General features: G+C 42.5%; 2 long non-coding RNA genes across 2 annotated transcripts in view; both read left to right on the forward strand.

The window, feature by feature from the left end:
• Positions 1-5,403, forward strand: part of LOC119169165 (uncharacterized) — a 6,663-nt gene extending 1,260 nt beyond the window's left edge. The window contains exon 3 of the long non-coding RNA XR_012889133.1: positions 5,227-5,403. This is a non-coding gene — a long non-coding RNA (uncharacterized LOC119169165). The remainder of the gene's footprint in view (positions 1-5,226) is intronic.
• Positions 5,404-22,707: 17,304 nt separating this feature from the next.
• On the forward strand, positions 22,708-29,569 carry LOC119169158 (uncharacterized). Its single transcript, XR_005109543.2, has 3 exons — positions 22,708-22,795; positions 23,814-23,876; positions 29,393-29,569. It is a non-coding gene; the product is annotated as an uncharacterized LOC119169158 (long non-coding RNA).
• The last annotated feature ends 42,520 nt before the right edge of the window (positions 29,570-72,089 follow it).

The raw sequence follows: 72,089 nt of genomic DNA on the forward strand, positions 1-72,089 counted from the left end.
ACCTTGTGTTGTTATGAAGATCATTATGTGTCGCGTAATATTAGGAATGACAAATGTTAGTTTTAGTAAGAATTGTAAAGCCACCTGCATAGGGTTGCTTCTAGAAAATTCAATTTCAGGAAACATACACGAATGTCACCCGAGAAAGACTAGTCACAAGAAAGAGTGGTGCGAAATTTATTAAACTTTTAGTGTTGTGCCATCTCATTTGGTCCTAACTAACGCGCCAAAAACAAAGAAAGATAATGAAGATGAGCAGCATCTTGCTGAAATGTGTATATCGACGAAGCGAATTTGACACCATTACTACAAAAAGCAAGGCCAAAAACTCGCATACATGTCTGTGATAACAATAAATGTTTTTAATATAATAAGTAAAAAAAATAACAGATTCCACGTACTGTTGGTATCAATGATATGCGAAGCACGAATTAGAAAGGTTGATATGTAACTTTAGGGTCAGCACAATTAGGAGGTGGACGTAAATTATGCTGGACATGACTTGCCTGCCATCATTATTATGTTTACATGTGTAATTCACCGTCGTAGTCTATTCACGTTTCGAGATACAAAATTTAGTCTCACATGACGTGAAAGGTGGAGCTAGAGAAACGGCTGCTTGGACGCTATGAACTTGGCATGTAGTCATATTTACATCAGACGCACGTCATCACTATCATGTTTGGACGTGAGATTTACCTTTGCCGTCTGTTCACGTCAGCTGATACGAAATTCGGTACATATGCTCCCTGCGAAACGGTTGCTAGCGCGTTATGTGCGTAGCATGTAGTCATCTTTTACATGATGGCATATGTAGATTATCATCTTCGGTCGTGTAATTCACGTCAAATAATGGGAAATTATTAGGACGTATCATTAGAACGTGTCATTAACATCATATACTAACAAATGTCGTATGTGTGGAGCTAGCGAAACGTAAAGATGCACGCTAAGAGCGTAGCATGTACAACTGTTTTACATGACACACATATCTTGATTATATGTTTGGGCGTGTTATTTACCTTCATTGTCTATTCAGGTCATCTGATACAAAATTTGGTATATAAAAAAGTTATATAAAATTGGAGGTAGCGAAACGGCTGCGAGCGTGCTATGAGTGTAGCTTGTAGTCATGTTTTAAATAACGCGCAAGTCATGGTTGTCATGTTTGGATAGGTAATTTACCTTTGTCATTCATTTCCGTCCCGCAATACGAAGTTTCGTATATTTGAAGCTAGCAAAACGACCACGAGTGCACCATGAGCGTGCCTTGCAGCCATGACTAGTCATAACGTGATAATAATGACCTGAATGTCATGATTACCAGGTAAGGGTTTGTGATTTCTGTTTGCAGTGCAGTTATGTAATATAATACTACTTTTGCTAAATATTGTGTGAACGAAACCACCTGCAAGGAAAGCATGACTGAATTCCAAGTAATGACAGTATAGACATGCATATCATGATTTCCACGTTTTAACTAGACAAATATTGTTCCTATACAGTCATGTTAATACCAATATTGGCATTGATACCATTATCGAGACGGCCACGAGAGATAAAAGTTCTAGGCAGCTAGATAGTTAGATACTCTCGAAGTCGTCGAAGCTGGCTAAAAAATGCTTCGCATTTGAAAGTGGCATTTGCCACACATAGCGGTTGGTATAACACGATAGTGAAACGGCTCTTTAGAGAGCTACTTGAGCATTTCTGTGCAATTTTTCAGTAACAGAAAAAACACAAAGTCACGTTAAGAATGACAAGCAGCTCAAAACTTGCAAAATCCAAAATCTATATTGAAGCCGACAGATGGAAACACGTAGTCGGATAGTCAGGTTGAACGGTAGAAGTGCCTTGGACGAGCTGGCCGAAGGTTCAATAGAAGAACCTATCTTCGTCATAGGCACCTTGTCATCTTTGGCCTTTTAGTTTTAAGAAGGTTAAGAGTGACGTCATCTTCTGTTGGTGGCGCGGGTCCCTGATGGCTATTGCTGGCTGGAAAGAGAAAAAATATAGATCAGAGGAATGCAGTCGTATTTATATACAAGTTAAAATATTCTTGGAGGATGAGGTAGGACCGAGAAAAAACGGAGAAAAAAAAGAAAAACAGAGAAAAAAGAGGCAGAAAAACACGCAAACTAGGAGGGATGTGCTGCAAAGCAGTGTCCGCTATAAACACGAAAAATATAAAGAGCTTGAAAGTTCAAAGCCGGCAGACGGTTACCGCGTCCGGCCACTACAAAAGGTTGCCGACGGTAGTGGTATACGCCTGTTCCCGAAACACTATGAGTGCTACTCATAACAAGAAACGTGATTACAAAAAAAGGAAGGGGGGGGGGGGGGTAGGCGGCGTACTTTTATATGCCAAGATGCCGGAAGTAAGTGATGCCGGATGGGGTCATAAGATCACGTTTTTATTGGGGACAGTCATTGGCGAAAATATCTTTTGAATATCCTCGTCGGTGGCCCGCTTAGCGAAATCGCCTAAAGAATTTATCGGCCTGTTGGCTGAAAAAAGGGGTAATTGAGAATGATACGGAAATGAGCAACGACAAAAGACACACAAAGAGAAGAAGAAAAGAAAAACGAAATGAATGAGGCAAGGTGGGGATAGGTGGGACGTTAAGGCTAAAAAACGGGGAAAAAAGTGGGGGCGGGGTGAAGGTGACGCAGAGAACTCTCTGTGTTGGCAACGACTAACGATGCGCGGCCGGAGTGGTTTTAAAGCGAGAAAATATAGCAGTGGCTGCAAGTTCTAGAAATCAAAAACTTCGTAGTTGTATATAGACACAAGCATGTCTATATTTGAAATAAAATCTCAAAGAGAATAACAATGGTACAATATGTACACTATGAAGGATTTCATGTAATACCAATTATGTCTATTTGATGGCTGAGTGTATCTGTCTTTGTAAATATTGCTCCAATTGTGCTATGGCCTTAGCAACTCCAAATTGCCGCACGCTGCATTGATTCCTGACGGGTGTAGCGACTGAGCGACTGAAAATTCTGTATCAAATATGATTCCATGCATTTAGTTTTCCGAGGTGATTATAGTTTTGTTATTAAAACGTAGAGTTATGCTTCGTCGACATTGTGGTCATGTGTATTGAAGTGAGCGGCTACGACTTTTTGGTAAACTGTGCTTTGTGTCTGCACGGTGGCCATTCAGTCTTACATGAATTGGCTGCCCAGTATATATTATTTCCGCCAAGTGCCACACTCGAGACAGTATAGTAGGTTGGTACAAGTACAGGTGAAGCTCGATGTCACCTTTTGGATGTAATCAAAGTTGTGCTTCTACGTTGGTTGCCAGCTGTATATCTTTGCAGGTTGAGCATCTCGGCCAGCCACAGGGGCCAGACGTTGTCCTAGTCATGCTTTAAGTTTTGTGTGAACAAGCGTATCTTTGCAGATAGCGTCGCGTCTGTAGACGACCTAAGGCAGTTTGGGAAAAATTTTTAAAGTTTCTGGTTGGTTGTTGAATTTCGATAATATTATGTGAGGATGTTTATCTTCAGGAAAGTATTAAAACCCTTTGTAGTAAGAAAAGGCGTAGTTGCTGTTGGTGTGCTTTAAGAGCACGGTTGTAGTGCTTCATTGCGGTACAGTTCCAGTGCGTCCGTATAGTCTTTGTAAAGGAATGTGCAAGGTTGGTTTCTATCTCTTAGTGATCGTTTTAGAGCGGTAAGTCTTTTTACGTAATCTTTGTTTTTTATGCATATGCGGCGTAACCTTCTTACCTGACTCTTGAAAATGCCCTTTTTACAGTATATCTGGTGGTAGCTTGTATCTTTTTAGTACTGTTGCTTGTGAAATGTTTTTTTTTCAGCGTTGACTTCAGTACACCATTTTCAAGATAAATGGTGGTGTCTAGAAAGTTGATGCGCTTAGTCGAGGCATCGGAGGTGAACTTTATTGTTGTATGAAATGAGTTCCGCAATGAAGTGAATTTATCTAGGTTTCGCGCCCATGTCCCCATAACATAATTATGTCAGCTAAGTCCCGAAGGTACGTGTCAGGTTTCTTCTTACAGTGAGACAGGACTTTGGTTTCTAGAATTCCCATAAATATATTCACTAGGTTGGAGCAAATGAGGTACCCATGCTTTTTCTTTTATTGGAAGGTTGTATATTTTATTGAATTTCAAGTATTGATGTGAAGCACTAATTTTATTAGTGTTAAATATACTTCAGTATAATGTTGTGCGTTCTGTCTGAATATTGTTAGCTCAACTGCAGCGAAGCCCTCGGGGATAGGGAAATTACTGAATTTAATTCATTGGAAGGTAGCGGAATGGCCGCTAGCGCATCATGAGCATGGCATGTAGTCATGTAATTACATGACGCGCATCTCATGATTATCATGTTTGCACCAGTCACATACTTTTGCCATCCATTCATGTCCCGTAATACCAATTTCGGTATATGCAAAGCTTGCGAAACGGCCGTGAGCACATCAAGAGTGTGGCATGTAGTCATGCTGTTACATGGCACGCATGTCATGATTGATAGGACACATGTTGTTACATGATACGCATATCACGCATGACATGAAACGCATATTGCGTGTGTTCGCCATGCAGTCATGTCATGCCATACCAGTTTTGCAACATATCAAGTGAATAAAACCACCACAAAAGCATCAAGACTATGACTTGTAAATCATGACATTTATGACATACATGTCGTGATTTTCAAATTAGGACTAGTCAGTTATGTTTGCAATACAGTGATGTTATATCACACCAGGTTTCGTATTGATACCAAAATCTAAACGGTCAGGAGCGCTATAAGTCGCAGGCGGCTATATGAATAGATAGATAAATAGATAGATAGATAGATAGATAGTTAGATAGATATATAGATAGATAGATAGATAGATAGATAGATAGATAGATAGATAGATAGATAGATACGCTCAATGTCGCTAAAGTTTGCCAAAAATGCTTCACATTTAGAAATTATCTTTATAACAGTGAGGTGGAGACACAGCCTTTTCGCTAAGTAGGCGTACATATGACTACGATCTGAAATAGCTGTCGAGCTAATTTAGAAACGAACATCATAAAGTACGCTGCGTAAATATATACATGTACGACACAAGCGCAAGAGCGCTCGCTTATGATATTGCCTGTTTTCTTACTAATACATAGATAATTGGGTGCTGTAAACGATCGCATAACACCACGCATGACCATCATGCCTTTGTTGTTGTTTTTTTCAGCGGCGCTAAGTATGTGCCCTCTTGCAACCAGCCTGGAAGTCATGTTCAGGCCGCGCACAGAAGAGATTGAAGATGCAGCTCAATGAACCACCAAAACATTTATGTTGAGTTTGCCTGTTCAGGAGAACCTAAATGAAAGCTGAAATGAGCCTTGAAATAAAGCATTGAGCCTGAATATTTCTTGTTGTTTTACATTTATTTAGGTATTTTATTAATGTAATGTATTTATTTGCTTATATTTTATTTATTTATATTACTCGTTATAAGAACTGTTGCAATAGGAGTCATACGGAACTGACCTAAAACGGCGAGAGCGGTTAGATGGCATCCGGCAAACTTTTGAAACTGCAACGTACACAATATAATGGGTATTCAGTCATATGTTCCTGTATACGAGCGTGAAATATGACACTGTGTCAAGAAAACTGCACAATGTGTTCGCAAGTATTTATTAAACTCACCTATTTATTAATTTCGAAAGGTATACCTACCCGTGGCAGCCCAGTGCTAATAAAGATAGTAAAGTTTTCTGTTAATAACTAGAAGAGTTTGGTAGAGCCTTCGGCTAAATAAATACTCAGCCAACTGTGACACCAGATGCTTCTTAGATGCAGTATTTATATGCAGTAATCATGAAAATATTATGCTAAATCTATAAAAACAATAAATGCCTTCATTATATTGGAATAATATTGTGCTACGTGTTTGTGCATGCAAACCCGAATAAAATGAAACAACATATTGGCGTTCAAAACAAGAATGGCTTTTCTTACTGCAAGGCTGCGACCCGGTATATGAGTGTTTCACTAAAGTGGGAGAATGCTAGTACGAGTGATTGAATATTCGTAAATTTCAAATAACATATCGAGTAATCTTTTTTTCCTGTTGGTACTTGAATGAAACTGTGCATATTTCAAAAAGAGAATATTTTGCGAATTAGTAGTGACGAGAAATGCATCAGACGAGACGTTGGACCAACGAGAAGTCGCGTTTTTTTTTCATTAGTCGGGAGGTGCATGCAAGTAATGTACATAACGAGTATCCATGCTGTACTGAATGCATTTTGACGCGGTTTTGCTTGACCCGTCAGGGTTTCAGAAAAAGGGAGTCTCATTATACCCTTTTTTTCTCCAGCAAATTATTACAATGTTTAGTCACAAACATTGCATAAGATATCTGCTACAAATTTATAAAATTAGGCAGATCTCACGTAATATGCAAAGCACGAATGAGCAAGGTGTATATGTCATTTTAACATCCGCACAGTCCTATCGCAAAACCCATGGCACTGGTCCAGCGCCATACCTGATTACTGGACAGGTGTGGCGCTGAAACTGGGACAGTGCCACGTTGCACTAGCCACGCTGGCACTGCACACTGGGACTGCCTTTATCGGCAGAAATCTGGCTTTTAGTTTGTTTTTTAAATTCTTGATCATGCGCACGTCGTAATTAAGGCTGAAACACGGGCGCAATGAAAAAAGAAAACAATAAAAAAGTGAGTGAGCCAGAGTCGAACCTACTACCTCAACACATCACACATTTTGAGCTTGGCACACTGCCGACTACTGTACACTTTGAAAGACGAGTAATAATGTATTTTTTCATCTTAAAAAAATTCACGTATCCAATATTCTGAATATACCGTTTACATACGCAGCGCCTCGTCTCTTCGTGCTCATGCTAAAAATGTGATTGTTAGCTTAATTTTTGCGGGTTGCGTTGCATCACATTCATCTGCCACGTTTTGCCGCAAAGCTTGTTAGCGTAGCTGCAGATGTGTCACGACAATCATAGTGACTCACTTTGCGGCTAGTAATACCTATTTAGAAAACAGCGTTCATCTGTACTGCTCACTGAACACTGTAAATTTTGTGCCTCGACAGTTTGGAAGTATCTTGTGTCCTATTCGTTTACGTTACGCGTACGATATCCGCAGCACTTCACTCGAACCGAAATGACTCCTAGGCTTAGGGCCGTAGTTCTTGTTCCAGGGCTGCTGTGAAGATCATAGGTATTCAGTTAGAGTCTAGTAATTGTTGAAGTGCAGTTTAGATCAAAACTCACCAATGAATGTTCATATTTTCACCTGTATCAAAACACCAGTTGCACTGGCCTAGCGCCAAACCTGATTACTGAACCAGTGTCCAGTCTGGCGCTTTCACTTGGCAACGTTTTAATATATGGTCAATTGGCAAAGCGCGCGCCTTTCCGGCGGTACAAAGCAGCTTACTGCAATCGCCGACGAGACGGTGGCGCTGCGGTAGCGTTGAGATCGGTGTTGCTGCGTCGTCTGCAATTGCTGGAAAAACGCTGGCAGGAGTCTACCACATCGTTTGGAAGCACAAGCGTAACCTCGCTGGCACTCAATCTTGCTTTAGCGAAAAGTGCTTTTTCGTTGTATCTCAACGTTATAACAAAAAAAAACTGCACACACACACAAAAGAGAGAGAGAGAAGCAAGGAGTGCGCAGCGCCGTTAGCTTGCTTCATTCTGCGTCACATTAAAATCAGCGCTTGTTCTTCGCCAATGCTCGTAAAGATCGTTCCAGGATCCCATAATGCCCAATCATATTCTAACTTTACTAGAACACTCATTATACGGCCAAACCACGCTGCAAAGCCTTGAAAATCAAAAACAAGCAAGTAATCAAGAAAAAATGGCAGTATATCCACGGAGTGAATGATGGAGAGTGAGGCGAAGCATTCGTCTGTCCATTAGTTCTTGCTTCCGTCCGTCGATGCGTCCGTCCTTGCGACCGTCCATGCGTCCATTCGCACGTCCGTGTGTGCGTCTGTTCGTGCGTCCATTCCTGCGTTCATCCATGCATCCGCCCCTGCGTCCGTTCATGCGTCCATCTATGCATCTGTCTGTGTGCCCTTTCTTCCATCTATTCAACACTCCAAATACCACCATCTCGCATCTTTTCATCATATATTCCCCATATAGGAGCTACGCCATCTAGTTGACAATCCAAAGACTAAACGTGCGGTGGCACACGCACACTTTCTTGCGGCTTGCGCTTCGGGTCTACTTCCCACCTTCAACCCCTTCGAGATCATGGTGTATACTAGTTCACTGTATTCATGGAACTGCGGCCCAACGCTCACTAAACCTTTCTAAAACCAAAGAGGTTACGCCCAGCGAGTATTACGCAGCAACCTTTTCCTGTCAGATAGTGCTAAATGTACATGCCAATGGCTGCTAATGGAAATTGAGAGACAGGAGAATTCGCCTTTTAGTTTCTTACGGCTTGCGCTTCATATCTACTCCCCACCAATAACCACCTCGAGTTCATGGTATATACTAGTTTATTGTATTCATGGCACTGCGGCCCCACGCTCGCTAAACCTTTCTAAATCCTAGGAGGTTACGCCCAGCGAGTATAACGTAGCAACCTTTTCCTGTCGGATAGTGCTCGACGGAAATGCCAATGGCTGCCAATTGGAAATTGAGAGACAGGAGAATTCGGCTTCTAGTTTTTTACGGCTTGCGCTTCGTATCTACTTCCCACCTTTACCCACGTCGAGTTCATGGTATATACTAGTTCACTGTTTTTGTGGCACTGCAGCTGAACGCTCGCTAAACCTTTCTAAAACTAAGGAGGTTACACCCAGCGAGTATATTGTAGCAACCTTTCTTGTCTGATAGTTCTCAATGTACATGCCAATAGCTGCTAATGGGGATCACAGCGTTCACGTTAACTAAAAGCCGAGTGCTCTTGTCTCTCATTCCCCCTTAGCAGCCACTGGCATATACATTGAGCACTATCTTTTATTGTTCAACTACGCACACAAGAAATCTCTCACCAGCACCACCTTGGAGGTGAAAATGTTATACTTGTTACAAATTACATTGGCTACAAGGGACGAACGAGTGCCGCTACAAGAAGCCTTGAGTCAAGTTGCCCTTTGAGTCAGTCGAATCAAGACTGGTCAAACGCGGTGTCACCAACATGTGCATTCATGAAGCTCTGTAGGGCAGCTTGCTAATTTTGTTCAATTCTTGTCACAAGCTGGGTTTTAAGCACATTTTAAAAGTATGCGTCACAGACCTTGGCGAACGAAGACTATTTGCAAGGCTATGCAGCCGTACTGAAAACACGCAGCGCGATGAACTAGAGTATTAAATACCAAAGTTGAGAAACAAAGATATTCCTTGAGTTTTTGTCTCCGTTTTTCTGTCACATTACACGCATAACCATTTCTTGCATGCGCTGTGCCAGAAGGCCGACTTTTTTTCTCGGTTATTTTAGACTGTTAGAAAAATCTTTAGCGGCCAACACAAACAGTAGATTTTATTATGGAACACGCGCAGCCTCCCTGGATAAAACTGTAACCTTCGAGGCCGTGCATATGAAATCTGGCACATCTTGCCGCTTTTTAGATGATCAAAGACCAAGATAACAGCGAGGAACGTCGGATCCTCTGTTAGGGATTGCCCACAGATCAGCCACCGGCACAAGTCTTGGTTTCTCAGCTAGCCCAACCTCATCAGCCACGCAGATCTACGGGACAGTTGCTTTGATCAATAAATGAGATAAGTACGTCTCAAATGAGATTTCTTATTCAGAACCAGTCGTAACAAAAAAGAATACGCAATAATGCCAAGGACGTATAAGAGATGTTCTCAGAGGTAACTGTATTGTAAACGTGCGTATAAAAAGGTGGAGGGAGAGATCACGTGCCACTGGCAGTATCAGGAGCTGCTATCTTCGAGCAACACGTCCGATTCTGCCACTGAGCTACGGTGGCGGCCACCGCTCTGAACTTTTCTTGGCATTATTGTCTGGTCTGTCCTCATCAACATTGGTCTAACAATGAAAACTAGCAGGTAAATTCACAGCTTCCAGAAGTCATAGCGAGGGTCCCTTTCTGGCAGACTTGATTCCTAGATGTTGTATGCAGAGATATCTTCGTTTATATACTATCTCGTAATAAAAACACGAGCTACATGACACCGAACTGGCGCAAATACAGTGTTGGAGGCTTGTTATAATGGCAGCGGATGACGCTACCAGACGGGTTCACGTTTAAATGCTCATATATACCCTATAAAGGGGACGAGGCATGACCACCACCGTGCCTGAGTATTATAGCTTTGGATGAATTATTGGAAGGCCGCACATTTTAATCCCGTCGTTCGCAAGTAGCCTTTTTGCCCACATTTTATTTTTAACATTCTTAGAATTACTTCTAATAACATATTCTATACTTTCGTTCGAATATTTGTCGGTTTATCCTGATATCTTATTTTACGAAGATAACGTGCCCTTAAATTTGCCGATTTTTGAGTGGTTGACTCAAGTAAAACGACTGCTTGCTGCAAAGAGATGTCAGCAATTTACTGCATTTTTCAGGCAGGCACGTGCTCATGGAGCATGCAGTATTGTGCGAACAATCACAGTCACACTCATTGTGAGTTTCCGCTTTGCTGAGGCTTAATCTTCGGGTGTCATCGTTTTCATACAATGTCGTTGTAACACGGCGAAAAGAAACATCGGTATAGAAGTTTAAAGTATCGATAGAAATTGTAAATATAGAATGATGTAATCTGGGTAGTGAAGCAATCTAACAAAACTTGTGTTCGCTTTGGATACATAGAAGAGATTCATTCCTTGCATTAGCGCAGCAGCGACCTAACAAAAAGATAGATAACAAAGTACTTGAATATGAAAAAATCCGGAAAAACACTCAGTCACTATTAAAATAGAAGATTTAAATAGACATGCTAAACGCGAAAGCGATTACTTTTTATTCATAAAGCCATTCATTAATTACACATGATGATATGGTATTTTTTTCTTGATTCAAGGTTAACAGAAGATTCATGACAACAGCTTTCTTGTAGCTCAACTAAGCCTGGTAATCAAACTCTCAAAATACTATTAAATGAGCGGAAAGATCCAGAGGCATGTATCAATTCATAAGTATTGCGGGCCAGCTGCTATAGAAACGCTTTATCTGACACGTACCTGCCAGGCAGAACAAATAAACCAGTTATATAGTGCTGAATGGTTTTGTCATAAGCTGGCAGTTTCAACTGCGGGGGCGTTGTCTGTTTCTAGTGCGTCATTCGTCTATTAAAAACAACATGAGACGTGATTTTAGTGTAATAAGGAGGTTCGGAGAGCAATAGTAAGAACTAAAGCTTATTGTAATTTGCTGTGTATGTCTATATACATTTAAACGATCTAGTTAGAGAACATTCAAAAGGCAGGTCAATATAAATGCCTGAAATGCGCTTCTATAATCTTGGAAGAGTACAACATGCGTTTACTATTACTGTAAACTGCGGAATGTTTCCAAACTAAGTAAGAGCGTCGCGTTGAGTCATCGGAAATATTTTTCTTTAAATGCCGTACGAAGTACTCCTACCGAGTGAAACCTCTCATGCATTTTAGCAATCACTGTTCAGCATTCCTCAAATGCCACAGCCCCGCTGCGGTGGTCTAGTGGCTAAGGTACTCAGCTGCTGACCCGCAGGTCGCGCGTGCGAATCCCGGCTGCGGCGGCTGCATTTCGAATGGAGGCGGAAATGTTGTAGGCCCATGTGCTCTGATTGTGGTGCCCGTTCAAGGACCCCAGGTGGTCGAAATTTCCGGAGCCCTCCACTACGGCGTCTCTCATATAATTATGGTGGTCCCAGTTATTCCACAACATACTTGACAAGGGGGAATTAAGATACTAGTTGAACAAAGTGAATCAAAATTACGCGAATGATAAAATACTCTTCAATAAACACTTTCCAAGCAGATTAACTTTATACGTGATAGAGGGAACAATTAGATGAGCCAAAGATTAATAGAGCGCCAGTTGTTTAGGTCGCCTTATTGGAATGCCTGAAAAAGAAATAATACATAGATGTTCTATGTACGTGATTGGTCGTTTAATTGAAAACCCGGAATACAATAAAATACGAGTAATTATAAACTTTGTGTTTTGGGGTATGTTTTTTACACTGAAAACATTTTGTTTTAGGGAAAGGCTAAAGTAGCTTGCTTTAAGAACATGGTGCTTAGATAGAATGCCCTGAGAACTTTTGTGGCCAATATCACAATATGATCTCACACCGTGACGTATAAATGGCCACAATGGTCACAGAAATCGGTCAGGGATCGATGACGTGATCAGATGGGGGTTTCGTGTTACGTTGCCATATGGGATCGTTTACTGGTCTCAGTTTAGCCAATTCCAGAGTTCATGCAACGTCACGAGAAAATTAGAATTACTTATTTACTTATAGGAAGAATGTAGTTGACTGAAAACATCAAGGCAATTTATGGGAATGCGAAGGACACACTACCACTTTAAATCCTTGAATAATTCAAGCCAAGAAGTCAAGAACTCAATCACTTGCTACATCACCAACAATGAAGCTGACTTTTGTCTTTGTACGGTACTCAGGGTACCGCACTTGCGCCACACTTCAAATGGCTTTCAGACCAATTAAAACAAAATCAAACAGAAATAACGTTGAGATTTCCACACGAATGAATAAACAATAGCTCAGCAACTCATCGTAATAACCATCATGATAGGAAGCACATCATTTATCATTTTGTTTTAAGGTATTTCAAAACATCAGTATTTTGTAGGCGGTGAAGTATTTCCACGTTAGACTTGACTAATGTAACTAAACATATACTGCAATGTTCGCCGTTTAAAAAGATGCAAATTTAGATCTAACTCAATTTTTATTATGTGAGATCCACCGCAAAACCTAGGCCCCATTACTTTAAAAAGAAGAGAAAAACAGGCTCTCTTTTTGTGTCATTAGTGCACAAAGGTGGACCATAGCGTATTTGACACTTTTATTTTGAGGCAATTCTTAAGAAACTGCAGGCACTTTGAGCGTTTCTATCCACCTACCTATTTATGTAGCCGCCTACGTCTGCATACTATTATGATCGCCTTATTATTTTATTGCAGATCAGAATACGAACAGGAGGCTAAGAGAGTCTGTAAAACATGATTGTAATCATCATTCAATAACGTGAAAATTTATTCATGTATGTCTTGAAGCCCTTTACTCCATTGCCGTGCGACTCATACACGGATACCGCGGCCTTGGGTGCGCAGATATGGTTCACGGGTGTTTGACAGTTGATATATAGTCCGGGTACAGTGAATACAGGCATTAGTAAAAGAAATGCGAGACGGAGTGCACTGCAGTCGATTCAACTTGATTCGCGGCGACTGCGACTGTGATAGGGGGAACCAGACGAAGGTTAGCTTCATGATCTGAATATGGGCATGATAACGAGCAACGAAGTGCCTGTTGGCTTTATAGAAAAGAATTATTAAGCAGAAATATGTTGGTATCAGAACCACACCTGCAGAAATTGTAACAAAATTTGCCACTTAGAAGCGATCTGCAAAAAGTTATCCAAAAAACGGACCGTTATCTCTTGCCCCTGCCAGAAAATTTGTATTCCACGCTTTCCGGAGGCAAGGTCTTATTTGTACTAGATCTATCACAAGCCCATCAATAGGTACCATTTGCTGAGGAAAGCAAAGCCTTGTTAAACTCTTAACACGCATTTGAAATCATGTCAGTTTCAGCCTTTGCCATATCGCATCTCCAACGCTCCTGCAATCTTTAAATCATCAGTGATGGAAGACTTGAAAAGTATTCCAATATATGGGCTGCTATATTGAGGACATCGTCGTTTTTGGTAATGACGTAGACAGTCAAGAAAGCCCGGAAAAAATGTTTCAACTAAATGCACAGCCTAATATCACCGTAAATGATCACAAGTGTGTATTTTTCAATTAGTACGTCTTTTATTTTTGATACAAAGTTACAGCATATAGCATTTTTCGAACAGCTAGAAAGTTACAGCCTATCTTAGAGGCACCTTAGCCAAGTATAGTAACCGAACAGCGACCTTTCTTCGGCATCCTGCATTTCTATGGAAGTTTCATCAAAGACTCGGCTACAGTCATTGCACGAATATTTGACACAATTACGCCGTCATATATAGTATTATTATTGTAAATTTAAGCATTCCTAATAGGAATGTATTATTATTATTATTATTATTATTATTATTATTATTATTAGCAAAAATGCACATGTGTGTTTTATTCGTTACAAAATTGTCATACAAAATCGTCACACCTTCTAGGGGTTTGTGAATATGAAAAAGCATAAAAACTTGGACAATTGCTTTGTTCGATTTGGTACTAGGATGAAATGCCCGTATTGATAATACCGAATATTTTGCGAATATCTTCCTAACGAGCAGCACCAGCAGTGATGCCCTAATAGAAATAAACGTTTGGAAATCGAAGGCACAATTTTATTTTGTTTTAAGGCCGCTCAGTACGGCGTTTGTGCTTACTTTGCAGTAGTCACCGTAGATACTAAGGGTCAGATTTTATCGTTTGCGTCGGTTCGAACCACTTATTCTCACAAAGCAGGACAGATGGCCATGGGACTAGCTGTGCTTGATCCACAAAGCACTGATATTTATACGACCTTTAAATCCGCTGATAAGGCCTTCGCTTCTGGTTTCGTGGGTTAAGAAGTTTTTAGAACTCTAGCCCACAAAGAACTCACCCACCACACTAATATTTGGTTCCCTGCTTACCTTGGCTTGAAGGTCGGAGGACCTCCCAATGTCAACGAGCTAGCCCACTCCAAGGCATGAAGCTTCACTTACCGCACCGGGACTCGTGCTTCTCAGACACAGCAATCAGCCCCCAACCTTCATTTTTGGGACATTTTCACTACCTTCAACGAGATCACGAAGCACTATCAATTGGGCCGTAGGTCCTTTCCATTGCCACACAAAACGTTGTCTAGGCCACAGGCAATCTCTCTTCGCATGCTTCAGACGGGATCCTAGTCTAGCCTAGTAACATTTCATAACTTTCTCCGGACTGCCACATTCGCAGTGATTTTAACCGCATGTTGTGGACGTGCCCCCTTTTACAAGGAAAAAATGAAGACTATTCTGAATATTCCTTTTATTTGATGCTCGCGAGTGCGGCTCTCATTCAACAACTTAAGGCTGTCCGGAAGGCGCATCTTGCGGTGGTTAGGCTAGTCGTTCCCGTCCATACTTGAGAGCGGCCCGCGATCCTACCCCTATAAAACGGGGATTGAATGCTTCAGGACCTCAATAAAGTTTTGATTCATCATCCATCAATATAGTCTTTCGCCAAGACAAGTGCAGCCCAACCTTTTACGCGACTATGAAACCCAACCATACTAGCCACCGAACCGAATTTGACAGAAATGGTCTATACTCATCACGAGATCCCAGGTTTTGATTGTTTGAGGCAGCAGCTATTTTAATATAATGACGCCAAATCACCACATAATTTGTGATGTCACCACTGAATTTCAGTGTACACTTACAAAATGCCTCGTATGCTGTCACCGCTCCTACTCCTCACCTTAGTTAACATATCTGGCATTTTTCAGGTTCTGGTTAAATGTAAAGTTTTATTGGTAATGTTTTCAGTGTTTGTTTTAAATAAATGCTGTTGCCCATGCAACTGTCTTGAAAATTGTTTTTTTTTCGTCCTCGAAAACAACTGGACTAATACTCCATTGGTAGTGCTGTATGACTTGTATTCGACACAGTACTAGGCCCGTCCTTTCCTGATTACTAGTTTTGCGATGATGTTTATTAGAACAGAGGAGTCGCAACGAGGTCGCGACGGAAAATGGGCGAACAGCAAGTCTGGCAAAGGCGGCACAGGTTCTCGCGCAATCAGAGCACGGGCTTCTCGTTGTCTTCCGAAGGCGCATACGCGTTGGTGCGTATGCTCCACTACAATACCCCCGGGGTGAAGGGTAGCCATCCTGGCGACTCAGGGAGTAGGCACAATGAGGGGGTCGTAGTAGTGCTTGAGACGGTCAACGTGTACGGTCTCGCGTCCTCGACGGCGCAAATCTGGTGATTGTGTTAATGGCTCGATGACGTAATTCACCGGGGAGGTCGCGTCAATGACACGGTAGGGACCATGGTACCGGGCCAGAAGTTTAGAAGACAGGCCAGGAACGTGCGGGGGCACCCAAAGCCACACAAGGGAGCCAGCACGAAATGTAGGAGCTATGCGGTGAGCGTCATCGTGTCGAGTCTTTTGTAGGCCTTGAGCCTCACTTGTCAGAGACCGAGCCAACTGACGGCAGTCTTCAGCGTATCTGGTGACTTCCGAAAGCGGGGAGCACTCAGATGCATCAGGGCGATACGGTAGTATAGTGTCGAGAGGGTGGGAAGGTTCGCGGCCGTACAATAGAAAGAACGGGGAAAAACCGGTAGTCGTTTGCGTCGCGTTGTTATAAGCGAAGGTAACAAAGGGCAATACAGCGTCCCAGTTAGTGTGGTCGGAGGAGGTGTACATCCTCAGCATGTCGCCAAGTGTGCGGTTGAACCGCTCAGTAAGACCATTTGTCTGTGGATGGTATGCGGTAGATTTCCGGTGGATAATGTTGCATTCAGCGAGGATAGCTTGGATGACCTCCGACAGGAACACTCGACCCCTATCACTGAGTAATTCCCGCGGAGCACCATGGCGTAGAATGAAGCTGCGGAGAATGAAGAGTGCAACTTCGTGGGCGGTCGCTGCCGGTAGAGCTGCAGTCTCAGCATAGCGTGTCAGATGATCGACTCCGACAATAATCCACCGGTTTCCAGAGATACTATATGGGAGGGGGCCATAGAGGTCTATACCCACGCGGTCGAATGGGCGAGCCGGGCACGGGAGCGGCTGTAACATGCCAGTAAGGTGCCGCGGAGGTGTCTTGTTCTGTTGGCAAGTGGTGCAAGACTGAACGTATTTCTGCACAAAGCGATACATTCCTCGCCAGTAATAGCGCTGGCGCAGCCTTTCGTAGGTTTTCAGGACACCTGCGTGAGCACTTTGGGGATCTGCATGAAAATTCATGCAGATGTCAGAGCGCATATGAGTTGGGACAGCAAGGAGCCACTTCCGACCACCAGGCATGTAGTTACGGCGGTACAGAATGTTGTCTCGTAAGGAAAAGTGGGCTGCTTGCCGGCGTAGCGCTCTCGTGGAAGGGACAGCAGACGGATCGGTAAGGTAGTCGACTAACAAGGCAAGGTGTGGGTCTTTACGCTGCTCCGAAAGCATGTCAGTCGTGTCGAGCGGTGACAAGGTGGTAAAAGGGGGAGACAGAGAAGCCACATCTGGTGTTAATGGCGATCGCGAAAGTGCATCGGCATCCGCATGCTTGCGACCGGAACGATATACGACACGGATGTCGTATTCTTGCAATCGAAGTGCCCAACGCCCCAGGCGTCCGGACGGGTCTTTCAAGGTGGACAGCCAACATAGAGCGTGGTGGTCTGTGACCACGTCGAAAGGACGGCCGTAAAGGTACGGGCGAAACTTCGTCAACGCCCAGATTATGGCCAAACACTCCTTCTCTGTCACGGAGTAATTCAATTCAGCCTTCTTGAGAGCACGACTTGCATAGGCGACTACGTATTCAGCTTGGGTGCCTTTCCGTTGTGCCAAAACTACACCAAGACCGATGCCACTTGCATCGGTGTGAATTTCTGTAGCCGCAGCAGGGTCGAAGTGACGAAGAATAGGTGGTGAGGTCAGCAGGCGGCGGAGCTGGCGAAATACGTCGTCACATGCAGGTGACCATGCAGATATGCCTTTGCTGTTGGAAAGCAGACTCGTGAGAGGTGCGATGATGGACGCGAAGTTGCGCACGAAGCGACGAAAGTAGGAGCAGAGACCGACGAAACTTCTTAGGGCTTTCAGAGATGTGGGCAACGGAAAGTCAGCGACAGCTCGAAGCTTATCGGGATCCGCCGTCTCTGGTGATGACATGTCCCAAGATGGTTAGTTTTCGTGCTGCGAAGTGGCACTTCTTGGAGTTAAGTTGTAGGCCTGCAGAAGTTAGACACGTCAGAATCTCGTGGAGGCGAGCAAGATGTGTCGGGAAATCAGATGAAAAGACTACGATGTCGTCCAGGTAACATAAGCAGGTTTTCCACTTGTGGGCACGCAAGATGGTGTTGATCATGCGCTCAAATGTGGCAGGCGCGTTGCAGAGCCCAAATGGCATGACTTTGAACTCATATAGGCCATCCGGCGTTACAAAGGCTGTTTTAGGGCGATCACATTCAGCCATTGGCACCTGCCAATACCCACAACGCAGATCCAAAGATGTAAAGTACTCGGCGCCTTGTAAACAGTCAAGAGCATCGTCTATTCGTGGTAGCGGGTAGACATCTTTTTTCGTAATATTGTTTAAGCGGCGATAGTCCACGCAAAATCGTACGGTGCCATCTTTTTTCTTGACCAGAACCACAGGTGATGACCAAACGCTTTGAGAAGGCTGTATGACTCCACGTTTAAGCATGTCATCTACTTGCTCCGTAATGACGCGGCGCTCTTCGGCGGAAACGCGGTAAGGACGCTGTCGCAGAGGCGAATGTGAGCCGGTGTCAATAGTATGAGCGATAGTCGTGGTGCGGCTCAAAGCAGGTTCTTGAAAGTCGAAAAAAGAACGAAACTTGTTAAGGAGAGCAACAAGTTGGCGGCGATGCGAGAGGGGAAGGTCTGCGTCAATAGCATTGTCGAAGGCTGACGAACTTGATGGCTCAGACGCATGAGTGATTGCAGCAATGTGACATGGCATTTCGTCGGGAAGAATAATATCATCGATATGGTCGACAGGTTGCACATATCCTAACGTTTCACCACGAAGTAAGCCAATGGGGTAGTTGCAGTGGTTGGTGACCAGCATTACGGTTAAACCAGACGCAATTGTAAGAACAGCAAATGGGAGAACGATGCCCTTGCGTTCAGTAAAAACCGGAGATGGCGTAAACACCACCGTGCCGTCAGGTTGCGCCAGACATGAAAGGCTAATAGGGACCGAAGCTTCAGGAGGCAAGGTGATGTCGTCATCAGCGATGACTTTGCAGAGCAGAGGAGAGCGGTCGGGTGGTGGAAATTCACATGTTGGCACAAGGGACACTTCGGCACGGGAACAATCGATGATAGCTTCATGACGTGATAAGAAATCCCAACCCAGGATAAGGTCATGAGAGCAAGATGGTAGAACAAAAAACTGTACGACGTACAAAACGTCTCGGATGACGACGCGCGCCGTACACACAGCCGAGGGATGAATGCGTTGCGCGCTAGCCGTGGACAGCACCAAGCCACTGAGAGATGTGGTCACTTTCTTCAGTTTTCTACAAAAGTTTGCGTTCATCACAGGAACGGCGGCGGCAGAAGCGTGCAATGTGGCCAGCGATGCCACACGCGAAGCAGATGGGACGATTGTCTCGGGTGCGCCACTCATTAGATGGACGGAAAAAGCGAGGTGGGGGCCTGTAGACTGGAGGCGAGGCCGGAGGAGGTGGAGCCGATAAGGCGACTTGATGCGGTGGGGGCCGCGCGACCACAGCTGCGTAGCTGAGAGGTGAAGGCGGCGCAGTTGGTGCGTAGCCAGCAGTTGAGAGATCAGATGGCACCGAAGTGCACGGGTAAGAGGCCGGAACTGTAGGGAGTGCATTGCAAATTTCAGTGCGTATGGCCTGCTGCATATTCGAAGGGAGGCTTGTCGTGGGCGCGTCACTTTGCGGCAGCAGGGAAAGCTGTCGGGCGACTTCCTCCCTGATGAAGTCTTTAATCTGGTTCGACAGAGTTCCTTGGTGAACGTTGCCATTGGCGAGTGCGACGGCCGAGATCGAATCTGGTGATGGAACACTCTGTCGGGCGATAGAACGCTGACGACGCAATTCATCGAAGCTCTGGCACAGGCTTACGAGGACTGCCACCGTGGTCGGGCTCTTCGCCAGCAACATCTGGAATGCGCCATCCTCGATGCCTTTGAGAATATGTCGAATTTTCTCTTCTTCAGGCATGGATGAGTTAACACTCCTGCAGAGGTCGAGCACATCCTCAATATAGCTAGTAAAGGTCTCACCAGGTTGCTGGGCTCGGTGGCGCAGACGCTGGTCAGCGCGGAGCTTGCGGACCTCTGGTCGGCCGAATGCTTCGGTCACGAGGGTCTTGAAGGTGGACCAGCTGGCGATGGCGGTTTCGCGGTTGGTGAACCATAGCTTGGCGACGTCAGCCAAGTAAAAGATGACATAGGCAAGCTTGGAGTCGTTGTCCCATTTGTTGCTGGCACTCACGCGTTCGTACAAGGAGAGCCAGTCTTCGACGTCTTGCTCACCACTGCCGCTGAAGATTGGTGGGTCCCGCTGACGGGTAGCACCGGGGCAGGTCGACGGGGCAGCCGATGGGGCTGGCTGTGCTGGGATGGGCTGGTTGGCGACTGCGTCAGTCATGTTGTACGGTAGTTTTTCGGCCAACTTGCGAGAGCGGAGCTCCAGGTCTGCTTGGGGATCTCAGCAGCCTCCACCAAATGCGATGATGTTTATTAGAACAGAGGAGTCGCAACGAGGTCGCGACGGAAAATGGGCGAACAGCAAGTCTGGCAAAGGCGGCACAGGTTCTCGCGCAATCAGAGCACGGGCTTCTCGTTGTCTTCCGAAGGCGCATACGTGTTGGTGCGTATGCTCCACTACAGTTTGAATGCCTCGTAAGGTTGTCCTGCTTTTTCGGCGTCTTGACTGGATTTTGGAGCCTAAATTATTCTTTATTTCAGTTTATATCGCTTGTTTAGTGCCTTCTTATTGACGTGCAGAACAAGGATGCCTGAATAGTTGCGAGAAATTTATTCATTCATTCTTTCATTCATTCTTTCATTCATTCTTTTAATCAGCTCGCAACGATGGCAGTAATGCGATTTGTGGCCGCATGTTCCGCAGTAATTGAGAACGTAGAGGGGCAGACGACACCACGATAGAGAGGCGCGCATGTGTTCTGGCAAGTACCACAGCTAAATGGCCATTGGTAAAGTCAGCGCACCGAGATATAACTGCCAAACAAGATATTGCAGCAGCCTCAAAGTGGAAATCACTCACACTGCAGGTTCAGTAGAGTGTTTGGCGTGGTCATGCCTGACAAGTACTGCTTCCAAAATCTTCTCGAGTCGATAGCGGAGGTGGAATCAAAGTGAGAGTGGATCGGCTGTTTTATGCTCTTAATATCATTCGTGAATGCTCACCATGTTGGGAAGGTATGCTTTGTGAGGAAGACCTCCGTCTTCCCAACGCAGGTCACATAAAAATATGGTTAAGCTGTAGAGACCGGACCCTTAGTGATGGAACTTTCATTGTTGTAAATGTCGAGGCAATGGTTGATGAACACGGGCAGTCCAAGTTTCGTACATTTTACAGTACAGAGAGGTGTAAAAAGTGATAACAGTTGTGGGCTTCTCTTAAGGCTAGCAGAAGAGTGCAGGAGCAAAGTATCCGTAGCTGGAACAGTGAACACGTTGTCGCGGTGACCGGTAAGCACCTCGAGGTAAGACGTGACTTTCGGAGCACGTCGGGAACTGGACTTGTTTTAAGAAATAGGTGATACGAAAAACGCGTGAACCAGACAATGTCAGCAGACCCAAGTAGTACATACAAGCCTTGATTGTTAAGTAAATAAAAGTACTCGCAACATTTGCATGCGGACAACTTTATTGTCACCTTATGTTCTAATCAGGCCCATATTGGCCTCTGGTTATGTCGTCGCCTAAACCTGTTACTTTTCTCGGGACCACAGACAAGAAACTTTATGTGTTATCACATTAGCGTAGTAGATTTCGCCATTCGTTGATGCAGGCAGAGTGGTCTTGAAAGTGTAATACAAAATATGTATACAAGAAAACAAATCCTAGTTGGTTACATTGTTAAAAACCACAAGTTATCACATTTTAAAAATGCTGCCAAGACGACTATTCTTCTAGCTTTACGTAGAAAGATACGCGGGCGTAAAAGCGTCTTTGAAAATTCTGCAAGAAATTTGAAATTGCCCGACAAGATGTCGCACATTTGAGTAGAGTTTCGAAGCACGAGGCTGAGAAACTTTGCCAAAGCATTCTCGCACAATTACAAGTCAAGCAAATTATTTTTTTGGGAAGGGTTCAAATACACTTTTTCACTAGCTTTCGTCTTATCTACAGGGCTTAATGATATTCCTCCATCTTTAAATATGCAGCTGTAATTATTTTTTATTAATTTCAATGGCAGAAGCTTCATGTTGAATGAATCGTTGTCTACGCTTTGTATCATATTTTTGTTTGACACAAATGCGCTGCGTGAGATGTGTTTTTGATTGAGTGACAGTTTAATTACCGTTTATTATTAAAATTTTTCCGAGCTATTGTTACTAATATTATCACATAAAATTGTTCGTGTCATTTCTTAAATAAGTGTAGAGGGAATATGACGTGTTGTTAGTGTTTCATAGAGGTTGACAGTTTAGTCATATATAATTTATTCAATTTTTGTATGCTAATATACCCATCCTTCAAAATAGCATTGTGTTCGACGACTGTGGCATGTTATCCGGTAAATATATTTGTTGGTTTTTTTTCCTGGTGAGCTGCATTATGATTGCTTCCCTTGGCCAATCACTGTATATAAAAGCGCGTGTGACTTGTCTCGTCAGAACACCATATATTTTGACGATTACTGCCTGCTGCTTTCTGCAGTACCTAAGGTAAGAAATGGAAGCTTGCATTTGTGAATATATTTTTATTCGTTCTGCTCTGCATTCTGCCTTTCAGACATCTTTGAAGTATTTCGAATCACAATATGCTGACAGGCACGCTCATAACTCTCCCAGTCTAGTGGTACAAATTAAAATCCTGCCATCACGATCAACACAAATGTATTTCTAATGTGGCAACTGCATTTTGTACCGAAGATATTTAGGAACAGCGATTCCTCGAGTTATTTATTCATCTACACGAAAAAATTGTTATGAATATGAGTGCCGTATCGTAGGGAAGGCTCAAATTGTTACTTCATATAAAACATTTACCCTCATGGATCTTCACTTTGACCTAACGAAATTTTCTCTTCGGTATATAAGCCCTAAGGAATGCTATGCGCGTGCTATATTAGGCTGTTCAGTTGTCAAATCAGTCATCAAATATGGCACTTCTCACCGAAAAGAAATCAAGATATTGCGGTGTAAATTACTGTGCTTGTTTTAAATATTTATGTGGAATACGCACTCAAGGATGCATTTGACTTCACGCAGTTTACTGAAGTATACGATGCGAGTGATGTATTATTATATAGAAGCAGTCCAGTGTTATCGAACTCACTCTTTAACCGTTTCTTTGAGTAAACCTTCGTCACTATTTCGTGTAATGATATCATTCTTTGACCTTATAATGATTTAATTGCTTTGGGTTATAAAACACACTTGTTCCAAAATATGGAAGAATCTTGATTTCTTAAAAAGGCAGACAAAGCAGCAAACAAGACTACCCTCCTAAGGTCGGGATGCTGCTCCAGTGAAGTCCCAGAGAATTCTTCGCGGTGCAATCTATCCGTGTGTGAAAATTTCCTATCCCATAAATTTGGTACTTTATAAATCAGACTTGAAGTCCATAATGTTGTTCCTTATTCAATATGCAATAAGTATAGTTTGACGTCTTACAACGTTTTAATTGAAATATTCTTCCTGCGCATTTCCTTACAAATATTGGGATGTGTGCTTTTGACAGGGGACAACATCATGAGAGGTTGCCAAGGAATCGGTCGTGTTGTGCTTGTTGGCACTGCCATAGGTAGGAATTTTCTGAAATATTGTTATATTCACCTTGTGTGTTTATGAACACCTTCCTGTATTGCGTAACATTAGGAATAACAAATGTTATCTTTAGTAAGAATTGTAAAGCCGCCTGCATAAGGTTTCTTCTAGAAAATTCAATTTCAGGAAACCTGCACGAATGTCACCCGAGAAAGACTAGTCACAAAAAAAGTGGCGCGAAATTTAATAAATTTTTAACGTTGTGCCATCTCAGTTTGTCATACATAACGCGCGAAAAACTAAGAAGGATCATGAAGATGAGCCGCATCTTGCGGAAGTTTGTATAGCGACGAAGCGAAAATAAAACCATTATTATAAAAAGCAAAGCCATCAATTAGCATACATGTCTGTGATAACAATAAATGTTTTTGAATATATTAAGTAAAAAAATAACCGATTCCACGTAGTGTTGGTATCAATGATATGCGAAGCACGAATTAGAGAGGTTGTTATGTAACTTTAAAGTCAGCACGATGCTAGGAGGTGGACGTAATTTGGGCCAGACATGATTTGCATGCCAATATTATTATGTTTGCATGCGTAATTCACCTTCGTAGTCTATTCACGTAACGTGATATAAACTTTAGTGTCACATGACGTAATATGTAGAGCTTGCGAAACGGCTGTGTGGACGCTATGATCTTGGCATGTAGTCATAATTTACATCACACGCATGTCATGACTATCATGTTTGGACGTGTCATTTACCTTCATTGTCCATTCACGTAACGCTATACAAAATTTAATATTGGTTAAACGAGCCAAAGAGCCACGAGCGCGCAGTGAGCGTAGCGTGTAGTCATGTTTTATATGACATGCATATCCAGATTATTATGTTTGGACGCGTCATTTACTTTCATCGTCCATCACGTCAGGTATTACCAAATTGGCTATATGTGGAGCCGGTGAAACGGCCGTGAGCACATGAGCCTAGCATGCAGTCATGTTTTACATGCCACACATGTCATGATTATCATATTCGGACGTGTCATATACCTTGCCGTCTATACAAGTCAGCTGATACGAAATTCGGTATATATGCTGCCAGTGAAACGGCTGCTAGCACGTTATGTGCGTAGCGTGTAGTCATCTTTCACATGATGCACATATCCAGATTATCATCTTTGGACGCGTAAATCACGTCATCTAATGGGAAAATACTTGGACGTGTCTTTTGAACGTGTCATTCACGTCATATATTACCAAATGTCGCATGTGTGGAGCTAGCGAAACGTAAAGGAGCACGCTAAGAGCGTAGAAAGTGGTCATGTTTTACATGACATGCATATTTTGATTATATGTTTGGGTGTGTCACTTACCTGCGTCGTCTATGCACATCACCTGATACCAAATTTGGTATATATGAAGCTAGCAAAATGGCGGCGAGCGTGTCATGAGTGTTGCTTGTTGTCGTGTTTTCATAACACGCAGGCCATTGTTGTCATGTTTGGACAAGTCATTTACCTTTGTCAATCATTCCCGTCCAGAAATACAAAATTTCGTATATTTGAAGCTAGCAAAACGACAACGAGTGCACCATGAGCGTGGCGTGTAGTCATAAGTAGCCATAACATTAAAATCAAGACATGCATGTCATAATTACCAGACTAGGGTCTGTGATTTCTGTTTGTAATGCAGTCATGTCAGAAAATACTACTTTTGCTAAATGTCGTGTGAACTAAACCACCTGCAAGGGCAGAAAGACTATGAATTGTAAATAATGACATTCATGACATACATATCATCATTTCCATGTTTTGACTCGGCAATTATTGTTCCTACATAGTCATGTTAAGTAATACTAATATTGGCATTGATACCATTATCAAGACGGCCAGGAGAGATAAAAGTCCTAGGCGGCTGGATAGATAGATACGCTCGAAGTCGTAGTGGCTGGCTAAAAAATGCTTCGCATTTGAAAGCGGCATTTGCTCGACATAGCGGTTGGTATAATACGATAGTGAAACTGCTCTTCAGAGAGCTACTTGAGCATTTATGTGCAATTTTTCAGGAACAGGAAGAAAAATACAAAGTCACGTTAAAAACGGCAAGCAGCTCAAAATTTGAAAAATCCAAAATCTATATGGGAGCCGACAGATGGAAACACGTAGTGGGATAGTCAGGTAGAACTATAGAAGTGCCTTGGACGAGCTGGCCGTCGTTTCGATAGAAGAGCATATCTTCGGCAAAGGCACCTTGACATCTCTGGTGTGTTGATTTTAGGAGGGTTAATAGTGACTTCATCTTCCGGTGGTGGCGCGTGTCCCTGTTGGCAATTGCCGTCTGGAAAAAGAAAAACTATAGAGCAGAGGAATGCAGTCCTCGTTTCATTCACGGTAATTATATTCTTGAAGGATGGGGAGAACAAGGGAAAAAAAGAGAAGGAAAAAAGAAAAAAAAAGAAAAGAGGCAGAAAAACACGCAAACTAGGAGGGGTGTGCTGCAAGGCAGTGTCCGCTACAGACACAAAAAAGTGAAAGAGCTTGAAATTTTGAAGCCGGCAGACGGTTACCGAGTCCGGCCACTACAAAAGGTTGCCGACGATAGCGCTTCACGCCTGTTCCCGAAACACTATGAGTGGTACTCATAACACGAAACGTGGTTACAAAAAAAGGAGGGGGGTGGGGAGAAGCTGGCGGCGTACTTTTATATGCCAAGACGCCGATAGTAAGTGATGCCGGATAGGGTCGGAAGATCACGTTTTTTTTGTTGACGGTCATTGGAGAAAATATTCTTTGGGTATCCTCGTCGGTGGCCCACTCAGCGAAACTGCCTAAAGAATTTATCGGCATGTTGGCCTAGAAAAAGGATAATTGACAATTATACGGAAATGACCAACGACGAAAGACACACGAAGAGAAAAAGATAGGAAAAACGGAATGAATGAGGCAAGGTGGGGATAGGTGGGACGTTAAGGCTAACAAACCGGAAAAAAATGGGGGGTGGGGTGGAGGTGACTCAAAGAACTTTCTGTGTTGGCAATGACTAACGATGCGCGGCACGATTAGTTTCAAAAGCGCGAAAAGACAGCAGTGGCTGAGAGTTCTAGAAATCAAATCTTCGTAGTTGTATATAGGCACAAGCATATCCATACTTAAAATTAAAAAAAATGAAAGAGAATAACAATGGTACGATATGTAGACTAGGAGAGATTTCATGTTATACCAGTTATGTCTTTTTGAGTGCTGAACGTATCTTGTCTTTGTAAATATTGCTGCAATTATGCTATGGCTTTTAGCGACTCCAAATTTCCACACGCCACTTTGATTCTTGATGGTTGTAGCGACTGAGCGACTGAAAATTGTGTGTCAAATACGATTCCGTACATTTCGTTTCAGTGATCGAAAATTAGCTCGTAGAACGTAAAACTTTGCTTTGTCGACATTGTGGTCCTGTGGAGTAAAGTGAGTGGCTACGGCTTTTGGTAAACTGTGCTTTGTGTCTGCATGGTGGCCGTTCAGTCATACGTGAATTGGCTGCCCAGTTTCGCCTATATATTGTTTTCGACAAGTGCCACACTCGAGACAGGATAGTAGGTTGGTACAAGTACAGGTGAAGCTTGATGTCACCTTGTGAATGTATTCAGATGCTGTGCTTTTACGTTGGTGGCCAGCTGTATATGTTAGCAGGTTGAGCATCTCGGCCAGCCACAGGGGCCAGACGCTGTCCTAGTCTTTTCTTTAGTTTTCGCGTGAACAAGCATGTCTTTGTAGCTAGCGTCGCGTCTGTAGGTGACCTTAGGTGGTATGAGAAATATTTTTTTTAAGTTTCTGGTTCGTTGTTAGAATTAGATAATATTTTGTGTGGATGTTGTTTATCTTCAGGAAAGCATTTGAAATCTTTGTATTGAGAAGAGGTGTAGTTGCTATTGGTGTGCTTTTAGAGCGCGAATGTAGTGCTTCATTGCGGTCCAGTTCCAGTGCGTCCGTATAGTCTTTGTAAAAGAATGTGCAACGTTGGTTTCTTTCTCTTAGTGATCGCCTTAGGGTGGTAAGTCTGTTCACGTAATCTTCGTTTTTTATGCATATGCGGCGTAATCTTGTTGTCTGACACTTGAAATTGCCCTGTTTACAGTATCTTGGTTGGTGGCTTGTACATTCTTAGTATAGTAGCTTGTCAAACGGTTTTTTTTACAAAGTTGTTTTTAGTGCACCATTTTCAAGGTAAATGGTCGTATCTAGAAAGTCGATCCGTTCACTCGAGCTATCGGAGGTGAACTTTGTTATTGTGTGAAATGAGTTTAGCTTTGAATTGAACTTATCTAGGTTTTGCGCCCATGTCCCCATATTATAAATATGTCAGCTAAGTACAGAAGGTACGTGTGAGGTTTCTTTTCACAGTGAGATAGGAAGTAGGTTTTTAGAATTCCCATGAATATATTTGCTAGGTGAGAGCAAATGAGGTACCGATGCCTTTCTGTTTATTTGGAGGTAGTAGTTTTCGTCGAACTCAAAGTAGTTATGTTAAAGCACTAATTCTTGCAGTGTTAAATATACTTCAGTACATTGTTGTGCGTTCTGTTGGAATATCGTTAGCTCGACTGCAGTAAAGCCCTCGGCGATAGGGATAATACCCAATTTAGTTCATGAGAAGCTGGCGAAACGGCCACGAGCGCATCAATGATGAGCACGGCATGTAGTCATTTAGTTACATGACCCGTCTCATGATTATCATATTTGCGCCAGTCACATACTTTCGTCATCCATTCACGTCCCATAATACCACATTTGGTATATGCAAAGCTAGCGAAATGGCCGTGAGCACATCTTGAGTGTGGCATGTAGTCATGCTGCTACTTAGCACGCATTTCATAAATGACATGACACATGTTGTTACATGCCACGCATGTCACGCATGACATGACACGCATTTCGCCATGCAGTCATGTCATACCATACAGTTTCGCAACATATCAAGTGAATAAAACCACCGCAAGAGCATCAAGACTATGACATATAAATCATGACATTTATAAAATACATGTAATGATTGTTATGCTATGACTAGACAGTTATGTTCGTAATACAGTCATGTTATATCATACCAAGTTTAATATTGATACCAAAATCTTAATGGCCAGGAAAGCTATAGATCGTAGGCGCTTAGATAGATAGATAGATAGAAAGATAGATAGATAGATAGATGGATAGATAGATAGATAGATAGATAGATAGATAGACACGCTCATAGTCGTTAAAGTTGAAAAAGATATGCTTCGCGTTTAGAACTTATCTTTCTAACTGCGAGGTGGAGGCACTGCCTTTTCGCCAAGTAGGCGTACATATGACTACGAACTGAAATAGCTGTCGAGCTAATTTAGAAACGAACACGATTCAGTGCGCTGCGTAAATATATGTATGTACGATACAAGCCCAAGGGCGCTCGCTTATGATATTGCCTGTTTTCTTACTAATATATTGATAATTGCGTGCTGTAAACGATCGCGTAACACCACGCACGACCATCAGGCCTTTGTTGTTGTTTTTTTTTCAGCGGCGCTAAGTATGTGCCCTCTTGCAACCAGCCTGGAAGTCATGTTCAGGCCGCGCACAGAAGAGATTGAAGATGCAGCTCAATGAACCACCGGAACATTTATGTTGAGTTGGCCTGTTCGGCAGACAGTGAACAAAAGCTCGATTGAGCCTTGAAATAAAGCATTGAGCCTGAATATTTCTTGTTGCTTTGCATTTACTTAGCCATTTCAGTATTATGATGTATTTGTTTGCTAATAGCCTATTTATTTATATTGGTCGTTATACGAACTCAGATTGAAATAAGAGTCTGAAGGAGCTTACCTGAAACGGCGAAAGCGGTTGGATGGCTACCGGCAAATAATTGAAACTGCAACGTATACTATACCATGGGTATTCAGTCAGATGTCCCTGTATACAAGCGTAAAGTATGGCAGTTTGTCAGGAAAACTGTACAATATGTTTGCCAGCATTTAATGAACGCACCTATTTATTAATTTCGAACGTTATACCTACCCGTGGCAGCCCAGTGCTAATAAAATTTGTAAAGTTTCCTCTTAATTGCTAGAAGAGTTTGGTAGAGCCTTTGACTAAATAAATACTCAGCCAACTATGACACCAGATGCTTCTTAGATGCAGTGTTTATATGCAGTAATCATGACATTATGATGCTAAATTTATACAAACAATAATTGCCTTCATTATATTGGAATAATATTGTGCTACGTGTCTGATTATGCAAATGCGAATAAAATGAAACAACATAATGGCGTTCAAAACAAGAATTGCTTTTCTCACTGCAAGGCTGCGACCTGGTATATGAGTGTTTTACGAAACTGGGAGGATGCTAGTGTACAAGTTGGCGAATATTCGAAGATTTCAAATGACATACCGAGTAACCTCTTTTCCTGTCGGTACTTGAATGAAATTGTGCATTTTTTAAAGAGAGAATATTTTGCGAATAAGTAGTGGCGAGAAATGCCCCAGAGAAGGAGACGTTGGAGCAACGAGAAGTAGCGTTTTTTTTTCAGTAGTCAGGAGGTGCTTGCAACTAATGTACTTAACGACTATCCACGCTGAGCTGAATACATTTCGACGCGCGTTGCTCGACCCATCAGTGTTTTAGAAAAAGGGAATCTCATTATGTCCCTATTTTCTCCCGGATAATTATAACATTTTTAATCACAAATATTGCGTAAGATATCTGCTACAAAGTTATAAAGATAGGCAGATGCCAGGTAATGTGGGAATCGATGATATGCAAAGCACGAATGAAAAAGGTTGGTAGGTCACTTTTAAATCAGCACAACCATATCTCAAAAACTAGCAGCACTGGCCAAGCGCCATACTTGATTACTGGACCAGTGTGGTGCTGACACTGGGACAGTGCAACAATGCAGTAGGCACGCTAGCACTGCACACTGAAACACCCATTATCAGCCAAAATGTGGCTTTTAATTTCTTTTAAAAATTTTTGGTCATGCCCACATCGTAATTAAGGCTGGAACATGCGCGTAGTGAAAAAAAAATACGAGTAAAAGTGAGGGAGCGGGAGTCGAACCTATTACCTCAAAACATCACACATTTTGAGCTTGACACACTGCCCATTACTTTACACTTCAAAGACGAGAATGTATGTATTTTTTCATCTTAAAAGAAATTCACTTATCCAATATTTTGATTATGCCGTTTGCGTACGCAGTGCTTCGTCTCTTCGTGCTCGTGCTAAACAGGTGATTGTCAGCTTAGTTTTTGCGGGTTGCCTTGCATCACATTCATCTGCCATGTTTTGCCGCAAAGCTTGTTAGCGTAGCTGCAGATGTGTCACGTCAATCGTAGTGGCTCGCTATGCGTTTAGTAATACTTATGTAGAAATCAGCGTTCATCTGTACTGCTCACTGAACACTGTAAATTTTGTCCCTTGATAGTTTGGAAGTATTTTCTGTCCACCTCATTTACGTTACGCTTACGACAGCTGCCGTACTTCACTCTAACTGAAACGACCATTAGGCTTAGGGCCATAGTTCTTGTGCCTCGGCTGCTGTGAAGGTCATAGATATTCAGTTAAAAAGAGTCTTATATAGTTGAAGTGTAGTCTAGATCAAAACTGACCCATGAGTGGTCATATTGTCAACTTCGACTACACAAATGAGAAGCTAAAAACAAATAGATAAGGCTTTGCAGCGGATAACTGCTGCCAGGGACGTGCGGCTTCCTACGATACGAGCTGCGACGACTCACTACTGTCATACTGTGTTTCCAATCATCATTTCTATCGATGCCGTTTATGAAATGCACTGACGAAATTCGATCAAACTTCAAGGAAACCGCACCCGCGCCTGAAGGGGCGCTTTCATGTTTGGGCTGGAGCTTTTTTTTTCCGAAATTCTCACATGCCCCCCTCCCCGGGAACAAGAATAGTTAAAGCACAACGCATCAATTATGTGCCTCCCTGCTCCCCTGCAGGAACACAACTGTCGTTGGTCTCCCCAGAAAAATCCTGGCGACGCCCCTGACCCGCGCGCTAGACATTTGAATGCTTAAGCGTACTCGTATCGATTGCCTAACTAAAACAAAGCTATATATATGTAGCACTAGGTGGGAGAACCAACATATTCGGTAAATTTAACGCTCCACATTTCGCTATTCAATATAAAGCCCTACAAAAAGTACGCTGATCACGCCTAGTTCCTTCCAAAGAGCTGCTACCGTTATCAGTGCAGAGACTGTAGAGACTGTGCAGCGTGACCAGTGTCTCCCACCGCGGTTTGAGACACTGGGCTACACTGCACAGCGTGGCCCAGTGCGTTTCAGTGCACTGGACGACGCTGGCCGCGCTCTACACTGTGCGCCAGTGCCTCGCGGCGTGCTGTTGTACACTGGGACACACTGTACAGCGTTTCCAGTGTCACCCATTGCGCTGAAACGCGCTTGGGGATACAGGAAACGCTGTTTTTTTTTATAGGGAATGTTACGGGGTGGAAGTAAATGATGCCGTACAAGACTTCCGTGTAATGATTATCATGTTTGGATGTGTCGTTTACCTTCGTCATCTATTCACGTCACAATATACTAATTTAGTATACGTGGAGCTAGCGAAACGGTCGTGAGTACTCTATGAGCGTGGTATGTTGTCATGTTCTTCCATGAAACGCGTGTTAGAATTATCATGTTAGCACCAGTAAAGTATATGTGGAGCTAGCAAAGTGGCTGTTAGTGCATCATGAAGGGCCCGATAAACTACAATGTAGCGTTGACGCGCGCGCACGCTGGCCACAGCGACGCTACGCTAGCAGAACGCGAGCAATCTATAGACTGACGTCAGGCGCGACGGGCGTGACCAGCGTCCGTCGGCGTGGCCCGATGGCAACCACTGCAAAATGCGACATGCTGCATTTCGCGCCGATGCGTTACGCAGATAACACTGCGCCTCCCTTTTTCATGACGGAGGGACGCCAGACGAGCTGGAACGCGCATGCTTCAAAGTGACGCAGTGCGGCAGCGCGCCTGTGAGTATATGGTAGGACCGGCGCATAGCGCGGAAACGCCGGTGAGCATGTCAAATCAAGTAGAGTCAAGTCAAGTTTATTAAATAGTTCAGTTGAAGTACAAGGTTAGCGTTTTACAGCAGGAGGTCCAAGAGTTTCAGAGAAACTGACAGGGGGACCTTGTATGGCTACATAGATGGGGTAATTATTGATTGATTGATTGATTTGTGGGGTTTGACGTCCCAAAACCACCATATGATTATGAGAGACGCCGTAGTGGAGGGCTCCGGAAATTTCGACCACCTGGGGTTCTTTAACGTGCGCCCAAATCTGAGCACACGGGCCTACAACATTTCCGCCTGGATGGGGTAATTATAAAAAATACAGCAATAGTATACGGACATTTGAGTAATAATGAATAAGTTTGATTACCAATAAAAATACGATCAATACACTACGTAATGGTAATACTCACTATTGAAAAATAACTTGGAAATAGTCAAAAGCAAGTGAAGACAAAAAACAATAATAATGAACAACTCTACGTGACAAATACAACACGTTTCATTATCAGTGTTAACAATTATACAAAAGAAAATTGAAGTAGTAAAATAGCACAGAATTGTAGAGAGCTATCAACAGTTAGTTACGCAAATCAGATGAAATGAATAATTCCTGAACGTAATATTTCTTGCTGCGCGAAGTGAAAATATGAATGTTGTGCGATGATTTGAATTCGAAAGGCAATGAATTCCAAATGGCTATGCTAGTAAATAAGGTTGAGAACTTGCCGTAGTTGGTCCTCACGGCCGGCAAAAGAAGATTATTGCACTGGGAAAACCGGGTGATGTTTCTATTAGTTAAGTGACGATGCTCAATACATGCGATAAAAATGTCATGCGTGATGAGTCTAAAGGTGACAATGGACATTCTATGACAAAATAATTGTCTAATTGGGAGTGTATTAGGCTGAGGAAACAACGAGCTACAGGAGAAGCAAAATGGGCTGAAAGTCATTAACCTAACTACTTGATTCTGAAGTCGCTGCAAGCGTTTGATGTGCTTGAAATATGTGTTGGCCCGATATGATACACAATACGAAATATGGCTATAAATATAAGCAAAATACAAAGTACGTATACTGTGAGGCAGAAAATAAGTTCGTGTCTTGATGATAACGTGAATACCAAATGCAATCTTTTTCACGAGTGATACTACATGTTTATGACATTTTAGTTCGCTATCTAAGATGACGCCAAGAAACCTCGATTCACTGGAAATGTTTATGATGGTATTACCAATGTGAAGGGAAGGTTGTATGTCAAGTAAAATGCATGGCGATTGGGACAACATAAACACGGTTTTAGTAGCATTGATCTGAAGATAATTGGCCTGGCACCATAAAGTTATGTTATGTAAATCTGTGTTGAGATCAGACTTGAGTGAAGAAACTGGTTTAGATGACTGAAAGATGGTTGTGTCGTCAGCGTAAAGTATGCACTTCGTCCTTGTAAGAATGGTAGGTAGGTCATTATTAACATCAAAAATGAAAGTGGGCCTGAAACTGATCCCTGTGGAACACCAAGGTTAATTAACTTGGGCGTTGAAAAATGGCCATTAACATGAACCATTTGAAACCGGTTACTGAGGTAGTTCTTAATAAAATTTAGTGGCAGACCAGACATACCAAATGATTCGAGTTAAGCAAGTAGTACGTGATAATTTTTAGTGTCAGAAGCCTTCGTTAAATCGATAAACACAGATCCCACAAGTAACCCTCTATTTATGGCTTGTTTGTTTTCTCCATTAGGGTAATTAATGCCAGCTCAGCTGAATGTCTTTGACGAAATTCGAATTGTTGTGGAGATAAAAGATTATTTTTTCCAGATAACGCATTAATCTAATGTGAAATAACTTTTCAATTACCTTACCGAAGAAAGGCAGGATACAGATTGGCCTATAATTATGTACAAAAGTCTTATCACCCTTCTTAAAAACTGGAACTATTTTACCAGCCTTAAGGCAGCTCGGAAACACACCCGCTGAAAACAGCTTGTTAATAATTACTGCCAAAGGTGGTGATATTAAGTTTGAAACTAGTTTTACCTTAAAGGGATCAATATGATCTAAACCAGCACTAGTGGTCTTTAGTGATGTGATGACCTGAAGGACTTCTTCTGCAGATGTCGAATGAATATAAAAAGAATGAGTACACCGTGCTATATCGCGTAAATGACCTGGTGATTGCTGCGTATCCGCAGATGCGCAGAAATGCTCACTGAACGTGGCGGCCACTCTTACAGGGTCAGTATACATTTCGTCGCCTCGCTTATTTTTTATTGTGGGGTCTGAGCAGTTCTTCGTATTCAAAAGTTCCTTAGTGATTTGCCAGCTGCGTCTCGTGTAACCTGTGTTTTTTTAATGAGATTCCGGTAGTAATTGCGCTTAGCACGCCTAAGTAAGAAAGATAATGTTGCTGAGTATTTGTGGAAGTGGGATTTTATAGCGAGGTTATAAGGCTGCAACTTTATTTTCTTATGAAGGTTATTCTCTTTATTAACGGAATTCAACAACTAGTTGTTTATCCATGGATTTCTAGGCGAACAATACCACTTCGTTACAGTAGTGGAAGTGGTGCATGCTTCTATACCTGAAGCTATTACTTCTGAGAAAGACTCAAAAGCCTTTTCTGCGCAGTCTAGATTAGTCGCCGATGTCCAGTCTACTGTGCTAATTATTTGCACAAACTTGTCCGCATCGAATCTGCGTTTCGTAAAGATGTTACGGGCTTTGGTATTTTCGGAGCCCAGAATGAAAAATACGGGATTATGATCTGTAATAGTATGGTCTATTACACCTGCAACGTGTTCAGTGGAAATGTTGGAGATGATATGATCTATTAGCGTATTCGAACATAGTAAATCGTTTCTAGTTGGTGCTGAATTATGCGACGTATATAGTATAAACAGTTCATATATTCTAAGCACGGCGCCCTATCAGGATCAATAATGTGTATATTAAAATCACCACTTAAGACAACGTTTTTATTTTAATACATTTTGACGTGACGTGCACCACGTCACGTCGAAATGTATTTGTGCCTTGACTGTAATATGTAGTGATGTTCCTAGATGACATGCTTCTCATGATTATCATGTTTGCACCAGTCACATACCTTCGTAATCTATTGACGTCACGTAATACCAAAGTTCGCATTTGTGAAGCTAGCGAAACGGCCATGGCCGCATCATGAACGTAGCATGTAGTCATGTTGTTACATGACACGCATATCATGTTTATCATGTTTGCACCAGTCTCATAACTTCATCATTCGTGCATGTCCTGTAATACCAAATGTGGTATGAATAAAGCTAGCAAAACGGCCACCAGCTCATCATGAGCGTGGCCTGTAGTAATGTTGTTACAATACACGCATCTCGATATTATCATGTTTACACGAGTCACATGCGTTCTTCATCTATTCACCTACTGTAATACCAAATTTAATATATGTGACGCTAGCGAAACCGCCATGAGCACATCATGAGCCTGGCATGCAGTCATGGTGTTACATGACACGCACGCCATGATTTTCATGTTATGGTCTGTCGCTTGTGTTCGCCATGCAATCATGCCATACCATACCAGTTTTGCAACATGCCATGTGAATGAAACCGCAGCAAGAGCTGAAGGACCATGAAATATAAATCATGACTATGATGACATACATATCTATATTTTCATGTTATGACTAGTAAAATATATTCTTCATTCAGTCATGTTATGTTATACCAAGTTTGGCTTCGATACCATCATCGAAACAGCAAAAAGAGCTGAAAGTTGTAGGCGGCTATATAGATAGATAGATAGATAGATAGATAGATAGATAGATAGATAATTAGATAGATAGATAGATAGATAAATAGATAGATAAATAAATAGATAGATACGCTAGAAGTCGTCGAAGTTAGCTAAAAATTGCTTCCCATTTAAAAAAGTGTTTGAAAAACACTGTTGTTATTACAGCGTTATAAATTGGCAGATCCCACGTACTGTGGGAATCGTTCATATGCGAAGCACGAATGAGGAAGGTAGATACGCCACTTTAGAGTCAGCAGAATGTTGTGAGGCGTATGTAAATTAGGTCGTACATTACTTCCAGGTCATAAATATCATGTCAGAATGTGTAATTTTTCTTTGCTGTCTATTAACGTCAAGTGATGCCAAAGTTCAAGTGATACCAATGTCAAGTGATACCAAAGTGTCATGTGATGTGATATGTGTAGTTAGCGAAATGGCTGCGAGCGCGTTATGAGCGTAGCATGTAGTGATGTTTTACATAACATGCCTATCAAGATTACCATCTTTGTACGTGTCATTTACTTTCGTCGTTTATTCACATTATGTAATACCAAACTTCGTAGATGTGGAGCTAGTGAAACGTCTATGAGCGCTCTATGAGCGTAGCATGTATTTATGATTACATGACACACGTACCAAAATTATCATGCTTGGACGTGTCGTTTACCTCCGACATTCATTCACGTCCGTAATACTAAATTAGGTACATTTGAAGCTAGTGAAACGACCGCGAGCGCGCCATGAGCGTGACTTGTAGCCATGACTTGTCATAAAATGAAAGTTAAGACATGCATGTCATTATTTCTACGTTAGGGTCTGTCACTTATGTTTCCAATGCAGTTATATTAAACCACACTACTTTTGAAATGTCATGCGAACGAAACCACCACAAAAGCAGCAACTCCATGAAAGGTAAAATTTAATTTTCTTGACATTCATGTCATGATTGTAGTGTTTCGACTACACAATTATGTTCGTTATACAGCCCTTTTATGCCATACCGATATTGATATTGATAGCACCATTGATACGGTCAGGAGAGTTAAAGTCCTAGGTGGCTAGATTGAGAGATACGCTCAAAGTCGCAGAAGTTCACGAAGAAATGTATCGCAGTTAAGAAAAACGTTGGCAGATCTTACGTAAAGTGATAATCAACGATGGGCGAAGCACAAATGAGATAGGTTGATATGTCGCTTCAAAATATGCACCACGTTACCAGGCGGATGCAAAGTGTAACTTACATACCTTCCATGTCATGTTTATCATGTTTGGATGCGTAATTTCGTTTCGTTTTCTATTCTAGTCACATGTTACCAAATTTTGTATATGTGGAGCTAACGAAACGGCCACGTCCTTGCTATGAGAGTTGCATGTAGTCATGTTTTACATGACAAGAATGTCATGATTATCAACTTTGGACTTGTCATTTACCTTCGTCGTCAATCCACATCACGCAATACGAAATTTAGTAGATGTGGAGCTACCAAAAAGGCGGCGAGCACGCTATGAGCGTAGCTTGTGATCATGTTAATACATGACACGCATGTCATGATTATCATGTTTGCACCAGTCATGCACTTTAGTTATTCATTCACTTCACGTAATACGAAAATTGGTATACGTGAAGCTAGCAAATGGCCGCTAGCACATCATGAGCGTGGCATTTTGTCATGTTTCTACATGACACGGATGTCATGATTATCTTGCTTGCACCAGTCGTATACCTTTGTCATGCACTTACACCACCTAACACCGAATTCGGTAAAAGTTAAGCAAGCGAAACGGCTTTGAGAGCATCGTAACCTCGAAATTTTAAAATCTGCCTCACATACATGCGATATATTGATAATAACGTGGCTCTGCGCATTCCTGATCGCCTGTTGCTAATCCTCCGTAATAAGCCGACTGACCAAACACCTTTTGCCGCAATCTAATCAATGTGGTTTCGCCACAGTAGAGAGCTGTGGTAAATCACTCCTAGATGTTTGATAATTTGCACTTGCGAAATGGTATCAGCTTTGTATGACAGAGATATGTATACTGGGTCTCTTATCGAAAATACTAATAATACAGGCTTGTTCACGTTCAAAGATAGAGGAATATCGTCGAGCCAGTACACTGTTTCAGATACGAACATTTGGAGGTTTTCATGGAAAGCGTGAATGTCATGAGCTGACGAAAAGAACGCGATATCGTCAGCATATACGTACGTCTGAACATTATCATTGCATGGGATCGACCTTATTAAAATATTGAATAGTACTGAAGACAGAACAGCGCCCGGCGGCACTCTTTTCTTATTTATACGTTCTTGACGAAACACAATCTTGCGCACAGTAAATTGTGCTATTTCCTGAATATCTCGTTATCCACGCTTCTAATTAATCCGGCCAATAGATTTCTCTCTGACGACTGACTAGTGTTCGACTGTGCTCGACGCTATCATGAGCTTTTGTTATGTCCAGGGTAACTAAAGCTGCGAACTGCCCTTGACGCCGCACCAGATGTACGCGACTCTCTAAGTCAATATACCCTTGCCATATGAAACATTCTTGTCTGAATCCGATTTGACATCGTCGAAGAACCCTTTCTCTATAGACAAAATTCCTTATGCGAACATGTACTACTCTCTATATTACTTTAACAAAATTGGAGGTTAGTGCAATTGGCCTGATACAGTCTAAAACGTAACCTTCACCTATTTTTTTAGAATAGGCCTAATTATCGCAATTTTTCATCCAGATGGAATTCAAGCATTTCTTATCGAATAAGTTTTTTTATTAGGTACATCCTCCCGTGACACATTGAATAAAATTTCCAGCTTTGCCGAAGTGTATTCATTCGGGCCTGGAGCCACCATCGAAAGTTTTCTCATAACCTCTGCCACTTTCTCTATTGATATTTCGGTGAAACTGTTATTTTATCTTAATATTACTGGAGGGGGATAAACATTAGTCGGGAATCGCTTTTCGAAACCTTGCGCTATGCCTTCCATTGATTGCTCCAATTTTTGAGGCAATAAAACTATAGACTCAGGATTTACTGTTTGAGAAATTAGCTTCTTATGTCTCAGATTTCCAAATAGAGCTCTTTTGTTATTTGATTTCGCAAGAAATTCAAAATGTTTTTTATCATACTCTGCCTTTGCTTTAGCCACCGTACGCTTAAAAGTACCTGCAATAAATTTATAACCTGACAAGCTCATTTTTCGGACACTGATTGTCTAATAGCTTCTTCCAGGCAGCTTCTCTACTCCTGAAATCCCGAGTACAGCTATCATTCTACCATCGCGACACAGGTTTTCGTTCAACTGATTGAACCTCAAATTCTGCTTTGCTACGCGGTTCCTGTATTACTGAACAAATGCTCAATGCTTTTTGCTCTACCGTTGCTTCAGACAGAGACTCCATGAAGCCTCGCAAGCTCCCTTTAAAAATACTGTAATTTATGCACGTAATTTTTCTAGTAGAAACAGATATTAGTGGGCACACAATATCAAATGTATCTAGAATGTGATCCCTATTAGTTGCAGTGTCAACAGTTGACCAGGATGAAATGCCAAGATCTGATCCCGAAAAAGATAAGTCTACAGATGAGCATAACGTCTCTCTGATAATAGTGGTGATACCTGAGTTATGACAAGTGAGACTAGTACACTGAGACGAGTCCCATAATCGAGTACTGCACGAGTCTGTCCTTGAGCCCCGAGTTATGTGGTGGGAGTTGAAGTCTCCCGCCAATAGGATATTATTACCGCTAATTGGTATTACACTATCCAAAGAGTTTGTGCCATGAACCTCTGACGGATAATATATATTTGCTATGTGAAATGTTCTAGATGAAGGAAGCCTCAAAGAAATTACTAAAAGCTCGTACACCGGCGACAGAAGCTGAAGCATAATTTTTGCTTTGTGGCAAAGTCTGGTAGAGAGTACAGTAAGTAAACCACACCCTATTGACAATCGAACTAAACGAAATGATCTATTATTTTTAAATCAAAACAATGATCTGGAACTGACCAAGTTTCTCGCAGCAATAATATATCCGATTTTTTTCCACAATGAGACAAGATAAATCTGCGGAAGCTGCAGAAATAAAATAACGATTCCACTGTAAGACTCTTAACGGCCCAATGGTGGAATATACCAACATTCCAAACAGCCTTCTTTAGTATGCTGGCCTTTACGACCTTGCTAGACGGAGCCTTTCTCGCTTTTGTCTGTGACGACACGGAAGAAGGGTTTAAGGAAGATCGGCTACGTTTCTGGGTACGCGAATCAATTTCAACATCAGTGTTTACACTCAGATCTATAGTAGGGAGGTGACCTTCTGTCTCTGTAGGCTTATTAACCACCCGAGTGTCTTCTAGGAGCACCCTATCGTCTGTAGTGCTGTATCCTGCCTTCTGCTGAGATGTCAGTGTAGAGCTTGTCTGAGGCGAAGCTGCTGAGTTATTCATGAGCTGAGTTAATTGAGCACTCATTATCTCATACGGAAATTTTGAGAGGCTGGTAAATAACCTGTTCATTGCTTTTGATACTGCCTTTTCTACTGCTGCCTCAATTGTTTGAGCAAAGCTAGCATATGCCATTGCATTTTGTCGATTGGCGATCCCAGCATACCCTTGGGTACTTTACTTGATCACTGTCATTGCTTCTCTCCTTGAGCATCGTCGCCTGTCTATTACTTCCAACAGTTGCTTCTCTTGAAAGAGAGCTGGACAACTAGAATAATCTGCTTTATGAGCACCCTCACAAAGACAGCACTTCTCAGTTTGAACCTTGCAACCAGCGTGTGAGTGACCCTCACCACAAATGCAGCACCGTATTCCAGATTTACACCCACCAGCGCTATGGCCAAACTGCCACCAATTTTTACAGTGCAGAGGATGCGATGCTAATGGTTCCACCATGAAGATTAGTGGCCAGGCTTTTATTTTCGATGGGCACGATGTCCGACAAAAGTTGTGATGACTGACTCGGTGGCTACCTTCACCTTGTCTACTACTCGACTGCACTGATAGCTATTACCCCTGCCAAGGAGAGTTTGACAGGCGTTTCAGATGGGCTTAGTTGTGAGTCAACTCCATGCACAACGCCTTTGTTACATGCAAGATGGGATGGGATGTATTCACTCGCCGGGATAGAGGCAAATGTTGAGCATTTCAGAAGATGCGCTACCCAATCTCTGTCTGGTGATCGACACACGATACGTCCGCTGCCAAACTGTCGTACCTCAGTGATGCTTTCGTACTCAGAGGTTATCGCCCGAAGCTGCTCGTGAATTGCTTTAGGGTTGTTACACCGCATTGATCCATTACCCAAGAGCACCAGTGCAACGGGAATGCTGCTAACGCCGTTGCGTAGAATGAGATCGAAGGGAATCTCATCTGATCGAAGAGATGCTGTTCATGCCGAACTCCCTTGCCCTGGAGAACTTCTGGACATTGCTGCGATTCCTTGGTGATCCCTGAAAGTAAACTAACACAACATAACAGATAGAAATGGACTCAAAATATATCAAGCTACCCGATCCTTAACGACCAAAACCACGAGAACGTAGTACCACACAGCAAAGCGTACCACGAACATTCGCCCCCTTGTGCATATTCTGTGTTCAGTGAATCATTGAGGAGCGTTCACGTAGCTTCATCGTCGTTTTGAAGCCACGTTGAGTGCCTTTATAAGGAAGACGTAATTATACAACCCATAAAGGGATATCTATGCAGATTCACAGGTAAATTTTGGATTATATATTAATGGAGGTCGGTACGTGAACGACACTTTTCCAAAACTATCAAATACCAACCGTAAATATGTGACGTTGCTTAAACCAGGGAAACTATAGCATGCTCCCGCCACTTTCAAGAAGATGACGTTCCTTGCGCCTCTCCCCGACACACGCATACACGCTAAAGATTGGCATATATCTAAAGATTGACAGAAGAAAAAAACAACGAAGCTTGACCACGTTCTTTTCGAGCTGCGAGCGCTAATAACACTAAACTATACAAAGACGACAAACTTGTTCCAAAGTAGAACAATGCTGGTCAGTGCGTAGGCCACGAGAATTGAACGACTGCTTCGCAGGTCCCAATGTTCCTTTTTCCATCTTCAGGGTTGCGGTCAAGTAGCCGGTGATTACTTTTATTTCATTATATCTACCTCTTGTTCCGCAACTGTTTTAAGGGCATTGCTAAGTGTAACTTCATCCTATTTCATGTCTGTTTCTTCTCCTGGCTAGAGGCCCACCCTCTGGTCAACCTCTGTTTGCTCTCAAGATCTGCCCTTGGAGACGTTTCTTCGCAATGGAACCGGTAGCGTTCCTGTCGCTTTGGTGCCGACCACTGGTAGGTTCAACCGTACGAAGAATGCCAAGACAATCCAAACGGAACTTCGTGCGATCACTCCCCACTCCCTACTGAGAACAGAGGCTCGTCAGTTTGTACGTGAGGGCAAACTATGCTACTCACCAGACAAGGCTTGTATTCAAGACCTTCTGAAGTGCACTACTTTTGCATCACATCCGGTGAGATCTTTCATCCCACCTCATCTAGCTTGCTGCAAAAGATGGGTTCGGGGGGTAGATGCAAGTCTAAGCCCAGCAGAAGTCTTGGACATCTTTTCCCCAGCAGGTGTTATTTCTGTTTACCGCTGTACCAAACAGGAAAACAAACAGAAAATTCCCATTAAAGCCGCAATTGCCACATTCGCTGGAACGGATCGCCCTTCGGAGATCAAGGCATGGCCGCTTATCTATAAGGTTGAAGATTTAGCTCCTCATTCGTTGCAATGTTCTAAATGCTGGCGCTTTGGACACAGTATTAAAGGTTGTCGATTGGACACTCGATGCTGCATATGCGGGGCCATATACAGGGCTGGTAATAGTACTGCTGAGTTCCAATAAGACAATAAGACATGCTGTTTGTGCAAGGCAAATCACGCTGCAGATGATCCTAACTGCCCTGCAAGATCAAAGGAACTTCAAGTGACTGAAATCATTGAAAGGAGAAGATGTTCTCGTAGAGAAGCAATGGCAGGGATTCAAAGCAGGAATCAGGGTTATGCCGGCATAGCAGCTCGTCCACATCTTGCTATGGATGCATCACTTTCTCAGTTCATTTCAGCTAAGGTAGAAAAGGCCGTCGAAAAAGTACTAGAAAACTTTTTACTCAATCTGTCTGACTCACTCAAAAATAATATGGATTTACAGGTGTCTAGCGTATGTGATCCAATAGCTAAGCGTATTAAATCTGCTAATACTTCAATCAATAAGCCAGCCAGATGCCTCTATTGATAATGAAACAAGGCCTTCCTGATCTAACACAACTGAGCAGGAAGTTATATCTGATTTAGAATCCATAAGTAGTATATATATATATATATATATATATATATATATATATATATATATATATATGAATTCTTGTTTTTTGAACGGACCAAATCACCTACTAGCAAATTTATTAATTCTTCTCACCCAAAAACAAAACACAGTGTAAAGGAACCTAAGACTGAAGCGCACTTCTTCAAAGACAGTATTTTAGATCAAGCAGTTGCTACTGCTTCCTTATCATCATAGGCCGCCTTAAAGTACTTCAGTAAAACTGCCGTTCAATTCTCTTTGCAAATACCGACTTATATTTCATTTCTCAACAATCTCCAGAGGCCATATTGCTACAAGAAACTTGGCTGTCTGCTGATCAAAATTTCTATCTAAAAACTATCAGTGCTCTCAACTGGACAGAGACTCACGTGGTGGAGGAATATTATTTTTTAGTTCAAAATTTGTCATAAAGCACACTTAGTTTACGAACGAATATCACGCGATTATGAAGTATTGGTTACGAAAATTCACTTTCCGGATGTGCGCCACTAGTATAGTCAACAACTACTTTCCAGCTGGAATACAAGATGAAAAAGCGCTTGATGTGACTGTGTGTTTTTGCAGAAACAGTATACTCTTTGCGGGAGACTTCAATTCCCTTCACGTGTCGTGGGGATTCCTCAGTGATTCATCTGGGAAACGGTTGTGGGACTGGACTAATCAGAATAACCCTATTTGTTTGAATTCAAAATTTCCCACATTCGTTCGATGTAATTCGAGGTCCGTCATAGATTTGATATTTGCTAGCTCAAATGTGACAATATTGTCTTGGACTGTTATTGGTACTGCTACAAGTAGTGAGCACTGCTACCTGTTATTTGAACTCAGATTTTTTTTAGTGAAGGTATATCGCCAGGTGCAAAGTGCTGTAAACTTCTCTAAATTTAAAAAACTTTACAGTGAACGTTGTCTTCCTTGTCCAGTGTGGAATCAAATATGAAAGCTATGAGCCCTTGTGCGATATTAAGCGTACAATTAAAGAACCAAAGTTCCCTATATCTTCAACGAAAGGAAAATTCCTATCTGCCTAGTGGAAACTGGATTGTGCTAGAGATTATAGACGCCGCAAAGCTGCATGGAAAAAACTCTTTACTAACTAATGTCCTACTAATTGGAGAAATTACTTATTTGCCAAAGGTATGTTTAAGAGAACAGTTTCATTAGCGAAAGACGATTATGAAGAAAACAGTATAGCTATATTTCCAAGAGCGGCAACAAGAAAGGTCTATTCAGATTTCTCAGTAATCGTAAAGTTATTGCAGCACCCGTGAATATTGACTCAGTTATTTTCTCTCCAAAGGAGTTGGAAGATACATTAACTGAAATTGTATTAAGATTAGAGAAGAGATTTACATCACAAATTCAAATTTAGTTTGTAAAACCTTCATTCGGAAATGATTTTATTGAAGTAAGTAGGGATGAACTTGCGCACGTCGTTCGTATTCTGCCAAACACAGGTCCTGGACCAGATGACGTCACTTCAGGAATGTTAAAAATATTATTCGACTTCTCTCCTGACGATCTCTTTAACGTTGTCAACCATTCACTTGAAAATAGTTGGATACCTCTTCCCTGGAGACTCGCAAAAATAATACCGCTTCTTAAAAAACAGAGAGGGACTAGGAATGCAGATAAAAAACATCAGGCCAATTGCTTTAACATTACATGTAGTTAAGATAATAGAAAGAATACTTTACATTAGCATTATGAAGTTCTTAAAAAAATGCAATACTCTGTGCGTGCCAGATTGGATTTAGACCAGGTTACTCTATATGGTGGGCGCACGTTGATTTAGAGGCTCGTGTAAAGCTTGCTCGCATTAGACGACAACATGTGGCACTAGTAACCCTTGATTTAACCAAGCCATATGAGACTGTTGAACATGCTATTCTTACGAATGCCCTAAAAGACCTAACGTTCCTGCAGTACATTAAAATTCGATTCACGAATTTTTAAGACACAGAAAATTTTATTGCTCCCAACGAGGTGTTTCCACACCGAAGTATAGCCAAACGAGAGGTGTTCCTCAAGGGTCTGTTTTATCGCCAGTGCTATTTTACATTTTGTTGAGTTCAATACCACTGAGTTATAATGTAAAAGTATATGTATATGCAGATGATATTGCGTTTTTTGCATCTGACTGTGGAATTCATTTACTACAATCGACTTTAAAATTTTATTTGGCAACATTGGAAACCTGGTTACAGAAAATTCGTATGTTTCTGAACGTAACTAATTGTGCTCTAATAATTTTTCCATTTGGACGTACCAGTTATCATTTCTCTTCAGTACCATCAAAAAACAATTTCCCAAGTTAACTGTATTAAATATCTGGGTGTATTGTACGACCAAAACTGTGCTGGCGTGACCACATTGAATATATTAAAATTAAGGCTACACGCGCTGTTGGGAATATAGGTAGGCTTGACCGCCACCGTTCCGGTGTTCACAGAGATACGCTGATCATGATTTATTGCATGTACGTTCGTCGGATTCTTGGATTCGGATGTGTAGGATTCTCTGGTGGACCAGCATACAAAATAAACCCCTCGATTCTCCTAGAGCGGGAAGCTGTTCGAAGTTGTTTAGGTGCGACAAAATTCACAGCAAACAATGTTTTGTATCAAGAAGCTTGGATACCCACTTTCTTGCAGATTCCGTATTTTAACAGTTAAAACCTATTTAAAATTTTCTGAGTTCAGTTCAAGAAGGCGACAGTTTCTGTTCTTTGCCAAACCCGGTATCTTTTACACTGAGCATTGGTCCCACGTATATAAACCCCAAGCGCTAATTGTTCAAACAATTCTTGATGCTTAAAATGCTAATATATTCGAGATCACACCATCTGACAAACCATTCGGTCAAGTGCAATTACAATTTGACAATATCATCCCAATAATTCCTGAACGCTTGCCCTCTAAATATTTTTTTGGCTTATTAGAAGAACACCTGTCTCAATTAGGTACTAATATCGTAATTGCAACGGATATCTATGAGTGGCGAAAAGGCAGGTGTGGATATTTTTTCTTTCTCATTATTTTGGTTATTTTCATGACGCCTCCCAGATTATACACCCATATTTGAAGTAGAATTAACGACCGTTGTATTAGCTCTTCGTAAGCTTCCTGCGACTCATTCGACAGCTGTGATTGTGACTGACTCGCACTCCGTGTGTTCATTTTTATCATCGTCGTTGGCATCAGCAGTACTAGAAATTTTGAAATCATTAAACCCAGCAAACATTGGTCTAGTGTGAATGATATGGGTGCCAGGCCATCGTAGAATGTTTATAAATGAGATGGCTGACACACTCACGCAAACATCGCTTGATCTTCCGATTGTGCCAATCATGCCTCCTACAGCCTGTGTAACAGCAGCGAGGTTCAGAAAACTTTTCGTTTTTGAAGACGCATCAAAAATTACAATACCGAATCCAGATTTCTCGCACCTGAACTTCGCATGGAATAATAATTGGTGCCCCACGCGTAAATTGGAAGTCTCAATAACAAAATTACGTTTCCGTGTACCACCTCTTAGTTTCTACATAAACAGGTCTGGTCTGGAGCCGTCTCCTCTGTGCTCAAGATATAATGAACCTGAACCTATCGACCATTTTCTCACATGTCACCGTTTCAAAAATAAAAGAAAAAATTGCTTCTAATTTTGCATAAAAAATTACGAATATCACTTACTACTTCTAATATTTTGTCTTTTAGGACCTCTTCATTAGGACACCGCGACAATAACACCTGCGGGGCTCTCTGCAATTTCCTATATAACACAAGAAGATTACCTTCTTGAGTTATTTATCAGCTCTCAATTTTTACTAGCCAATCTACCATTTATTATTTAGCTGTTACACTGAAATGATTTAACCTTCAGAAGAATTTCATATAATGATTACACCTCGGATAATAAACAACTTCTATTATTTTTCTTCTCCCTCGCCCTTTTTTACATTGTGCCGAATTATTTCACAGTCAAAACAATGTATTCCTAATCCCCCAGCCTAGAAAACCTAAAGGCACTGACTTGAATTAACCACCGCCTTCTTGGTCAATCCCCCTTAGCGGGTGAGAGCCACAAAAGAAAGTATCAAGCAAGCAAGCAATTATATCCCTAGCGAGGAGACTTTTGCCGCACTCGTAAACAAGAAGTAGCTATCACTAGGCTGCGTTGCCAGGTACAAAATCTAAATTTCTATGAACACAGGTCTGCTCAGGCACCTTTGCTACTGTGCGCGTTCTGTGATGAACTGGAAACAATAGACCATTTCTTTTTGACCTGCAGGTGGTTTAACACATTACAAAAAACCCTTTTAGAAATACTTTTACGTGGTATTGGTATGGACTTATCTGTGCCTGTCATTTTGTCTTTTGGAGCGTCTGTAATGTTGGAGTTTCTCTAATGCGACAGTATGCGCGGCCGTCCGGGACTGTATTGATGAAACTAATAGGTTGACTAATTAACCAGTTCCTTTATTCTATTATGTCCACATAACTATATACGTATAAATTAAAATTATTGCTCTATTCTAAGAATAAATTCGTTTATGTAAATATTTGTATGCATTACATAAGCACTACACTTTCCCAGGCTATCGGTAATCTTTCTGTTATACATTCATTTTTTCAAATTTGTACAGTAATTTTTAAAACCACTTGATTCTTGACCAATCACCCATAGTGGGTATGCGCCACCACCAATAGGTGAACAATAACAACAACCACAAATGCGCGCCTGTGAACACTGTAGGCCGGGTGAAGCTGCTGCGCGCAGAACCAAATTAAAACAGAGAACACGCGTAGGCTGCTCGCTAAGTAACGCAATTCAATCCTAACTGTGTACTTCTGGTCATTCACACAATAGTTGAAAGACCGTGCTGCCCAATTTCCCTTAAGGTTACAGTACAAATCTGTATTAGCTTCAGCAAGCGACAGGAGCAAGAAGAAATTACTGCCCTAGCATCCCGTACAAATGGGTAAATAGCAAAAACAAACGCGTGGTCCTGCATGGTGTCTAGCAGTGAGTTACACCCGACTCTGTACTGAAGCCTTTCACAATTATTGGTTACATGTTCGTGCTTTTGATGACGATTGACAGACGTTTCGCTTGGTCTGGTACAGTGTTTATTTCACATGCTTCACATAGTGTATCACATGATCATGGTCACGGAAGAGTGTAACTAGCAGCTAAATGCTTTCCTACTGCGTTAATCTCATCGGTTTTTCTCGAACCAATAGTGGTGTGGAAGTGTGGGGAGATTTATATTTATTTATCGCAGTGAGTGCAATATTTAGCATATCGTGGTATCCTTTAAATGGCACTGTTTTCTCTACTGCTTCTATATGAGTTTTTCATTACTTGCTCAGGCAGATAAGTATATCTGCGAGTTTGTACGCTTTACTCTCTTGGCATTTATTCATGCAAATAAAAGAGCGCATGACGAAAGAAAACGAACCTAGTGCGATTGTGTCTGAATATTTGAGCAAACGAAATTGTCCTATGGGCTTTGCGATGCAGCTCTCTGCCCCCCCCCCCTCCCCTTCGAAAAAAATTCGATTGAGCAATCTGTGCAGATTATATATATATATATATATATATATATATATATATATATATATATATATATATATATATATATATATATATATATATATATATATATATATATATATAAGATATGGCACAACGGGAGCGTTGTGAACAAGGATAAATATATTTATTTCCCAACAGTTTCGGGAGGGGTCCTCCCTTCATCAGGGGATGAGTTATACTGACATGAACTTCCAAACTTCGTTGCTGCCACGCCCCTCTCGCCTTGAAAGATGTTTGCGAGAGTGAGAAAGAACTAAAAAAAGAAAGAAAGAAAGAAAAAAAGGAAAGAAAAGAAAGAAAGTAAAAAAGAGGAAGAACAACTGTTAACACTGAGAACAAAACCAAATGTCCGTGTACATCCACATCCGGTTCTTATCCCGTTCTGGTCAGTTCTCAACATGTGTCGGGCCACCCAAGATTGTCGCCGCGGTGGCGGGAGGGGTCCATGACGGCGTGTGTAATGAAAAGCCGACCGACCCTTAATGGGTCGGTCGGCTCTTTACCTTTCATCTTCGTCCGTTTCCCTTGAATGGTCATCAAGTGGTAGGCGAACATAAACACTTTGTATGTGCATGTGAAAAAAAAAAGAAAGAAAGGAAAAAGGAAGAAAAAAGAAGAAAGGACAGTGTACACGTACGAGTCAGTCAGAAAGAATAAGCATGGTCTCCAGCTATCAATCTTTGTCACCAATTACCTCCTGGCTTATTTCTCGGAGGCAGGAGAGTCTTCCGGTGTCCTCGTTGATGCCGGCTACTAATGTTCGAAGTTTGAAAATAAAATATGCCTCACGCTGTTCGCGCTCGCGCCTGTTGGAGAAACCGGACTGCAAAAGAGTTACGCTGATTTTTTTTTCAAAACTGTGGTTTGGTAGGCGCAGATGTCTAGATGAAGGTAGCTTCGGCAGGGAAGTGGCGTGGTACCGGTTATTATTGAACCGCAGCCAAAATGGCGTGTCTGTTTGGCCGATATATTCTTGTCTGCAGATGTTGCAATGTAGCATAAAGATTACGTTACTGGAGTCACAATTAAGTCTTTCAGTTATGCAGAATTTGAAATCCGAGAAGTTTGCTTTGGATTCACGTGTTGTGACCATCTGTGGACATACCTTGCATCGAGCTTTTCCGCAGGGATGGCACCCTGACTGAATTTTGGGGGTGTCTGTTTTTGCTTTGACAAGATTATCCTTCAGATTTTTATCCCTGCGGTACACCACGTGAGGTGGCTTCGCGAAAATAGAAGTTAGTCGTTTGCTTTGCCTGATTATGTTGAAATGGCGGGAAAGTTTGTTGTTGATTCGTGACGCTGATGAGGAGTAAGTTAGTACAAGGTTCGTTTGGGAAGTTGTTTTAGATACTCTGTTTGGTCCCTTAATTATATCATTCCTGTTCACGTTGCGAGCACGTAGTATGGCATCGTCAATAATGTCTTCCGGATAATTTTGTTTCAATAAGGAATGCTTTAGGTGTTCTGCGTGTCTGTCAAATTCCCGCATATCGGTGCATATTCTTCGGTACCGGTAGGCCTGAGAATATGGAATACCCGTTTTGCAATGCTTTGGGTGCCTGCTGTGGAAATGTAGGTACATTTGACGGTCTGTAGGCTTTTTGTAAAGGTTTGTTGACAAGCGGTCTGTGTTGACCGTGAGAGTGACGTCCAAGAAGTTAATGCTAGTTTTCGAAATTTTGTGCGTGAATCTAATTGACAGGTGGCACTTGTTAAGATCCTGTATAAAGCGGAAAAGACTTCCCTCATTGTGGTTCAATATCATAAAAATATCGGCTAAGTATCGTCTGTAAATTGTTTCAAGGTGCGTCCCTCAATGAATGGGATTTCAAGTGAAGCCATAAAGGTGCTCGTGAAGTTTGGGGCCATTTTCGTGCCCATTGCAGTGCCACTGACCTAAAGGAAATGCTTGCCATTGAACTCAAAATGGTTGTATTTTAGTACAACTTCAAGAAGTGTAAACAGTACCTCGCCACTTACACTAGTTGATGAGTCAGATTTTACATATTCAGAAACCAAAGCCTCTATTCCGTCATGGTGGGGTATGTTGGTTTACAGTGAGCAGACGTCCATAGTCACCAGAAAACTACCGCCTGGGATGTCGAGACTTGAAGTTTCGCAGATGAAGTGATTTGTGTCCTTTAGGTAATAGGGAAAATTGGGGGGATGTTTTTTTTTCTCAAAGAATTGATGAGTTCTGATATATTTTATGTTGATGTGCTCTTACTGGATACTATCGGACGTCCCGGATTGCCTGCCTTGTGTATTTTGGGGAGCAAAGAGAATCGACCGGGAACAGAATGGACCGGTAACATTGCTTTTATTATTTTGCTGGTAATTTTCTCATAGTGGCGGAGATTATTTAGGGTTACTTTTATCTCCCTTTCAAATTCGGGAGTCGGGACCGTTGGAAGTTATTTGTAGAGTTTTGTGTCTGATAGTTGTCGTTCTCCTTCCTTTAAGCAGTCCGACGTGTTTAGAATTACTATGCAGCCCCCTTCAACAGCCGCTTTGATGGTAATTTCAGTGTTTTTTCGTAGTTCGTCGAGTGCCCTTCATTCTGACTTTGATATGTTGTTTCGAGGTGGCCGATTTTTTTCATACGCTCTGATGATATCTTTTTGAACTGCTGATATATACATATCAAGGTGTTTGTCCCTCTGCTCACCTGGACACCATGATTTGTCACCGCCAATCAATCTATTCTCGTCCGTACAGTCCTTGCGATCATGAAAGTATTCACGGAGGCGGAGATTACGCGCAAAGTTATCGAGGTCTTGGTGCAGTTCAAATTCATTGAATCTACCGAATGATGGACAAAAGGTTAAGCCTCTCGACAAAAGTTGAAGCTGAGCGGGTGTGAACGCTGTGTTGGACAGATTCAGGACATTTCCGCATAAGTTTCTGGCTGTTCTTGGCTACCACGTGGCACAGGAGTGTCAGCGTCATATTCGAGAGTAAGGATGTTTTGATTAGGATTGCACTGTAGTTTCGAGTTCCCATTTTTCTCCTCAAAGTTAGGTTGTGGTACGGCTGGTCCCTGGCGTTCTTGTACGGCCTCATTCCTATTTTCCTGTTGCAGAGCAGTGGAGCTTCTGCAGTCCCGATTCAATTTTCTATCTTTTACTACTGAAATTTCACCTCTTTTTTTATTTCATATCTTTCCAGTTCTCTTGCCTCACGGTCTCCGAGATTAGATACCAATTTCTGCGTGGCCTCCGTGACATTGTATTCGGCGGCCTTACGCTCACTATGGTCCGCAATAACCTGAGTCAGTTGCAATGATGCTTCTGGTAATATTGTTCCCATTTCCCCCTTTCTGCTTCACTTAGTATAGACATTGAGGGGTTGCAGGCTAGGCGGAGGCCCTTAGGTGCAATTTTGTGAGATAGATATTTGGTTAGTTGTTCCGCGTGTTTTTCGTATTGCACCTGTTTTTCAATGACTTTCCTAATCGATAGAAATGAATGTGACCAGGCGTGTTTAAGACTGCCCATACCTTTTGTTTCCCCGTGTCATTTGGAAGCCGTCATCTTGGTCTGCGCCGCATTGGTCCGCCTGGTGTTGTAAGGCCTCGCTGGTGGTAGTGGCAACGTCGTCACTGCTGGGACCCTGGATGGCTCTTTGTGTCCCTCGGCTCCCTGTTGTTGAGTGGGTTTGGCACTGGAGTTTGCCGTGCAAGCAGTTGCCGCTGATCTCTGACTCACTGGTGGGACTCGCTGGCTCGCCGGCCTCGCTGGTGGTAGTGGCGACATCGTCACTGCTGGGGCCCTGGATGGCTCTGTGTGTCGCTCGGCTCCTTGTTGTTGAGGGGGCTTGGCACTGGAGTTGTCCGTGCAAACGATAACCGCCGATCTCCATGCCGCCGACGTCGATCGCAGGTGCTCCCTCGTGTGCTGTGCCAGAAGCGCGACTCCCTCGAAGCTTGCATGTAAGCCGTCAGCAGCCAGGAAGTGGCGCAGCGGGAGTGTTGAGAAACCATGTTCGACGTAATAGACGTCTGCTCCCAACAACCCGTAGTGACAGAGATCAATGAATGAACTGGCGATCAATGAATCGGTTTACTATGTACAATGATTCAGCACAGAGGCCCGTCATCTCTGCCACTACGGGTTGTTGGGAGCAGACGGATTGTTGGGAGCAGCAACGAAGTTTGGAAGTTCATGTCAGTATAACTCATCCCCTGTTGAAGGGAGGACCTCTCCCGAAACTGTTGAGAAATAAATATATTTATCCTTGCTGACAACGCTCCCGTTATGCCATATCCGATAGCTTCACGAAGACTGACTGACCCATTGAATTATTACTCCCACTATATATATATATATATATATATATATATATATATATATATATATATATATATATATATATATATATATATATATATATACATATATATGTGTGTGTGTGTGTGTGTGTGTGTGTGTGTATGTTGTCAATTGTTGTCAGTAGGTCGCTATGTTTACAATTTTCTTGTATTGCTTGAAGCTGGTAGTTCGAGTGTAAATGTATCAATGAACAGTATTTTAGGCGTTTTTCGTGCGTGCTTGTGGGCTCTGATTTTAACTCATGAAGTTACCGATGAGGAAGCTATCTGCTTTCTAGGTTTGAGCCCCACTGGTAATTATGATCATGTTTGTTGACAGTATGCCCCACGGGCTAGTAAGCCCTTGCTACCATTTGAGTCGGTTCACAATAAAGTTGTAATAAGGCCAACAGCGAAGGCCTGCCTCGCGCACTCTTTGGGTAAGTCAAGTTACCATAAGATCCAGGCTAGTTTTTATACGCAGGTAGCACGCTTCACCGATGCTGCATACCCGTGTAGCGTGATGACCACTGTGGCTCAATGTTTGCTGAAAGCTCAAAAATTGAGTCTAGAGTTGCCTGCTCAGACTCATGAAATTAAACCGTGGAATAAGGAGTACGCTGTCGTTTCTTACAGCCATGGAGCTTCACACAACCTAAAGAGAATAGCTGGCAGATGTGACGTCGACATTGTTTTTTTTGTGCCCCTGAGAAGGAGAGAGAAATTAAGGAGAAAGGCTGAGGTTAACCAAGGCTGAATCCCGTAGGCTATCCTGCACTAGTGAAGAGAAAAGTGGAAAAGAAAAGTGTAAAGGACGATAAAGAAGTCACTGAGTGGGCCGACGCGTAACAATTTCATGTTTTGCATCAAAAATGATGGAACAGGCTGATGTCTTTGAGAAAACGCAACAGTACTTTCGTTGTCTTTTGGAATTGGGATCGGCTGTGTCATGGTCCCACATTTTGTCGACAGTGAAATCACTTCTGTCGAGTTAATTTGGACCACTGCGCAAATAAACTCTCTCACTTGTGTATACCAGGTAGTAACATAAGAGCTGTTCAATAGTCAAATCAACGGCGCAGTAATTGCACTCCGCGCTGTCGCCCATTCCAACCTTAAATGAGTAGGCATTAGGGAAGGCTATGCTCCATCGCAGACGGCACGATATTGTACCTTCCCCCCTGGAAAGACCAGAGGTTAGCCACAGTCGTAGGGATTGGTGGAGAGAATACAGTATATGATGTGCGAACTGTGATGACTGCCACTTCTGAGGTGTCATATTCTGCGCGAGCCTAATTAGGTATCTATTCGCGTCAATCCTAGATAAATGTATGGTTTTGTACTTGTGTAATTATGGCTGCTTCATCGGCGAAGTTGTTGCCGGAGATAGCGCAATGACTTAGTGTACAGTAGAACACGACGTTGTGCTCTTGTTCGGTCGCAGAGTGCAGAATTTCTCTGATCCCACTCAGCAGGCTGTCTTGAATGTGTAGGGCCATCAACCCAGGTGCGAGGGAGACCACCACCTGCCCAAGTAGGCATCAGATTAAGTTCATTCCATGCATTCATGGCATGGTGCATTGCATACCACTGTCCTGTGGCATACGATACATATAGGGCAAACATGGCAATGTTTGAATAATCGTCTGAAGGAACACGCTTACAACGTTTCCTTAATTGTGTGTGGCCACTTGGACATTCAATGCCTAGATTGTGGGAGTACCCCTGGTTTCAAGTCATGTGAGGTTGTTAAAAGGCCACTCACCAGGTTTGTCAACATTAGCTGACAAGTGCAATGCGTAGATGAGGCGTTCATGATCACGTCTGCCAATATTTGCAATGCTACGCGCTACGATATTGGAACAAATTTCAAGATGAACGCTGCTTCCTCTTCCATTTGCGTCCACGCGCCTTGAGAATGAGGGCATGACGTGCGCGTATGATTGGCTCTACGTACACGGTAATGCAGTGACATTGTTCTTCGACGTAGACGACTGTGATCCGAAGCTGCCAACAGTGGCACGTGACATGGCGAAAACTATTTAAGACGACATGCGCTGTCTATGATTTTGTTGCTTGAAGAGAATAATAAATCTCTAGCAAAATAGTTATACGCAATAGGGAAAAGTGCGCGTCTTTTTTTTATTATTTTTCGCAATAGCAACGAGATGCGGGGCTAATGTGCTGGCGTTTCGCATGCGTTCTTGTCCCCGAGGTCAGCGTATCGAGCAGATGACAGACGTGGAAGCAGATGTGTACGCTCCTACGCCTTTGCGCACTCAATGCGATCATCTATTCTACCGCGTCTAAGCCAGCGTTTCCAAACCATCCCGCAGAAAGCGGCAGTAGACCTCAAAACATCGCTGGTCAACAACGACAACAACAAAACAATGGCAGATCTCATGTACAGTGGGAATCGATGATATGCGAAGCACGAATGAGGAAGGTGAACATGTCATTTAAAATTAGCGCAACGTTGCGAGGTGGAGATACATTTCGCCATACATGATTTCAGTGTTATGAATATCATGTTTGGATGTGTTCGACTTTCGTCATCTATTCACGTCACGTGATGCGAAATTCAGTATATGTGGAGCTATTTTGTCAATCGTCGACGTCACGTGAGACCAAGTTTGGTATATGTGGAGCCAGCAAAATGGCCGCGAGCGCATTATGAAGGACCCAATATACTCCAAGGTATCGTTGGCGCGCGCGCACGCTGGGCATAGTGACGCTACGGTAGCCAAACGCGAGCACTCAATAGTCTGACTCCCGGATTGACCAGCGCGACCAGCGTCCGTCGACGCGGCCCGACGGTGACCAGTGCGAAATGCGACGTGCTGCATTTCGTGCCGATGCGTTACCCAGACAGCACTGCATCTCCCTCTTTTCGTGACGGAGGGATGCCGGACGCACTTAAACGCGCATGCGTCAAAGCAACGCATCGCGGCGCACGCCTGCGAATATATAGCAAATCCACGCCTGGCGTGGCAAAGCCAGCGTGACGCGACAAACTGAACGCCGGCGAGCACGCGCACCGCGTCATGTCGAAATGTATTGGTGTCTTAACTGTGATTTGTAGTCATGTTCTCACATGCTTATCATGTTTGTACCAGTCGCACACCTTTGTCATCCATTGATATCACGTAATACAAAATTTGGCATATGTGAAGCTAGCGAAAAGGCTGTGAGCGTATCATGAGTATGGCATGTAGTCATGTTGTTACAGACACGCATGTCGTGATTACCATGTTTCAATGTCTATTTACCATGCGGTCCGTTCGCGTCGCCTAATACCGAGTTTGGTGCATGTGAAGCTAGCAAAACGGCCGCTAGCGCATCATGAGTGTGGTATGTAGTTATGTTGCTACATGACACGCATGTCATAATCATCATGTTTGGATGTGTCATTCACCTATGTCGTCCATTCGTGCCCCGTAATACCGAGTTCTGTGCATCTGAAGCTTCCTAAACCGCCTTGAGCGCATTATGAGCGTAGCATGAAGTCTTGTTACTACGTAATACAAATCTCATGATTATTCTGTTTGCACCAATATCACACCTTCGTCATCCATTCACGTCCCGTAATACCAAATTTGATATAAGTGAAGCTAGCCAAACGGCCGCCAGCGCATCCTGAGCGTGGCAAGTAGTCATGTTTTTACATGACATGCATCTCATGACCATGTGTTAGCAGTCCCATACGTTCGTCGTCTCTGCACGCACTCTAATACGAAGTCTTGTATATTTGACGCTAGCGAAACGCCCGTAAGCACATCATGAGCGTGTCATGTAGTCATGTTGTTACATGACACGCATATCATGACTTCCATGTTAGGGTCTGTCGCTTGTGTTCGCAATGCAATCGGGTTATACCATACCAGGTTTGCAACATGTCATGGGAACGAAGCCACCGCAAGAGCTGCACGACCGTGAAAGTTAATGATGACATTCATGATATAAATATCATAATTTTCATGTTATGACTAGTCAAATATGTTGTTCATTCAGTGATGCTATGACGCACCTAGTTTGGTATCGACACCATTATCGAAACGGCCAGGGGAGCTCAAAGTCGTATTCGGCTAGATAGATACGCTAAAATTCGCCGAAGTTCGCTAAGATATGCTTCGCATTTAAAAAAACGCTGCTCGCGTGCATGACGGTTGGGCTTGTTCGCGCACGTCGTTCGCACGTAACGTCTTGGTCGGATGCAAGGAAGGCTGGAAAGAGATTTCGCTTGTGAAGGCTACACGGAAAAGCGCAAGGGTTTCGAGCTCGCCTCCTTTTATCCTCGTTTTGGGCGGCTTATAAAACAGTTTTCTAGGCTCACAATTATACAACTCAAGAAAAATATTGTTGCAAAATGGTCCTCATTGGACACCCAACAAGTTCCACGGTCTATCTCAAATTTTGTATGGGACCTGGTGAGTAGCCCTTTAAGCGTCTTCGAGACCAGCTTACCTGTGAATTACTGGAGGTCCTGGAGGTAGCTACACTGCATTACGCATGCTTGAGTAGGCCTTCGATTGCCCTCTCAGAAAAAAGAAGGTGTCATTTTATATGGTTGAGTACACATGGTAGGAGAATGCTTTTATGATGTTCATTTTTCATTTATCTTCGACTATCACTTTTGTTTCTTCTTTTTCATTCCACTGCATAGGTAATATGCGTGGTGTAACAAATAAAGTTTTTGTTGCAAATCAGTGTTCTGTATACGTTCTTCTTTGTCTGTATTCTCGTTTTTCGTGCTGTTTTTTTTTTCAATCCAACTGCTGGAGGTTCGGGCATAGCTTTCGTGGCTGCAAATCAGAGGTTCAATGTCGTTGATGTAGTGAAGGTCCCAGCTGCAGATCAAGATTGTAAGGCCCAAGATTACCTGTGTTGCTTGTGCGGTGGACATCACGCAGCTGATTGCGCAGGGTTCCAATGCGCCTTGAAGAAGTAAAAATTCTAAAAATCCTAGACAAAAAGAGATGCTCTAGAAAGGAATTTATTGCAGGTGTTAACGCCAGTACAGCCCCTGGCTACGCTGGCGTTACAGCACGTAATTCATGTCAGGATATTAATATCGGACATGCAGTTGAGGTAGTGCTAGGAAGAGCTATGGCTAATGTAATGGACCGATTGGTACCTAGCATCTCCTAATGCATAACACAAGCTCTTATGCATTAGGAGATGCTAAGTTGTTGTGGAGTTGTTATGCATTCGGAGAATGCACAATCAAATTGCATAGCTGGTGATCCCAACTGCTCTGGGTAATCCTGAGCCAAATAAAATACCGGCTGCCAGTAATGCTACTGCAGTATGTAGTGATGAGGTGAATATCGTGGATAATATGCAGATCTCCTCAGAATGCATGACAAACGTTAACCAAGAACAAGTGTTAGACCTACATGTGTCTACTGATGTAGAGCCTGATGCTCCGGCACAGAAACGCAGCCTGTCCCCGTTTATTCATGAGGTTTCAAGTTCCCTCCCGTCTAAACCAAAAAGAATCCGTCCAGTAAAATACTCCAAGAAAGTATTTTCGAGAAAGTTATCTCCGCAAGTATTCTTACACCAAAATGTGCCCCCAAGAGTTCTGCAGTGGAATCGTCACTCTCTATTTGCTACTCTTACTGACTTAAACTTTCTGTTTGATAAACTAAATACCCATTTATTTTTACTTCAAGAATCTTGCACTGCTCCCCATACTGATATTTACTTTAAGAATTACTATTTGTTCAGACTAGACCGCCCTACGAGCGGTGGAGGAAAAGTGACAATGATTCGGAACAAGCTTTGCCACAAAGCTAAACTTACGTTAAAGCTCCTATCTCTGGCATACGAAATATTAGTCGTAGGCTTAACTCTCCCGACTGGGCAGGTTTTGTCCGTAGTAAATGCTTACTTTCCTTCACGCGTACATGGCCCTCGGTCATTAGATACTTCAATAGCCACGTGTGAAGGAAATATTTTACTAGCAGGTGACTTCAACTACCATCACATTACATGGGGAGTAAAAACTGATACGCGTGGCAGCCGGTTGTGGCTTTGGGCCCAAGATAATCATTTTTATGTCAGTATTCGGGAAGACTAACATACGTTTGCAGTCATACTTCTTCAGCACTGGATTTAACTTCTACAAGCTCCAACCTTAATGTTTCATCTTGGTCAGTCGTTGATTGCGCAAAAAATAGCGACCAGTTACCGATAACCTTCGAAATAGAAATTTCAGATAGCCTCATCAATCTCCATTACTCGTACGCATATAAACTACTCGAAATTTGAGGATTCCTTACTTTCTTCGCTCTCTTGTTTGTCAGGTAATAGCCCGACGCCGAAGGCTCGGAGCTTATATTCTTTGTTAAAGAACTCCCATGAGAAATCTGAATAAGTCATGTCGTCAGCTAATCATAACTTGAATTCATCTTGGCGGAATGGCGTTTACTGGAGAGTCTATAGACGCAGGAAGGCAGCATGGAAAAAAACTTTTGTAGAATCAGTGCCCTCAAAATTAGAAGGACTACCAGTTTGTTGCAGGTGTTTTTGAACGTACAGTTGCCAAGTCAAAAGAAAATTACGACAGGTGGAAGTTCAGTTATCTTTCTAAATTCAGCAATAAAAAGACGTTATATAAATTCCTACTTAAAAAAAATGATTACGCAGTCAATAAATGTTCCACTGTCAAGAAGTTTTGTCGGCCGAACAAATAAAAGCTTCATTGGCAGTAATTGTAAGGGATTGGTGCAACGTTTTTCTTGCTACCTATTACCCCATCCTTCACATGCAGTAAGGGACGAGGACTTCACGGAAGTTTCCAGATATAAATTGTCGCAGATGTTAGATAACTTGCCATGAGCGGCTCCGGGCCCTTACGGAGTTACGTCGGTAATGTTGAAAGTGAAGTATAGCCAATAGTACCTATTGGATGTAATCAACTATTATTTAGGCATGGCTCTCATTGGAGTGGCAAACAGCAAAGGTAATCCCAATACTGAAATTATGGGTAAAGGATACGTTTTGGATAACATCAGGCCAATTGCGTTAACCTCAAACTTTGTAAAATTAATTTAAGGAATCCTTAACGTTCGAATAACAAATTTCATCAATGAGAGAGAAATTTTGAATGCATCCCAAATCGGTTTCAGATCCTGATGATCCATATGGCAGGCCCATATAGCCCTTGAAAGTTGCATAAAATTATATAAGCGTGAAGGAAAATAGGCTGCACTTGTCACTCTTGATATAGCAAAAGCGTACGACAGCGTTGATCATAAAGTGCTAATCCACGATCTGCACAGCCTTAACTTCCCAAACTATATGCAGTCATAAATAGCAGAAATTATACGTAATACAGCGTTTTACTGTTACAAAAGTGGCATCTCGTCGTCTAAACATGGGCAAACAAGAGGTGTACCGCAAGGTGTCGTTATTTTCCCGGTGTTGTTCAATATCTTCATGATCTCTGTACCATGGAACCAGGACGTCGTCACATATGTGTATGCGGACGACATTGAATTTTTTCAGCAGCAGAAGACATTCATAATCTATTTCAAATATAACAGTCATACCCCCTGTCGTCACGTCACACCAGATCTGTAGTTACGAGTATGCTGGCGTTCCTTGCAGAGACACTGCGTGCGTCCATTAACGAATCTTGGTGCTTTCGAAGACAGTCAACGCGTCCTTCACCGACAACGAAGGCATTCGCCGGAGACGCTGCGTGCGTTCAACAGCAGGGCTGCCCGTGCCTCCTTCAGCGTCTCGGCACTGTGCAGTCGAGTTCTCCAGTGTGACTGCAGCGCCAGAACGCAATGCCTAGCGTACGAAAAACGCAATAATAAGTTCGGGTCAGTTAAAATAAAACATGGTGCCAGCGGCACGCTTCCCACGTGAGTAGTCGGATTGCAGCAGGGAAACACGGAGACGCGCGCGTGCATCTGTTTTCTGCGCGCCCCTAGCGGCCAACGTCTGCGAACTTCGGTTCAGCTAGTGCTAACAACGCCGCTCCCTCTGGTCAGCAGACGCTGCCTAAAAACGTTCAGTGCATCTAGTGTCGGGTGGATTCTTGTCCATGTTCTGTACATACGTTGTAAATATAAGCGCTTTGTTTCCTTCTGGCAGCCTCTCGCCTTGTCACTGCCTAGATGCTACTGCAGCTGACCAGTGCGACATTCAGCGCGTTTGTTTTGCTGGAGCTTGTGTGGCACGTGTGCGTGAGAGCAGACGAAACGCAGCACAACGTGCGTCACAGTGTTGTGTCCTCGCGTGATCAAGTTTCCTATGCCCAACAATGTGCCACAAATTCGACATCAAAAATGGTCCACATAAGTAGAGCAATATTACAATATTTAGCGAAAATAAACAAATCTTCGCGCGTGTATCATATTTCCTGAAGCTGAAGGAAACGCTCGCTGCAAAAAGCACGTGTGCCACAAATTTAGGTGGCACCAACCCTTTAGGTGATAAAAGAACTTCATTCTGAGATTAATACAGTGTCAATAGCGACAAAACATCTTGGACTCTATCATCTCAACATTTCGTTTGTTTATTAGAAAAACAAAGGTTTTGTTTCAACGTGCCTTCTCGATGTTGCAGTTCTTGTAAAATTCAATGTTTCGTTCCTTCAAAATTCTTTTGTTGGTGAAATCTTTCATGTTTAGTGTAAAAAATATTTCGTATATTTAATGGGCACTGTTCAATTCAGATACCGAATATAAAAGATCGCTAATCAATTCGTCAATTGAAGTTTTCAAAGATTTACAAATTCGTAATTGTTTGAAATTCACTTATATATAGGTGTTGATAGATCGATCGGGTGTCCCCATGCAGCCTTCTCTGGGGAAGGACACTGCGAAACTCTGAGCTGCTCGCTAAACCTTTCATTTTTGGCAAATAGCGACACCACTCTGCACTTGCACGCATCTTGCTCCAGCACAGGAGGCGCTACCTGCGCACAACACTATTTTTCGCGTCAGTTCCCATGGACGTGCTGTAGCGTTCAATAGTGCCTTGTGATTTTGTACCATTCTTGTACCTCAGGATTGCGTGCCATTTTTAAAGCGGTGATAACATCGAGATAGCTAGATTACGTATATGAAGGGGTTGGCGAAGAGGGCAAACTAATTTAGAAGCAACCTTGAGGAAGTTTTTTCGGTGAACGCACAGTTCTTTTTTCATTTTTTCAGAATTTATTAAAGGCAATTTACAATTGTCTTTGGAGACGCAGCAAAAAGACCCGAAAGGTGCCTGACTAGGCTGCATCAGCCAAAACGAAGTTGCGACAGTGCGCGACGTCATTCAAAATTTAACATAACCCTCAATAACTCTCGCATAGTAGAGACGACACCTTGTATCTAATATGCATGAATAAAGGACCTTGAGATACATAACTTGTATGTGATATAGTATTTCTCCTGAGATATCCCTGCGTTGTTTTATTCTTTTTCTTACAATTGGGCGCATGTGTACTTGCAATATTTTCAGTGCGGTATATTGTAATTACATCATAGCTAGAACAACTTCAGTTGACATGTTTGTCTTCTCGACGTCAGTGTCGACTCACTCTGGGGCTCAAAACAGCAAAAATATTTTTTTATATCATTCGCTATATTAAAGGGTGGAGTTCTAGCGTCTGTTTGAAGTCGATATCAACTGCAACCCAGCGCTATCACACAAACACATCCGGCTCATTCACTTTTTCGGTGAAAAACAAAAATAAAATTCACCATTATCACGAAGTGATGCACGTGTATGCATACTAATTGAAAGCTACTGCATTAAAAAACGCAATATAATTTAAGTGGCGTTGCACATCCTCTATAGAACTTTGTGATTTAGATCTAACAAACAATCGTGCAATATTAGTCGTAAGCTTAACTCTCCCGACTGGGCAGGTTTTGTCAGTGGTAAATGCCTACTTTCCTTCAGGCATACAGGACAATCCGCTATTAGATACTTTAACAAACACGTGTTGAGGAACTATTTTAGTAGCAGGTGACTTCAACTCCCATCATATTACATGGGGAGTAAAAACTGATGCGTGTGCAACCGGTTGGCGCATTGGGCCCTCGATAATCAATTTTCATGTCATAATTCGGGAACCCCAACATACGTTTGCAGTCATACTTCTTCAGCGCTGGATTTACGTTTTACAAGCTCCAACCTCAATGTTTTATCTTGGTCAGTCGTTGATTGCGCAACAAATAGCGACAACTTATCGATAACTTTCGAAATACAAATTCAGATAGCCTAATCAATCTCTAATAGTCGTACGCATATGAACTACTGGAAATTTAAGGATTCCTTCCTTTCCTCGCTATATTCTCTGTCAGATATTAGCATGATAGCGAAGGCTTGGAGCTTTTATTCTTTGTTAAAGAATTCCCCAGAGAATACTGAATTCGTGATGTTGTAAGCTAATCATAACTCGAATTCTCCTTGGTGGAATGACAATTGCTTGAGAGACTACAGACGCAGGAAGGCAGCATGGAAAAAGCTTTTGTACAATCATACAACTTAGTCATACCTATCTGCCGTAGAAATGTTGCTTGATAATTTACATCTGTATTTAAATTACAAGAAATGTTCTGTTTTAGCAATTCCACTCAAAGACCCTTTTCACATCTCGCTCTCCTATCATCGGGATCGTATCCTACAAGTAGTGAATGTGAAATATCTGGGGGTGATTTATGACCAATTAATGTCTGAAGACACACATTTAGTATATTGCAGCAAAGGGAGGTCGTGCGGTGGGAAAATAAAGCAAGATGAGTAATGGTCAGTTAGGTATGCGGAAATATAATCTTATTTCAGTGTATTGTATGTATGTTCTCCAGGTACATGAGTTTGGGTGCGTGGTGTTATGTGGGGGCACCTGCTTACAAGAGAAATCGTGTGGTAGTCATAGAGACAAGCCTTGAGACTGTGCATAGGTCTCCCTAAGTTTGTTGCAATCAAGATCGTGTATCTGGAAGCTAGGCTTCCCTCACTTGGTACCTGTTTTAAATTGTTAGCCACACAGTCATTTATCAGACTGTAGGGATCGCCGGTAAGGCGCTTAGAAAGAGTTTTTGTTGACCGTCCTGACTTATTTTTTGGACAATACTGGTCGATATTTTGTATACCCCTAATTTGGGTTGTACAGCTCTTTCTAGATAAATTAGGCGTTCAAAATAATGCTGCTCTTTTAATCAGTACCAGCAAGATTGTTGTTAAATAACAGTTTGGTGATATATTTCCAAAAAATTTAAATTGATGTGGCTCAGTTTTTGAGAAGTTATATTAAGAAATTACCTGGCAATTACGTCAATACAAGCAGTCATAGCGACTGATGCATAACAATGTGAAGGAATGTGTGGAATTGGTATTTTTTCTCCTGCCCTAGACTGGTCCTTTTTGCTTCGCCTTTCACAATTTGTGCCCATCTTTGAAAAAGAAGTGTTTGCGATAATTCTAGCTTTCCATAAAATAACTGCTTCAATAAGTGCCACAGTAATTTTAACGGTTTCAATATCAGTATGTGCCCCCCTTACTTCAGATGAGAACTCGCGTGCTCAGAGTGCTTTCAAAGCATTAGTTCCCTCGCATCTCAATCTGATCAAATGGGTCAGAGTTCCAGGACATAAGGGCATCTATATGAATGAAGTGGCAGATGAGCTGGCAAAGTCATCTTTAAATTGGCTTGTTATTAAAGTATAACTGGCATCTAAGTGCTTAATAGGCGCTAGATTAAGAATGAAATTGCTGCTAGAAAAATTTTCTACCCCTTCACTAACAGGCACACTAGAATTCAAGTACCTGGATGCCATTGGAATAAGTAAAATACGTCAAACGCGAGGAACATAAGTCGCAATCACTAGACGGCGCTGTCAAATTCCGCAGATAAATTTATGTTTACACAGAGCGGTCCGGCAGCGTCCCCTCATCCTCCTGTTTGTGGAATAAATGAGTGAACTGAACATTACCTAATTTGCTGTTATAGGTTCTCTGCAATACGAAAAAACAGTTTAGGTGCCGTTTGCCACCTTCTCGGAATAGATTTAAGTGCTCAAATTGTATTTTGTTGTGGGGCTTTGTCTCTTGGCCACAGTGACAGGAGGATTGTTGACGCAATGCAAGAGTTAGTCAAAAGTTTAAGGGAGTTTAGGAGTTGAAAATATTCTTCGGTACGTTTTGAATTTTCCAAATTCGCATAAAATGAAATACGCTGTTTTATTGCATTAGGCTACATAATATGTAACATTCTACCATCAAATTTGTCTTGTTGGATTTTTCTTTGATTTCTCGTAAATAGATTATTTTTGGGCTGTTATTGATAAAGTAATTTATGAAAATTATTCGGTTCTTGGCCAACCCCCCGCGTTGGTGTGCGCCACATCGTCAATGGTCTTGACTTGACTTGAGTAAAGACATTTCTAAAATTTCACAGCTTACCAGTGAGAAAAGCTGAATATGTTTTCATCACTACCCCAGGTTCTTCCTATCTCACTCATTGGCCTCATTTTCATATACCGCAGCTGATCTATGTACCAAAAAAACTGACAAGTATGATCATTACCATTACTGAGGTAATTGCATCTGATATCTTAAACCATATTCTTAATATAGAACATGATGTGATCTTCCCTCCACAATCTAAATTTCTATCCGAAAATTTTTAGACAGCAGGCTACATATTTCCTGCAGCGTACACAGACACGTAACATACTAGCCACATATGCTTCCGTCAAAGAGAAAAGGGCAGGTGTAGGAATAGTCTTCCATTCACTTGGCTGGTCATTTACCGTGACGCTACCCGATTTCACTCCTGTTTTTGAGGAGGAGCTATCGGCAGTCTTCATGGCACTGCGAAAACGTCCGAGGAATGAAAACAGGGCAATAATAATTACTGATTCGCTCTTGGTATTCACAGCTCTTGGAACTTCTCATACCTCGCATGCCATCATGACGTTACGATCTTTAGTTCCGTCTTAGATGAAGTACCTGGAATTAGTATGGGTCCCAGGTCACTGTGGGTTAATAAATAAGATCGCCGACGCCTTAGCCAGCTCATCGCTGGATCTCAAATAATTCAGGTTCTCCTGGTGGTAGAATACTTCGCCGCAATCAGGTTTAGAAGATCAGCTATCCACGCAGATAGCTCGGCAGCAATAACCACGTGGACGGAAAATAATCACGTATAATATCCATGAAAATTGTGACGGAGCCATTCTCGACAATCGTAAGTGATGATCTTCAGATTTCGATGTCGTGTCCCCCCTCCCCCCCCCCCCCTTAAGCATTTACTGGTACAACGCTGGTCTGACCATATCACCCCTCTGCCAATTCAGCAGACAACGGGAAAATATTACAAGTTACTTTTTGTCATGTGAAAGATTTCCTCGTATCAGAAATCGACTTCTAATTACTCCTTTTACAAAAATAAGCTTGACCTTGTCAGAGGAGAATGTTTTAAGCTTCGGTGCCTCAGATTTGGCACACTGCCACAAGGATGCCACAGATGCCGTGTGCACTTTCATTATAACTACTCAATGAGTACCATTTTATTTTGGCATTTAAAACTCTTCATATTTTCATTCTGTTAAAACGGAACTTTTCGAAATTACTCCCGTCAGGTAATCACGGCAGTCTAGAATATAGGCTCAAAAGCATATTACTTGTAGTTAAATTAAATAGTTTACGTACTTTTACCCATTTAGTTCTTTAGTTTTGGTTTTATATTTCAGAGATTATCTAAAATACCATTTATTAGACTTTACGTTGCATTCTTGGCCAATCACCCAAAGCGGGTACGTGCCATGTATCTAGGGAAGGAAAGCAAAGCATTCTGGCCGCGCCTGCTCTAGGGTTTTGGTCTAAGGTTGTGTAGTTGCTGAAGTTTCGTTGTCTTTGTTGGGTGTTCCTATACTGCTTTTACTGTGAACTAAGCGCATTTGGCGCTGGCAAGAGCACTCAGGTGCCATTTTCTTCACTTGGACTAGGGGCTTTCCTATGGTCTTCTCTTCCGCCCCAGGATATACCAGTGGATCAGTTTCTGTTCAATGACATTGCCGTAGTTCTTGTGAACCTTGTCCCAAACAATGATGACTTCATTGGGATGAAGAATTCGAAAGTGGTCCAGGCGGAGTTTAGAGCTGCTACGCCACATTTCCACAGCATAACCGATGTTCGTTTGTTCAGCAGAGGCTGCATTTGGTGCATTTCATCTGATCAGCTTTGGGTTTGCGACCAATCTGGTGAGAACCTTTATTTCCCCATATCTGGCATGTGTCAGAGGTATTGTTCGTGGCGTCGATGTTAGCTTGACCCCATCTGAGGTATTAGAGTTGTTTGCCGTGACTGGTGCGACCTCTGTTTTTAGGTGTGCAAGTATCGTAGAGAAGCAAAATATCCTGACTGAGTCTTTCATTGTAACCTTTGCTGGAGCGAATCTTCCAAGCAAAATTGAAGCGGGGCCACTAATATACAGAGTGGAACCGCTATCACCGCGACCACTTCAGTGTACGAGGTGCTGGCGATACTGTCGCACTAATAAAGGGTGCAGCTCAGCACTCATATGCCGAATGGGGGGTGACAACCACAACGCGAATGACTGCGAATGTAAAGAAGATAGAATAATGTTGCCTTTGCAACAAAAAACCTTGTGCAGATAGTCCTAGCTCATCAGCTAATGCTCCAGAAATACAAATTCTTGAAATTATATGGTGTAGGTGCTGTTATAGGACGTAGAAGCCATAGTGGAAATACAGGCCAGAACTCAGGGGTATGCCAGTGTTGCTGCACGTCATAACTCGAAAATTAATGAGTCAATTTCCTTGACTATTGCTGAGGTGGTAGAAAAAACTCTAGAAAATGTCATAGAATGACTGGCTTCTAGCCTTTGTGACTCCCTATCTCAAACTCTGGCTAGCCAAATGACTCGCATATTTGGCACTTTGGGAGAGTCAGGCCTGGTATCCCAAATTGCTGAAGTTTCACGGCCAATAAGTGATGTTGAATGTGAAACTGCGACATCGTATTATTCTTCTGCAGGACCCTCTGTAGTAGATATCCACAGCCAAAATAAAGAATCTCAAAACGCACTATCGTTTTCTCCGTCTGCAGGACCCACTGCAGAAGGTACACTGAGCCAAAGTGAGAATAAAGATGCAGATACAATAGATTCAGATGACATATGTTTGGACCCTAGATCCCCTCTGTCAATGAAAACTAACTCACCAAAACAGAGAAAGAACAAAAAGTATCTGATAGAAAAGGAGAGCCTTTCAAAGAGGTATTTTTGAAAGAAAGCCTTCTTGATAAAGCTGTAGCGGAAGCAGCTCTTTCGAAACCTTAGGGTCACTAAGGAGTCTCCATTGTAATTGCCGATCAGTTCATTCCGCATCCACACATTTGGTGTACTTGACTTCTAAACTTTCTCCAGATATTAAAGCATTACAAGAGACATGTGTACCTGTAAATGATTTCTTTTAGTTAAATACCTTGAAAACAAATAACTTACTTCATACAAATATATGTCGCCAGAATGCGAATTTTCGGCAGTAGCCAAAATTGCGTTGCAGTAGACAAATTACCGAACTGCATTCCTTTCTCCATGGTTATATATTTTCTGGATGGAGTTGAAGACACACGAAGTTTGGATATAACTACAAGGTCATGGTGCAAAGACAAAGTTTTAGTAGGAGACTTTAATTCCCATCACACGAGTTGGGGTTTCAGAACTGGTCTGCGTAAAAAAAAACGCTTGTGAGAGCGGACAATGGCTAAGGACCTCACGTACCTCAGCGTCAGACTCCCCCCCCCCTAATTTATTCATGATCGCTGCAGGTCGGTCTCAGATTTAAGTTTCGTCACTTAGGCTAATACTACTTCTTCTTGGAAAGCGCTGGACTGTGACATCAACAGTGACCACCTACCGATAAGTTTTGATATTTTCTGCCCGAAAATTCCACCATGTTCAAATATGAGAGTATTTGTAAATTACACTACATTTAAGAAAGATCTGAAGTTAGCATTGGCTTCTCACTCAGAAAAGAGCGATGACGCAAAAGCAATGATGATAAATACAGTCATAAAAAAGAGCCTACAAAAGAGTGGAGTATACTGCTAACTCCCCCAAGAGGGCAGAAGCCGTCGTTGGAATGATGAATGTACAAGAGAGCACCGAAGACGTCAGGCAGCTTGGAAGCAGCTCTTACATAATCAATCCCCCCAAAACTCGGCAGAGTTTAAATTCATTGCAGCGGGCTTTAAGAGAATGTTAGCTTAAGCTAAACAAAATTATGGCAGAAGACTTTATGAACACCTGTCGAAGACTAAACATATTGTTACGGGGAAGATTTATTTACTGACAGCGGGTCTTGGTAACGCCTTAAAGAGCGCACAGTCGTGCAGGCCAACGGTAGATGCTCGATAGTCCAACCCAAAACAACCACGTGTTCATCTTCCTCTTTTTGGGTGCCCTTTTAGCTGTGCCGGAGCGACAGTTCCATACACGTATCATGACCCCGGCCGGTAAGGCACCGGCGCGGTGCCTGCTGAATGAGCGAGTCAGCGTTCCACGACTTGAGACGAGAAACGTGGACTATTTCCATTCTGAGTGCAGCAGCAAATGAGTTTGTGGTAGCCGAAATCTCGTAGGTCACGGGTGTGACCTGACGAAGCAGTCGGTTGGGCCCAGCGTATCGCGAAGTAGTTTCTCGCAGAGACCAATACGTCGAGATGGGAGCCATAGGAGAACAAAAGGGCCCGTAGAAAAAACGACAGCCCTATGTCGACGGTAGTAAATAGACTTTGCGCTGTCTGCGATGAAGATAACCGAGGGCAGGCTACCGCGCGTGCAGTGAGGGCACGGGTGATGGCATCCTGAGCATACGAAGTTGAGGATGGGTGGTCAGATGAAAGCAGTGTGTCGAAGGGCAGTAAGGGGTGACGTCCAAAGAGTAGATAAAATGGGGTGTAGTAATCTGTTTCCTGGAGTGACGAGTTATAGGCGAAGGTGACGAACAGCATAGATATGTCCCAATGAGTGTGGTCGCTAGATACGTAGATGGAAAACATGTCTGTCAATGCGCAGTTTAGGCGCTCCATAAGGCCGTTAGTCTGACGGTGAGATGTGGTGAAGTTGTGACGAGTAGCACAAGATCGAAGTACATCATCAACCATAAGAGATAGAAAGTAGCGACCACGGTCTCTGAGTAGGTGAGACGGAGCGCCTTGCTGGAGAATAATGTCGTAGAGCAGGAAGTCGGCGTCAGTCGCGCAGCTTGTTGGTAGTGCTCGAGTGATTGCATACCGAATGGCATAATCTGTGGTCACTGCAATCCATCGAATTCACGTTTTGGAAGTAGGAAGGGTACCTAGAAATACAACCCCACTCAGTAAATTAGCTCGGCTGGAACTTCAGCAGGTTGAAGGGGACTGGCGGGTAGAGTCGTACGCTTCTTTCGGCACTGGAAAAGGTCGCAAGTTGTGACGTAACGGCGAACGGAGCGGCAAAGACCCTTCCAGAATACTCGTCGTAGAACACATTCGTAAGTTCTGGAGACACCTAGATGTCCAGCATTCGGAGCATCGTGACATTGTCGCAAAACATCCTTTGGCAGGTGATGTGGTACAACGAGTAAAAGTTTCGCGCCATCGGGATGTAAGTTGCGGCGGTACAAAACGTTCTCTTGAAGCAGGAATCTCCTAAGGGAAGGGTCAGTATGGCGCGATTTAAGGTGGTCGATGATGGGGAGCAGCGATGGATCTCGGCACTGTTCGTGCACCACCTTCAGAAAGTCAGTGATAGCTAAAACGGAGGCATTGGGTTCCAAAATGATGGAGTTAGGTGGATAAACGGAGTGCCGGGATAAGCAGTTGGCATCTCTGTGCAGCTGCCCAGATTTGTACGCAAGCGAGAACACGTACTCCTGTAATCGTAAATCACATCGGCCGAGTCTTCCTGTAGGGTCCTTAAGCGTTGACAGCCAGCATAGCGCATGAGGGTCCGTGATGATTGCGAACGGAGTCCGCACAAGTATGGACAGAATTTCGCAATGAGCTAAGCGAGGGCTAAGCACTACCGCTCAGTGATGGAATAAACT

This window comes from Rhipicephalus microplus, unplaced genomic scaffold (genome assembly GCF_043290135.1).
Source record: "Rhipicephalus microplus isolate Deutch F79 unplaced genomic scaffold, USDA_Rmic scaffold_28, whole genome shotgun sequence".
NCBI classification, from domain to species: Eukaryota; Metazoa; Arthropoda; class Arachnida; order Ixodida; family Ixodidae; genus Rhipicephalus; species Rhipicephalus microplus.